Here is a 72089-nt window from a genome sequence, read left to right as displayed (position 1 = left end):
ATATCTTCAATTAACAACTACACAGAAGCATTCTGCGAAACTTCTTTCTGTTCTGTGCATTCATCTAACAGAGTTGAAGCTTACTTTTGATTGCGCAGTTATGAAACACTCTTTCTGTAGAGAGTGTATGTGGACATTGGCTGCGCGATGGGGCCCATAGTGGAAAAAGGAGAATCTTCAAATAAAAACTACCCAGAAGCATTCTGCGAAACTTCTTTCTGTTCTGTGCATTCAACTAACAGAGAGGAAGCTTACTTTTGATTGAGCAGTTCTGAAACACTCTTTCTGTATAAACTGCAAGTGGACATTCACAGTGCTATTCTGCATGTATTGGAAAAAGGAATATCTTCAAATGAAAACTACACAGAAGCTTTCTGTGAAACTTCTTTCTGTTCTGTGCGTTCCACCAACAGAGTTGAACCTTAATTTTGATAGAGCAGTTCTGAAACACTCTTCCTGCAGAAACTGCAAGGGGATATTCTGAGCACGAAGGGGCCAATAGTGGAAAAAGGAATATCTGCAAATAAAAACTACACAGAAGCATTCTGTGAAACATCTTTATGTTCTCTGCATTCAACTAACAGAGTTGAACGTTACTTTTGATTGAGCAGTTCTGAAACTCTCTTTCTGTAGAAACTGCAAGTGGATATTCAGAACGCTTAGGGGCCTATAATGGAAAAAGGAATATCTTCAAATTAAAACTACACAGAAGCATTCTGTGAAACTTCTTTCTGTTCTGTGCATTCAACTAAGAGAGTTGAAGATTACTTTTGATTGAGCAGTTCTGAAAGACTCTTTCTGTTGAAACTGCAAGTGGACATTCGGAGGGCTAAAGGGCCTATAGTGGAAAAAGATATATCTTCAAATGAAAACTACCCAGAAGAATTCTGTGAAACTTCTTTCTGTTCTGTGCATTCAACTAACAGAGTTGAAGCTTACTTTTGATTGAGCAGTTCTGAAACACTCTTTTTGTGGAAACTGAAAGTGGACATTCAGAGCGCTAAGGGGCCTATAGTGGAGAAAGGAATATCTTCAAATAAAAACTACACAGAAGCATTCTGTGAAACTTCTTTCTGTTCTATGCATTCAACTAACAGATTTGAACTTTACTTTTGTTAGAGCAGTTCTGAAACACTCTTTCTGTGGAAACTGCAAGTGGACTTTCAGAGCGCTACGGGGCCTATAGTGGAGAAAGGAATATCTCCAAATAAAACATACGCAGAAACGTTCTCTGAAATTACTTTCTGTTCTGTGCATTCAACTAACAGAGTTTAAGCTTTCTTTTGATTGAGCAGTTCTGAAACACTCTTTCTGGAGAAACTGCAAGAGGACATTCGGAGCATTCCCGGGCCTATAGAGGAAAAAGGCCTATAACCAATTAAAAACTACACAGAAGAATTCTGTGAAACTTCTTTCTGTTCTGTGAATTCAACTAACAGAGTTGAACCTTACTTTTGATTGAGCAGTTCTGAAACACTCTTTCTGGAGAAACTGCAAGAGGACATTCGGAGCATTCCCGGGCCTATAGAGGAAAAAGGCCTATAACCAATTAAAAACTACACAGAAGAATTCTGTGAAACTTCTTTCTGTTCTGTGAATTCAACTAACAGAATTGAACCTTACTTTTGATTGAGCAGTTCTGAATCATTCTTTCTGTAGAAAATGCAAGAGGATATTCCGTGCTCTAAGGGGCCTATAGTGGAAAAAGGAGTATCTTCAATTAACAACTACACAGAAGCATTCTGCGAAACTTCTTTCTGTTCTGTGCATTCATCTAACAGAGTTGAAGCTTACTTTTGATTGCGCAGTTATGAAACACTCTTTCTGTAGAGAGTGTATGTGGACATTGGCTGCGCGATGTGGCCCATAGTGGAAAAAGGAGAATCTTCAAATGAAAACTACCCAGAAGCATTCTGCGAAACTTCTTTCTGTTCTGTGCATTCAACTAACAGAGAGGAAGCTTACTTTTGATTGAGCAGTTCTGAAACACTCTTTCTGTATAAACTGCAAGTGGACATTCACAGTGCTATTCTGCATGTATTGGAAAAAGGAATATCTTCAAATGAAAACTACACAGAAGCTTTCTGTGAAACTTCTTTCTGTTCTGTGCGTTCCACCAACAGAGTTGAACCTTAATTTTGATAGAGCAGTTCTGAAACACTCTTCCTGCAGAAACTGCAAGGGGATATTCTGAGCACGAAGGGGCCAATAGTGGAAAAAGCAATATCTGCAAATAAAAACTACACAGAAGCATTCTGTGAAACATCTTTATGTTCTCTGCATTCAACTAACAGAGTTGAACGTTACTTTTGATTGAGCAGTTCTGAAACTCTCTTTCTGTAGAAACTGCAAGTGGATATTCAGAACGCTTAGGGGCCTATAATGGAAAAAGGAATATCTTCAAATTAAAACTACACAGAAGCATTCTGTGAAACTTCTTTCTGTTCTGTGCATTCAACTAAGAGAGTTGAAGATTACTTTTGATTGAGCAGTTCTGAAAGACTCTTTCTGTTGAAACTGCAAGTGGACATTCGGAGCGCTAAAGGGCCTATAGTGGAAAAAGTTATATCTTCAAATGAAAACTACCCAGAAGAATTCTGTGAAACTTCTTTCTGTTCTGTGCATTCAACCAACAGAGTTGAAGCTTACTTTTGATTGCGCAGTTCTGAAACACTCTTTCTGTAGAGAGTGCATGTGGACATTGGCAGCTCTATGGGGCCCATAGTGGAAAAAGGAGAATCTTCAAATAAAAACTACCCAGAATCATTCTGCGAAACTTCTTTCTGTTCTGTGCATTCAACTAACAGAGAGGAAGCTTACTTTTGATTGAGCAGTTCTGAAACACTCTTTCTGTGTAAACTGCAAGTGGACAATCACAGTGCTATGGAGCATGTACTGGAAAAAGGTATATCTTCAAATGAAAACTACACAGAAGCTTTCTGTGAAACTTCTTTCTGTTCTGTGCATTCCACCAACAGAGTTGAAACTTAGTTTTGATAGAGCAGGTCTGAAACACTCTTCCTGTAGAAACTGCAAGGGGATATTCTGAGCACGAAGGGGCCAATAGTGGAAAAAGGAATATCTGCAAATAAAAACTACACAGAAGCATTCTGTGAAACTTCTTTATGTTCTCTGCATTCAACTAACAGAGTTGAACGTTACTTTTGATTGAGCAGTTCTGAAACTCTCTTTCTGTAGAAACTGCAAGTGGATATTCAGAACGCTTAGGGGCCTATAATGGAAAAAGGAATATCTTCAAATAAAAACTACACAGAAGCATTCTGTGAAACTTCTTTCTCTTCTGTGCATTCAACTAAGAGAGTTGAAGATTACTTTTGATTGAGCAGTTCTGAAAGACTCTTTCTGTTGAAACTGCAAGTGGACATTCGGAGGGCTAAAGGGCCTATAGTGGAAAAAGATATATCTTCAAATGAAAACTACCCAGAAGAATTCTGTGAAACTTCTTTCTGTTCTGTGCATTCAACTAACAGAGTTGAAGCTTACTTTTGATTGAGCAGTTCTGAAACACTCTTTTTGTGGAAACTGAAAGTGGACATTCAGAGCGCTAAGGGGCCTATAGTGGAGAAAGGAATATCTTCAAATAAAAACTACACAGAAGCATTCTGTGAAACTTCTTTCTGTTCTATGCATTCAACTAACAGATTTGAACTTTACTTTTGTTAGAGCAGTTCTGAAACACTCTTTCTGTGGAAACTGCAAGTGGACTTTCAGAGCGCTACGGGGCCTATAGTGGAGAAAGGAATATCTCCAAATAAAACATACGCAGAAACGTTCTCTGAAATTACTTTCTGTTCTGTGCATTCAACTAACAGAGTTTAAGCTTTCTTTTGATTGAGCAGTTCTGAAACACTCTTTCTGGAGAAACTGCAAGAGGACATTCGGAGCATTCCCGGGCCTATAGAGGAAAAAGGCCTATAACCAATTAAAAACTACACAGAAGAATTCTGTGAAACTTCTTTCTGTTCTGTGAATTCAACTAACAGAGTTGAACCTTACTTTTGATTGAGCAGTTCTGAAACACTCTTTCTGGAGAAACTGCAAGAGGACATTCGGAGCATTCCCGGGCCTATAGAGGAAAAAGGCCTATAACCAATTAAAAACTACACAGAAGAATTCTGTGAAACTTCTTTCTGTTCTGTGAATTCAACTAACAGAATTGAACCTTACTTTTGATTGAGCAGTTCTGAATCATTCTTTCTGTAGAAAATGCAAGAGGATATTCCGTGCTCTAAGGGGCCTATAGTGGAAAAAGGAGTATCTTCAATTAACAACTACACAGAAGCATTCTGCGAAACTTCTTTCTGTTCTGTGCATTCATCTAACAGAGTTGAAGCTTACTTTTGATTGCGCAGTTATGAAACACTCTTTCTGTAGAGAGTGTATGTGGACATTGGCTGCGCGATGTGGCCCATAGTGGAAAAAGGAGAATCTTCAAATGAAAACTACCCAGAAGCATTCTGCGAAACTTCTTTCTGTTCTGTGCATTCAACTAAAAGAGAGGAAGCTTACTTTTGATTGAGCAGTTCTGAAACACTCTTTCTGTATAAACTGCAAGTGGACATTCACAGTGCTATTCTGCATGTATTGGAAAAAGGAATATCTTCAAATGAAAACTACACAGAAGCTTTCTGTGAAACTTCTTTCTGTTCTGTGCGTTCCACCAACAGAGTTGAACCTTAATTTTGATAGAGCAGTTCTGAAACACTCTTCCTGCAGAAACTGCAAGGGGATATTCTGAGCACGAAAGGGCCAATAGTGGAAAAAGCAATATCTGCAAATAAAAACTACACAGAAGCATTCTGTGAAACATCTTTATGTTCTCTGCATTCAACTAACAGAGTTGAACGTTACTTTTGATTGAGCAGTTCTGAAACTCTCTTTCTGTAGAAACTGCAAGTGGATATTCAGAACGCTTAGGGGCCTATAATGGAAAAAGGAATATCTTCAAATTAAAACTACACAGAAGCATTCTGTGAAACTTCTTTCTGTTCTGTGCATTCAACTAAGAGAGTTGAAGATTACTTTTGATTGAGCAGTTCTGAAAGACTCTTTCTGTTGAAACTGCAAGTGGACATTCGGAGCGCTAAAGGGCCTATAGTGGAAAAAGTTATATCTTCAAATGAAAACTACCCAGAAGAATTCTGTGAAACTTCTTTCTGTTCTGTGCATTCAACCAACAGAGTTGAAGCTTACTTTTTATTGCGCAGTTCTGAAACACTCTTTCTGTAGAGAGTGCATGTGGACATTGGCAGCTCTATGGGGCCCATAGTGGAAAAAGGAGAATCTTCAAATAAAAACTACCCAGAATCATTCTGCGAAACTTCTTTCTGTTCTGTGCATTCAACTAACAGAGAGGAAGCTTACTTTTGATTGAGCAGTTCTGAAACACTCTTTCTGTGTAAACTGCAAGTGGACAATCACAGTGCTATGGAGCATGTACTGGAAAAAGGTATATCTTCAAATGAAAACTACACAGAAGCTTTCTGTGAAACTTCTTTCTGTTCTGTTCATTCCACCAACAGAGTTGAAACTTAGTTTTGATAGAGCAGGTCTGAAACACTCTTCCTGTAGAAACTGCAAGGGGATATTCTGAGCACGAAGGGGCCAATAGTGGAAAAAGGAATATCTGCAAATAAAAACTACACAGAAGCATTCTGTGAAACTTCTTTATGTTCTCTGCATTCAACTAACAGAGTTGAACGTTACTTTTGATTGAGCAGTTCTGAAACTCTCTTTCTGTAGAAACTGCAAGTGGATATTCAGAACGCTTAGGGGCCTATAATGGAAAAAGGAATATCTTCAAATTAAAACTACACAGAAGCATTCTGTGAAACTTCTTTCTCTTCTGTGCATTCAACTAAGAGAGTTGAAGATTACTTTTGATTGAGCAGTTCTGAAAGACTCTTTCTGTTGAAACTGCAAGTGGACATTCGGAGGGCTAAAGGGCCTATAGTGGAAAAAGATATATCTTCAAATGAAAACTACCCAGAAGAATTCTGTGAAACTTCTTTCTGTTCTGTGCATTCAACTAACAGAGTTGAAGCTTACTTTTGATTGAGCAGTTCTGAAACACTCTTTTTGTGGAAACTGAAAGTGGACATTCAGAGCGCTAAGGGGCCTATAGTGGAGAAAGGAATATCTTCAAATAAAAACTACACAGAAGCATTCTGTGAAACTTCTTTCTGTTCTATGCATTCAACTAACAGATTTGAACTTTACTTTTGTTAGAGCAGTTCTGAAACACTCTTTCTGTGGAAACTGCAAGTGGACTTTCAGAGCGCTACGGGGCCTATAGTGGAGAAAGGAATATCTCCAAATAAAACATACGCAGAAACGTTCTCTGAAATTACTTTCTGTTCTGTGCATTCAACTAACAGAGTTTAAGCTTTCTTTTGATTGAGCAGTTCTGAAACACTCTTTCTGGAGAAACTGCAAGAGGACATTCGGAGCATTCCCGGGCCTATAGAGGAAAAAGGCCTATAACCAATTAAAAACTACACAGAAGAATTCTGTGAAACTTCTTTCTGTTCTGTGAATTCAACTAACAGAGTTGAACCTTACTTTTGATAGAGCAGTTCTGAAACACTCTTTCTGGAGAAACTGCAAGAGGACATTCGGAGCATTCCCGGGCCTATAGAGGAAAAAGGCCTATAACCAATTAAAAACTACACAGAAGAATTCTGTGAAACTTCTTTCTGTTCTGTGAATTCAACTAACAGAATTGAACCTTACTTTTGATTGAGCAGTTCTGAATCATTCTTTCTGTAGAAAATGCAAGAGGATATTCCGTGCTCTAAGGGGCCTATAGTGGAAAAAGGAATATCTTCAATTAACAACTACACAGAAGCATTCTGCGAAACTTCTTTCTCTTCTGTGCATTCATCTAACAGAGTTGAAGCTTACTTTTGATTGCGCAGTTATGAAACACTCTTTCTGTAGAGAGTGTATGTGGACATTGGCTGCGCGATGGGGCCCATAGTGGAAAAAGGAGAATCTTCAAATGAAAACTACCCAGAAGCATTCTGCGAAACTTCTTTCTGTTCTGTGCATTCAACTAACAGAGAGGAAGCTTACTTTTGATTGAGCAGTTCTGAAACACTCTTTCCGTATAAACTGCAAGTGGACATTCACAGTGCTATTCTGCATGTATTGGAAAAAGGAATATCTTCAAATGAAAACTACACAGAAGCTTTCTGTGAAACTTCTTTCTGTTCTGTGCGTTCCACCAACAGAGTTGAACCTTAATTTTGATAGAGCAGTTCTGAAACACTCTTCCTGCAGAAACTGGAAGGGGATATTCTGAGCACGAAGGGGCCAAGAGTGGAAAAAGCAATATCTGCAAATAAAAACTACACAGAAGCATTCTGTGAAACATCTTTATGTTCTCTGCATTCAACTAACAGAGTTGAACGTTACTTTTGATTGAGCAGTTCTGAAACTCTCTTTCTGTAGAAACTGCAAGTGGATATTCAGAACGCTTAGGGGCCTATAATGGAAAAAGGAATATCTTCAAATTAAAACTACACAGAAGCATTCTGTGAAACTTCTTTCTGTTCTGTGCATTCAACTAAGAGAGTTGAAGATTACTTTTGATTGAGCAGTTCTGAAAGACTCTTTCTGTTGAAACTGCAAGTGGACATTCGGAGCGCTAAAGGGCCTATAGTGGAAAAAGTTATATCTTCAAATGAAAACTACCCAGAAGAATTCTGTGAAACTTCTTTCTGTTCTGTGCATTCAACTAACAGAGTTGAAGCTTACTTTTGATTGAGCAGTTCTGAAACACTCTTTTTGTGGAAACTGAAAGTGGACATTCAGAGCGCTAAGGGGCCTATAGTGGAGAAAGGAATATCTTCAAATAAAAACTACACAGAAGCATTCTGTGAAACTTCTTTCTGTTCTATGCATTCAACTAACAGATTTGAACTTTACTTTTGTTAGAGCAGTTCTGAAACACTCTTTCTGTGGAAACTGCAAGTGGACTTTCAGAGCGCTACGGGGCCTATAGTGGAGAAAGGAATATCTCCAAATAAAACATACACAGAAACGTTCTCTGAAATTACTTTCTGTTCTGTGCATTCAACTAACAGAGTTTAAGCTTTCTTTTGATTGAGCAGTTCTGAAACACTCTTTCTGGAGAAACTGCAAGAGGACATTCGGAGCATTCCCGGGCCTATAGAGGAAAAAGGCATATAACCAATTAAAAACTACACAGAAGAATTCTGTGAAACTTCTTTCTGTTCTGTGAATTCAACTAACAGAGTTGAACCTTACTTTTGATTGAGCAGTTCTGAATCATTCTTTCTGTAGAAAATGCAAGAGGATATTCCGTGCTCTAAGGGGCCTATAGTGGAAAAAGGAATATCTTCAGTTAACAACTACACAGAAGCATTCTGCGAAACTTCTTTCTGTTCTGTGCATTCAACCAACAGAGTTGAAGCTTACTTTTGATTGCGCAGTTCTGAAACACTCTTTCTGTAGAGAGTGCATGTGGACATTGGCAGCTCTATGGGGCCCATAGTGGAAAAAGGAGAATCTTCAAATAAAAACTACCCAGAATCATTCTGCGAAACTTCTTTCTGTTCTGTGCATTCAACTAACAGAGAGGAAGCTTACTTTTGATTGAGCAGTTCCGAAACACTCTTTCTGTGTAAACTGCAAGTGGACAATCACAGTGCTATGGAGCATGTACTGGAAAAAGGTATATCTTCAAATGAAAACTACACAGAAGCTTTCTGTGAAACTTCTTTCTGTTCTGTGCATTCCACCAACAGAGTTGAAACTTAGTTTTGATAGAGCGGGTCTGAAACACTCTTCCTGTAGAAACTGCAAGGGGATATTCTGAGCACGAAGGAGCCAATAGTGGAAAAAGGAATATCTGCAAATAAAAACTACACAGAAGCATTCTGTGAAACTTCTTTATGTTCTCTGCATTCAACTAACAGAGTTGAACGTTACTTTTGATTGAGCAGTTCTGAAACTCTCTTTCTGTAGAAACTGCAAGTGGATATTCAGAACGCTTAGGGGCCTATAATGGAAAAAGGAATATCTTCAAATAAAAACTACACAGAAGCATTCTGTGAAACTTCTTTCTCTTCTGTGCATTCAACTAAGAGACTTGAAGATTACTTTTGATTGAGTAGTTCTGAAAGACTCTTTCTGTTGAAACTGCAAGTGGACATTCGGAGGGCTAAAGGGCCTATAGTGGAAAAAGATATACCTTCAAATGAAAACTACCCAGAAGAATTCTGTGAAACTTCTTTCTGTTCTGTGAATTCAACTAACAGAGTTGAAGCTTACTTTTGATTGAGCAGTTCTGAAACACTCTTTTTGTGGAAACTGAAAGTGGACATTCAGAGCGCTAAGGGGCCTATAGTGGAGAAAGGAATATCTTCAAATAAAAACTACACAGAAGCATTCTGTGAAACTTCTTTCTGTTCTATGCATTCAACTAACAGATTTGAACTTTACTTTTGATAGAGCAGTTCTGCAACAGTCTTTCTGTGGAAACTGCAAGTGGACTTTCAGATCGCTACGGGGCCTGTAGTGGAGAAAGGAATATCTCCAAATAAAACATACACAGAAACATTCTCTGAAATTACTTTTTGTTCTGTGCATTCAACTAACGGAGTTGAAGCTTACTTTTGATTGCGCAGTTCTGAAACACTCTTTCTGTAGAGAGTGTATGTGGACATTGGCAGCTCTATGGGGCCCATAGTGGAAAAAGGAGAATCTTCAAATAAAAACTACCCAGAAGCATTCTGCGAAACTTCTTTCTGTTCTGTGCATTCAACTAACAGAGAGGAAGCTTACTTTTGATTGAGCAGTCCTGAAACACTCTTTCTGTATAAACTGCAAGTGGACATTCACAGTGCTATGGAGCATGTATTGGAAAAAGGAATATCTTCAAATGAAAACTACACAGAAGCTTTCTGTGAAACTTCTTTCTGTTCTGTGCGTTCCACCAACAGAGTTGAACCTTAATTTTGATAGAGCAGGTCTGAAACACTCTTCCTGCAGAAACTGCAAGGGGATATTCTGAGCACGAAGGGGCCAATAGTGGAAAAAGGAATATCTGCAAATAAAAACTACACAGAAGCATTCTGTGAAACTTCTTTATATTCTCTGCATTCAACTAACAGAGTTGAACGTTACTTTTGATTGAGCAGTTCTGAATCTCTCTTTCTGTAGAAACTGCAAGTGGATATTCAGAACGCTTAGGGGCCTATAATGGAAAAAGGAATATCTTCAAATAAAAACTACACAGAAGCATTCTGTGAAACTTCTTTCTCTTCTGTGCATTCAACTAAGAGAGTTGAAGATTACTTTTGATTGAGCAGTTCTGAAAGACTCTTTCTGTTGAAACTGCAAGTGGACATTCGGAGCACTAAAGGGCCTATAGTGGAAAAAGATATATCTTCAAATGAAAACTACCCAGAAGAATTCTGTGAAACTTCTTTCTGTTCTGTGCATTCAACTAACAGAGTTGAAGCTTACTTTTGATTGAGCAGTTCTGAAACACTCTTTTTGTGGAAACTGAAAGTGGACATTCAGAGCGCTAAGGGGCCTATAGTGGAGAAAGGAATATCTTCAAATAAAAACTACACAGAAGCATTCTGTGAAACTTCTTTCTGTTCTATGCATTCAACTAACAGATTTGAACTTTACTTTTGTTAGAGCAGTTCTGAAACACTCTTTCTGTGGAAACTGCAAGTGGACTTTCAGAGCGCTACGGGGCCTATAGTGGAGAAAGGAATATCTCCAAATAAAACATACACAGAAACGTTCTCTGAAATTACTTTCTCTTCTGTGCATTCAACTAACAGAGTTTAAGCTTTCTTTTGATTGAGCAGTTCTGAAACACTCTTTCTGGAGAAACTGCAAGAGGACATTCGGAGCATTCCCGGGCCTATAGAGGAAAAAGGCCTATAACCAATTAAAAACTACACAGAAGAATTCTGTGAAACTTCTTTCTGTTCTGTGAATTCAACTAACAGAGTTGAACCTTACTTTTGATTGAGCAGTTCTGAAACACTCTTTCTGGAGAAACTGCAAGAGGACATTCGGAGCATTCCCGGGCCTATAGAGGAAAAAGGCCTATAACCAATTAATAACTACACAGAAGAATTCTGTGAAACTTCTTTCTGTTCTGTGAATTCAACTAACAGAATTGAACCTTACCTTTGATTGAGCAGTTCTGAATCATTCTTTTTGTAGAAAATGCAAGAGGATATTCCGTGCTCTAAGGGGCCTATAGTGGAAAAAGGAATATCTTCAATTAACAACTACACAGAAGCATTCTGCGAAACTTCTTTCTGTTCTGTGCATGCATCTAACAGAGTTGAAGCTTACTTTTGATTGCGCAGTTCTGAAACACTCTTTCTGTAGAGAGTGTATGTGGACATTGGCAGCTCTATGGGGCCCATAGTGGAAAAAGGAGAATCTTCAAATAAAAACTACCCAGAAGCATTCTGCGAAACTTCTTTCTGTTCTGTGCATTCAACTAACAGAGTTGAAGCTTACTTTTGATTGAGCAGTTCTGAAACACTCTTTCTGTGTAAACTGCAAGTGGACAATCACAGTGCTATGGAGCATGTACTGGAAAAAGGTATATCTTCAAATAAAAACTACACAGAAGCTTTCTGTGAAACTTCTTTCTGTTCTGTGCATTCCACCAACAGAGTTGAAACTTAGTTTTGATAGAACAGGTCTGAAACACTCTTCCTGTAGAAACTGCAAGGGGATATTCCGAGCACGATGGGGCCAATAGTGGAAAAAGGAATATCTGCAAATAAAAACTACACAGAAGCATTCTGTGAAACTTCTTTATGTTCTCTGCATTCAACTAACAGAGTTGAACGTTACTTTTGATTGAGCAGTTCTGAAACTCTCTTTCTGTAGAAACTGCAAGTGGATATTCAGAACGCTTAGGGGCCTATAATGGAAAAAGGAATATCTTCAAATAAAAACTACACAGAAGCATTCTGTGAAACTTCTTTCTCTTCTGTGCATTCAACTAAGAGAGTTGAAGATTACTTTTGATTGAGCAGTTCTGAAAGACTCTTTCTGTTGAAACTGCAAGTGGACATTCGGAGCGCTAAAGGGCCTATAGTGGAAAAAGTTATATCTTCAAATGAAAACTACCCAGAAGAATTCTGTGAAACTTCTTTCTGTTCTGTGAATTCAACTAACAGAGTTGAAGCTTACTTTTGATTGAGCAGTTCTGAAAAACTCTTTTTGTGGAAACTGAAAGTGGACATTCAGAGCGCTAAGGGGCCTATAGTGGAGAAAGGAATATCTTCAAATAAAAACTACACAGAAGCATTCTGTGAAACTTCTTTATGTTCTCTGCATTCAACTAACAGAGTTGAACGTTACTTTTGATTGAGCAGTTCTGAAACTCTCTTTCTGTAGAAACTGCAAGTGGATATTCAGAACGCTTAGGGGCCTATAATGGAAAAAGGAATATCTTCAAATAAAAACTACACAGAAGCATTCTGTGAAACTTCTTTCTGTTCTGTGCATTCAACTAAGAGAGTTGAAGATTACTTTTGATTGAGCAGTTCTGAAAGACTCTTTCTGTTGAAACTGCAAGTGGACATTCGGAGCACTAAAGGGCCTATAGTGGAAAAAGTTATATCTTCAAATGAAAACTACCCAGAAGAATTCTGTGAAACTTCTTTCTGTTCTGTGCATTCAACTAACAGAGTTGAAGCTTACTTTTGATTGAGCAGTTCTGAAACACTCTTTTTGTGGAAACTGAAAGTGGACATTCAGAGCGCTAAGGGGCCTATAGTGGAGAAAGGAATATCTTCAAATAAAAACTACACAGAAGCATTCTGTGAAACTTCTTTCTGTTCTATGCATTCAACTAACAGATTTGAACTTTACTTTTGTTAGAGCAGTTCTGAAACACTCTTTCTGTGGAAACTGCAAGTGGACTTTCAGAGCGCTACGGGGCCTAGAGTGGAGAAAGGAATATCTCCAAATAAAACATACACAGAAACGTTCTCTGAAATTACTTTCTGTTCTGTGCATTCAACTAACAGAGTTTAAGCTTTCTTTTGATTGAGCAGTTCTGAAACACTCTTTCTGGAGAAACTGCAAGAGGACATTCGGAGCATTCCCGGGCCTATAGAGGAAAAAGGCCTATAACCAATTAAAAACTACACAGAAGAATTCTGTGAAACTTCTTTCTGTTCTGTGAATTCAACTAACAGAGTTGAACCTTACTTTTGATTGAGCAGTTCTGAAACACTCTTTCTGGAGAAACTGCAAGAGGACATTCGGAGCATTCCCGGGCCTATAGAGGAAAAAGGCCTATAACCAATTAAAAACTACACAGAAGAATTCTGTGAAACTTCTTTCTGTTCTGTGAATTCAACTAACAGAATTGAACCTTACTTTTGATTGAGCAGTTCTGAATCATTCTTTCTGTAGAAAATGCAAGAGGATATTCCGTGCTCTAAGGGGCCTATAGTGGAAAAAGGAATATCTTCAATTAACAACTACACAGAAGCATTCTGCGAAACTTCTTTCTGTTCTGTGCATTCATCTAACAGAGTTGAAGCTTACTTTTGATTGCGCAGTTATGAAAAACTCTTTCTGTAGAGAGTGTATGTGGACATTGGCAGCTCTATGGGGCCCATAGTGGAAAAAGGAGAATCTTCAAATAAAAACTACCCAGAAGCATTCTGCGAAACTTCTTTCTGTTCTGTGCATTCAACTAACAGAGAGGAAGCTTACTTTTGATTGAGCAGTTCTGAAACACTCTTTCTGTATAAACTGCAAGTGGACATTCACAGTGCTATTCTGCATGTATTGGAAAAAGGAATATCTTCAAATGAAAACTACACAGAAGCTTTCTGTGAAACTTCTTTCTGTTCTGTGCGTTCCACCAACAGAGTTGAACCTTAATTTTGATAGAGCAGTTCTGAAACACTCTTCCTGCAGAAACTGCAAGGGGATATTCTGAGCACGAAGGGGCCAATAGTGGAAAAAGCAATATCTGCAAATAAAAACTACACAGAAGCATTCTGTGAAACATCTTTATGTTCTCTGCATTCAACTAACAGAGTTGAACGTTACTTTTGATTGAGCAGTTCTGAAACTCTCTTTCTGTAGAAACTGCAAGTGGATATTCAGAACGCTTAGGGGCCTATAATGGAAAAAGGAATATCTTCAAATTAAAACTACACAGAAGCATTCTGTGAAACTTCTTTCTGTTCTGTGCATTCAACTAAGAGAGTTGAAGATTACTTTTGATTGAGCAGTTCTGAAAGACTCTTTCTGTTGAAACTGCAAGTGGACATTCGGAGCGCTAAAGGGCCTATAGTGGAAAAAGTTATATCTTCAAATGAAAACTACCCAGAAGAATTCTGTGAAACTTCTTTCTGTTCTGTGCATTCAACTAACAGAGTTAAAGCTTACTTTTGATTGAGCAGTTCTGAAACACTCTTTTTGTGGAAACTGAAAGTGGACATTCAGAGCGCTAAGGGGCCTATAGTGGAGAAAGGAATATCTTCAAATAAAAACTACACAGAAGCATTCTGTGAAACTTCTTTCTGTTCTATGCATTCAACTAACAGATTTGAACTTTACTTTTGTTAGAGCAGTTCTGAAACACTCTTTCTGTGGAAACTGCAAGTGGACTTTCAGAGCGCTACGGGGCCTATAGTGGAGAAAGGAATATCTCCAAATAAAACATACACAGAAACGTTCTCTGAAATTACTTTCTGTTCTGTGCATTCAACTAACAGAGTTTAAGCTTTCTTTTGATTGAGCAGTTCTGAAACACTCTTTCTGGAGAAACTGCAAGAGGACATTCGGAGCATTCCCGGGCCTATAGAGGAAAAAGGCATATAACCAATTAAAAACTACACAGAAGAATTCTGTGAAACTTCTTTCTGTTCTGTGAATTCAACTAACAGAGTTGAACCTTACTTTTGATTGAGCAGTTCTGAATCATTCTTTCTGTAGAAAATGCAAGAGGATATTCCGTGCTCTAAGGGGCCTATAGTGGAAAAAGGAATATCTTCAGTTAACAACTACACAGAAGCATTCTGCGAAACTTCTTTCTGTTCTGTGCATTCAACCAACAGAGTTGAAGCTTACTTTTGATTGCGCAGTTCTGAAACACTCTTTCTGTAGAGAGTGCATGTGGACATTGGCAGCTCTATGGGGCCCATAGTGGAAAAAGGAGAATCTTCAAATAAAAACTACCCAGAATCATTCTGCGAAACTTCTTTCTGTTCTGTGCATTCAACTAACAGAGAGGAAGCTTACTTTTGATTGAGCAGTTCTGAAACACTCTTTCTGTGTAAACTGCAAGTGGACAATCACAGTGCTATGGAGCATGTACTGGAAAAAGGTATATCTTCAAATGAAAACTACACAGAAGCTTTCTGTGAAACTTCTTTCTGTTCTGTGCATTCCACCAACAGAGTTGAAACTTAGTTTTGATAGAGCAGGTCTGAAACACTCTTCCTGTAGAAACTGCAAGGGGATATTCTGAGCACGAAAGAGCCAATAGTGGAAAAAGGAATATCTGCAAATAAAAACTACACAGAAGCATTCTGTGAAACTTCTTTATGTTCTCTGCATTCAACTAACAGAGTTGAACGTTACTTTTGATTGAGCAGTTCTGAAACTCTCTTTCTGTAGAAACTGCAAGTGGATATTCAGAACGCTTAGGGGCCTATAATGGAAAAAGGAATATCTTCAAATAAAAACTACACAGAAGCATTCTGTGAAACTTCTTTCTCTTCTGTGCATTCAACTAAGAGAGTTGAAGATTACTTTTGATTGAGCAGTTCTGAAAGACTCTTTCTGTTGAAACTGCAAGTGGACATTCGGAGGGCTAAAGGGCCTATAGTGGAAAAAGATATATCTTCAAATGAAAACTACCCAGAAGAATTCTGTGAAACTTCTTTCTGTTCTGTGCATTCAACTAACAGAGTTGAAGCATACTTTTGATTGAGCAGTTCTGAAACACTCTTTTTGTGGAAACTGAAAGTGGACATTCAGAGCGCTAAGGGGCCTATAGTGGAGAAAGGAATATCTTCAAATAAAAACTACACAGAAGCATTCTGTGAAACTTCTTTCTGTTCTATGCATTCAACTAACAGATTTGAACTTTACTTTTGTTAGAGCAGTTCTGAAACACTCTTTCTGTGGAAACTGCAAGTGGACTTTCAGAGCGCTACGGGGCCTATAGTGGAGAAAGGAATATCTCCAAATAAAACATACGCAGAAACGTTCTCTGAAATTACTTTCTGTTCTGTGCATTCAACTAACAGAGTTTAAGCTTTCTTTTGATTGAGCAGTTCTGAAACACTCTTTCTGGAGAAACTGCAAGAGGACATTCGGAGCATTCCCGGGCCTATAGAGGAAAAAGGCCTATAACCAATTAAAAACTACACAGAAGAATTCTGTGAAACTTCTTTCTGTTCTGTGAATTCAACTAACAGAGTTGAACCTTACTTTTGATTGAGCAGTTCTGAAACACTCTTTCTGGAGAAACTGCAAGAGGACATTCGGAGCATTCCCGGGCCTATAGAGGAAAAAGGCCTATAACCAATTAAAAACTACACAGAAGAATTCTGTGAAACTTCTTTCTGTTCTGTGAATTCAACTAACAGAATTGAACCTTACTTTTGATTGAGCAGTTCTGAATCATTCTTTCTGTAGAAAATGCAAGAGGATATTCCGTGCTCTAAGGGGCCTATAGTGGAAAAAGGAATATCTTCAATTAACAACTACACAGAAGCATTCTGCGAAACTTCTTTCTGTTCTGTGCATTCATCTAACAGAGTTGAAGCTTACTTTTGATTGCGCAGTTATGAAACACTCTTTCTGTAGAGAGTGTATGTGGACATTGGCAGCTCTATGGGGCCCGTAGTGGAAAAAGGAGAATCTTCAAATAAAAACTACCCAGAAGCATTCTGCGAAACTTCTTTCTGTTCTGTGCATTCAACTAACAGAGAGGAAGCTTACTTTTGATTGAGCAGTTCTGAAACACTCTTTCTGTATAAACTGCAAGGGGACATTCACAGTGCTATTCTGCATGTATTGGAAAAAGGAATATCTTCAAATGAAAACTACACAGAAGCTTTCTGTGAAACTTCTTTCTGTTCTGTGCGTTCCACCAACAGAGTTGAACCTTAATTTTGATAGAGCAGTTCTGAAACACCCTTCCTGCAGAAACTGCAAGGGGATATTCTGAGCACGAAGGGGCCAATAGTGGAAAAAGCAATATCTGCAAATAAAAACTACACAGAAGCATTCTGTGAAACATCTTTATGTTCTCTGCATTCAACTAACAGAGTTGAACGTTACTTTTGATTGAGCAGTTCTGAAACTCTCTTTCTGTAGAAACTGCAAGTGGATATTCAGAACGCTTAGGGGCCTATAATGGAAAAAGGAATATCTTCAAATTAAAACTACACAGAAGCATTCTGTGAAACTTCTTTCTGTTCTGTGCATACAACTAAGAGAGTTGAAGATTACTTTTGATTGAGCAGTTCTGAAAGACTCTTTCTGTTGAAACTGCAAGTGGACATTCGGAGCGCTAAAGGGCCTATAGTGGAAAAAGATTTATCTTCAAATGAAAACTACCCAGAAGAATTCTGTGAAACTTCTTTCTGTTCTGTGCATTCAACTAACAGAGTTGAAGCTTACTTTTGATTGAGCAGTTCTGAAACACTCTTTTTGTGGAAACTGAAAGTGGACATTCAGAGCGCTAAGGGGCCTATAGTGGAGAAAGGAATATCTTCAAATAAAAACTACACAGAAGCATTCTGTGAAACTTCTTTCTGTTCTATGCATTCAACTAACAGATTTCAACTTTACTTTTGTTAGAGCAGTTCTGAAACACTCTTTCTGTGGAAACTGCAAGTGGACTTTCAGAGCGCTACGGGGCCTATAGTGGAGAAAGGAATATCTCCAAATAAAACATACACAGAAACGTTCTCTGAAATTACTTTCTGTTCTGTGCATTCAACTAACAGAGTTTAAGCTTTCTTTTGATTGAGCAGTTCTGAAACACTCTTTCTGGAGAAACTGCAAGAGGACATTCGGAGCATTCCCGGGCCTATAGAGGAAAAAGGCATATAACCAATTAAAAACTACACAGAAGAATTCTGTGAAACTTCTTTCTGTTCTGTGAATTCAACTAACAGAGTTGAACCTTACTTTTGATTGAGCAGTTCTGAATCATTCTTTCTGTAGAAAATGCAAGAGGATATTCCGTGCTCTAAGGGGCCTATAGTGGAAAAAGTAATATCTTCAGTTAACAACTACACAGAAGCATTCTGCGAAACTTCTTTCTGTTCTGTGCATTCAACTAACACAGTTGAAGCTTACTTTTGATTGCGCAGTTCTGAAACACTCTTTCTGTAGAGAGTGCATGTGGACATTGGCAGCTCTATGGGGCCCATAGTGGAAAAAGGAGAATCTTCAAATAAAAACTACCCAGAATCATTCTGCGAAACTTCTTTCTGTTCTGTGCATTCAACTAACAGAGAGGAAGCTTACTTTTGATTGAGCAGTTCTGAAACACTCTTTCTGTGTAAACTGCAAGTGGACAATCACAGTGCTATGGAGCATGTACTGGAAAAAGGTATATCTTCAAATGAAAACTACACAGAAGCTTTCTGTGAAACTTCTTTCTGTTCTGTGCATTCCACCAACAGAGTTGAAACTTAGTTTTGATAGAGCAGGTCTGAAACACTCTTCCTGTAGAAACTGCAAGGGGATATTCTGAGCACGAAGGGGCCAATAGTGGAAAAAGGAATATCTGCAAATAAAAACTACACAGAAGCATTCTGTGAAACTTCTTTATGTTCTCTGCATTCAACTAACAGAGTTGAACGTTACTTTTGATTGAGCAGTTCTGAAACTCTCTTTCTGTAGAAACTGCAAGTGGATATTCAGAACGCTTAGGGGCCTATAATGGAAAAAGGAATATCTTCAAATAAAAACTACACAGAAGCATTCTGTGAAACTTCTTTCTCTTCTGTGCATTCAACTAAGAGAGTTGAAGATTACTTTTGATTGAGCAGTTCTGAAAGACTCTTTCTGTTGAAACTGCAAGTGGACATTCGGAGGGCTAAAGGGCCTATAGTGGCAAAAGATATATCTTCAAATGAAAACTACCCAGAAGAATTCTGTGAAACTTCTTTCTGTTCTGTGCATTCAACTAACAGAGTTGAAGCTTACTTTTGATTGAGCAGTTCTGAAACACTCTTTTTGTGGAAACTGAAAGTGGACATTCAGAGCGCTAAGGGGCCTATAGTGGAGAAAGGAATATCTTCAAATAAAAACTACACAGAAGCATTCTGTGAAACTTCTTTCTGTTCTATGCATTCAACTAACAGATTTGAACTTTACTTTTGTTAGAGCAGTTCTGAAACACTCTTTCTGTGGAAACTGCAAGTGGACTTTCAGAGCGCTACGGGGCCTATAGTGGAGAAAGGAATATCTCCAAATAAAACATACGCAGAAACGTTCTCTGAAATTACTTTCTGTTCTGTGCATTCAACTAACAGAGTTTAAGCTTTCTTTTGATTGAGCAGTTCTGAAACACTCTTTCTGGAGAAACTGCAAGAGGACATTCGGAGCATTCCCGGGCCTATAGAGGAAAAAGGCCTATAACCAATTAAAAACTACACAGAAGAATTCTGTGAAACTTCTTTCTGTTCTGTGAATTCAACTAACAGAGTTGAACCTTACTTTTGATTGAGCAGTTCTGAAACACTCTTTCTGGAGAAACTGCAAGAGGACATTCGGAGCATTCCCGGGCCTATAGAGGAAAAAGGCCTATAACCAATTAAAAACTACACAGAAGAATTCTGTGAAACTTCTTTCTGTTCTGTGAATTCAACTAACAGAATTGAACCTTACTTTTGATTGAGCAGTTCTGAATCATTCTTTCTGTAGAAAATGCAAGAGGATATTCCGTGCTCTAAGGGGCCTATAGTGGAAAAAGGAATATCTTCAATTAACAACTACACAGAAGCATTCTGCGAAACTTCTTTCTGTTCTGTGCATTCATCTAACAGAGTTGAAGCTTACTTTTGATTGCGCAGTTATGAAACACTCTTTCTGTAGAGAGTGTATGTGGACATTGGCAGCTCTATGGGGCCCATAGTGGAAAAAGGAGAATCTTCAAATAAAAACTACCCAGAAGCATTCTGCGAAACTTCTTTCTGTTCTGTGCATTCAACTAACAGAGAGGAAGCTTACTTTTGATTGAGCAGTTCTGAAACACTCTTTCTGTATAAACTGCAAGTGGACATTCACAGTGCTATTCTGCATGTATTGGAAAAAGGAATATCTTCAAATGAAAACTACACAGAAGCTTTCTGTGAAACTTCTTTCTGTTCTGTGCGTTCCACCAACAGAGTTGAACCTTAATTTTGATAGAGCAGTTCTGAAACACTCTTCCTGCAGAAACTGCAAGGGGATATTCTGAGCACGAAGGGGCCAATAGTGGAAAAAGCAATATCTGCAAATAAAAACTACACAGAAGCATTCTGTGAAACATCTTTATGTTCTCTGCATTCAACTAACAGAGTTGAACGTTACTTTTGATTGAGCAGTTCTGAAACTCTCTTTCTGTAGAAACTGCAAGTGGATATTCAGAACGCTTAGGGGCCTATAATGGAAAAAGGAATATCTTCAAATTAAAACTACACAGAAGCATTCTGTGAAACTTCTTTCTGTTCTGTGCATTCAACTAAGAGAGTTGAAGATTACTTTTGATTGAGCAGTTCTGAAAGACTCTTTCTGTTGAAACTGCAAGTGGACATTCGGAGCGCTAAAGGGCCTATAGTGGAAAAAGTTATATCTTCAAATGAAAACTACCCAGAAGAATTCTGTGAAACTTCTTTCTGTTCTGTGCATTCAACTAACAGAGTTGAAGCTTACTTTTGATTGAGCAGTTCTGAAACACTCTTTTTGTGGAAACTGAAAGTGGACATTCAGAGCGCTAAGGGGCCTATAGTGGAGAAAGGAATATCTTCAAATAAAAACTACACAGAAGCATTCTGTGAAACTTCTTTCTGTTCTATGCATTCAACTAACAGATTTCAACTTTACTTTTGTTAGAGCAGTTCTGAAACACTCTTTCTGTGGAAACTGCAAGTGGACTTTCAGAGCGCTACGGGGCCTATAGTGGAGAAAGGAATATCTCCAAATAAAACATACACAGAAACGTTCTCTGAAATTACTTTCTGTTCTGTGCATTCAACTAACAGAGTTTAAGCTTTCTTTTGATTGAGCAGTTCTGAAACACTCTTTCTGGAGAAACTGCAAGAGGACATTCGGAGCATTCCCGGGCCTATAGAGGAAAAAGGCCTATAACCAATTAAAAACTACACAGAAGAATTCTGTGAAACTTCTTTCTGTTCTGTGAATTCAACTAACAGAGTTGAACCTTACTTTTGATTGAGCAGTTCTGAATCATTCTTTCTGTAGAAAATGCAAGAGGATATTCCGTGCTCTAAGGGGCCTATAGTGGAAAAAGTAATATCTTCAGTTAACAACTACACAGAAGCATTCTGCGAAACTTCTTTCTGTTCTGTGCATTCAACCAACAGAGTTGAAGCTTACTTTTGATTGCGCAGTTCTGAAACACTCTTTCTGTAGAGAGTGCATGTGGACATTGGCAGCTCTATGGGGCCCATAGTGGAAAAAGGAGAATCTTCAAATAAAAACTACCCAGAATCTTTCTGCGAAACTTCTTTCTGTTCTGTGCATTCAACTAACAGAGAGGAAGCTTACTTTTGATTGAGCAGTTCTGAAACACTCTTTCTGTGTAAACTGCAAGTGGACAATCACAGTGCTATGGAGCATGTACTGGAAAAAGGTATATCTTCAAATGAAAACTACACAGAAGCTTTCTGTGAAACTTCTTTCTGTTCTGTGCATTCCACCAACAGAGTTGAAACTTAGTTTTGATAGAGCAGGTCTGAAACACTCTTCCTGTAGAAACTGCAAGGGGATATTCTGAGCACGAAGGAGCCAATAGTGGAAAAAGGAATATCTGCAAATAAAAACTACACAGAAGCATTCTGTGAAACTTCTTTATGTTCTCTGCATTCAACTAACAGAGTTGAACGTTACTTTTGATTGAGCAGTTCTGAAACTCTCTTTCTGTAGAAACTGCAAGTGGATATTCAGAACGCTTAGGGGCCTATAATGGAAAAAGGAATATCTTCAAATAAAAACTACACAGAAGCATTCTGTGAAACTTCTTTCTCTTCTGTGCATTCAACTAAGAGAGTTGAAGATTACTTTTGATTGAGCAGTTCTGAAAGACTCTTTCTGTTGAAACTGCAAGTGGACATTCGGAGGGCTAAAGGGCCTATAGTGGAAAAAGATATATCTTCAAATGAAAACTACCCAGAAGAATTCTGTGAAACTTCTTTCTGTTCTGTGCATTCAACTAACAGAGTTGAAGCATACTTTTGATTGAGCAGTTCTGAAACACTCTTTTTGTGGAAACTGAAAGTGGACATTCAGAGCGCTAAGGGGCCTATAGTGGAGAAAGGAATATCTTCAAATAAAAACTACACAGAAGCATTCTGTGAAACTTCTTTCTGTTCTATGCATTCAACTAACAGATTTGAACTTTACTTTTGTTAGAGCAGTTCTGAAACACTCTTTCTGTGGAAACTGCAAGTGGACTTTCAGAGCGCTACGGGGCCTATAGTGGAGAAAGGAATATCTCCAAATAAAACATACGCAGAAACGTTCTCTGAAATTACTTTCTGTTCTGTGCATTCAACTAACAGAGTTTAAGCTTTCTTTTGATTGAGCAGTTCTGAAACACTCTTTCTGGAGAAACTGCAAGAGGACATTCGGAGCATTCCCGGGCCTATAGAGGAAAAAGGCCTATAACCAATTAAAAACTACACAGAAGAATTCTGTGAAACTTCTTTCTGTTCTGTGAATTCAACTAACAGAGTTGAACCTTACTTTTGATTGAGCAGTTCTGAAACACTCTTTCTGGAGAAACTGCAAGAGGACATTCGGAGCATTCCCGGGCCTATAGAGGAAAAAGGCCTATAACCAATTAAAAACTACACAGAAGAATTCTGTGAAACTTCTTTCTGTTCTGTGAATTCAACTAACAGAATTGAACCTTACTTTTGATTGAGCAGTTCTGAATCATTCTTTCTGTAGAAAATGCAAGAGGATATTCCGTGCTCTAAGGGGCCTATAGTGGAAAAAGGAATATCTTCAATTAACAACTACACAGAAGCATTCTGCGAAACTTCTTTCTGTTCTGTGCATTCATCTAACAGAGTTGAAGCTTACTTTTGATTGCGCAGTTATGAAACACTCTTTCTGTAGAGAGTGTATGTGGACATTGGCTGCGCGATGGGGCCCATAGTGGAAAAAGGAGAATCTTCAAATAAAAACTACCCAGAAGCATTCTGCGAAACTTCTTTCTGTTCTGTGCATTCAACTAACAGAGAGGAAGCTTACTTTTGATTGAGCAGTTCTGAAACACTCTTTCTGTATAAACTGCAAGTGGACATTCACAGTGCTATTCTGCATGTATTGGAAAAAGGAATATCTTCAAATGAAAACTACACAGAAGCTTTCTGTGAAACTTCTTTCTGTTCTGTGCGTTCCACCAACAGAGTTGAACCTTAATTTTGATAGAGCAGTTCTGAAACACTCTTCCTGCAGAAACTGCAAGGGGATATTCTGAGCACGAAGGGGCCAATAGTGGAAAAAGGAATATCTGCAAATAAAAACTACACAGAAGCATTCTGTGAAACATCTTTATGTTCTCTGCATTCAACTAACAGAGTTGAACGTTACTTTTGATTGAGCAGTTCTGAAACTCTCTTTCTGTAGAAACTGCAAGTGGATATTCAGAACGCTTAGGGGCCTATAATGGAAAAAGGAATATCTTCAAATTAAAACTACACAGAAGCATTCTGTGAAACTTCTTTCTGTTCTGTGCATTCAACTAAGAGAGTTGAAGATTACTTTTGATTGAGCAGTTCTGAAAGACTCTTTCTGTTGAAACTGCAAGTGGACATTCGGAGGGCTAAAGGGCCTATAGTGGAAAAAGATATATCTTCAAATGAAAACTACCCAGAAGAATTCTGTGAAACTTCTTTCTGTTCTGTGCATTCAACTAACAGAGTTGAAGCTTACTTTTGATTGAGCAGTTCTGAAACACTCTTTTTGTGGAAACTGAAAGTGGACATTCAGAGCGCTAAGGGGCCTATAGTGGAGAAAGGAATATCTTCAAATAAAAACTACACAGAAGCATTCTGTGAAACTTCTTTCTGTTCTATGCATTCAACTAACAGATTTGAACTTTACTTTTGTTAGAGCAGTTCTGAAACACTCTTTCTGTGGAAACTGCAAGTGGACTTTCAGAGCGCTACGGGGCCTATAGTGGAGAAAGGAATATCTCCAAATAAAACATACACAGAAACGTTCTCTGAAATTACTTTCTGTTCTGTGCATTCAACTAACAGAGTTTAAGCTTTCTTTTGATTGAGCAGTTCTGAAACACTCTTTCTGGAGAAACTGCAAGAGGACATTCGGAGCATTCCCGGGCCTATAGAGGAAAAAGGCATATAACCAATTAAAAACTACACAGAAGAATTCTGTGAAACTTCTTTCTGTTCTGTGAATTCAACTAACAGAGTTGAACCTTACTTTTGATTGAGCAGTTCTGAATCATTCTTTCTGTAGAAAATGCAAGAGGATATTCCGTGCTCTAAGGGGCCTATAGTGGAAAAAGTAATATCTTCAGTTAACAACTACACAGAAGCATTCTGCGAAACTTCTTTCTGTTCTGTGCATTCAACCAACAGAGTTGAAGCTTACTTTTGATTGCGCAGTTCTGAAACACTCTTTCTGTAGAGAGTGCATGTGGACATTGGCAGCTCTATGGGGCCCATAGTGGAAAAAGGAGAATCTTCAAATAAAAACTACCCAGAATCTTTCTGCGAAACTTCTTTCTGTTCTGTGCATTCAACTAACAGAGAGGAAGCTTACTTTTGATTGAGCAGTTCTGAAACACTCTTTCTGTGTAAACTGCAAGTGGACAATCACAGTGCTATGGAGCATGTACTGGAAAAAGGTATATCTTCAAATGAAAACTACACAGAAGCTTTCTGTGAAACTTCTTTCTGTTCTGTGCATTCCACCAACAGAGTTGAAACTTAGTTTTGATAGAGCAGGTCTGAAACACTCTTCCTGTAGAAACTGCAAGGGGATATTCTGAGCACGAAGGAGCCAATAGTGGAAAAAGGAATATCTGCAAATAAAAACTACACAGAAGCATTCTGTGAAACTTCTTTATGTTCTCTGCATTCAACTAACAGAGTTGAACGTTACTTTTGATTGAGCAGTTCTGAAACTCTCTTTCTGTAGAAACTGCAAGTGGATATTCAGAACGCTTAGGGGCCTATAATGGAAAAAGGAATATCTTCAAATAAAAACTACACAGAAGCATTCTGTGAAACTTCTTTCTCTTCTGTGCATTCAACTAAGAGAGTTGAAGATTACTTTTGATTGAGCAGTTCTGAAAGACTCTTTCTGTTGAAACTGCAAGTGGACATTCGGAGGGCTAAAGGGCCTATAGTGGAAAAAGATATATCTTCAAATGAAAACTACCCAGAAGAATTCTGTGAAACTTCTTTCTGTTCTGTGCATTCAACTAACAGAGTTGAAGCATACTTTTGATTGAGCAGTTCTGAAACACTCTTTTTGTGGAAACTGAAAGTGGACATTCAGAGCGCTAAGGGGCCTATAGTGGAGAAAGGAATATCTTCAAATAAAAACTACACAGAAGCATTCTGTGAAACTTCTTTCTGTTCTATGCATTCAACTAACAGATTTGAACTTTACTTTTGTTAGAGCAGTTCTGAAACACTCTTTCTGTGGAAACTGCAAGTGGACTTTCAGAGCGCTACGGGGCCTATAGTGGAGAAAGGAATATCTCCAAATAAAACATACGCAGAAACGTTCTCTGAAATTACTTTCTGTTCTGTGCATTCAACTAACAGAGTTTAAGCTTTCTTTTGATTGAGCAGTTCTGAAACACTCTTTCTGGAGAAACTGCAAGAGGACATTCGGAGCATTCCCGGGCCTATAGAGGAAAAAGGCCTATAACCAATTAAAAACTACACAGAAGAATTCTGTGAAACTTCTTTCTGTTCTGTGAATTCAACTAACAGAGTTGAACCTTACTTTTGATTGAGCAGTTCTGAAACACTCTTTCTGGAGAAACTGCAAGAGGACATTCGGAGCATTCCCGGGCCTATAGAGGAAAAAGGCCTATAACCAATTAAAAACTACACAGAAGAATTCTGTGAAACTTCTTTCTGTTCTGTGAATTCAACTAACAGAATTGAACCTTACTTTTGATTGAGCAGTTCTGAATCATTCTTTCTGTAGAAAATGCAAGAGGATATTCCGTGCTCTAAGGGGCCTATAGTGGAAAAAGGAATATCTTCAATTAACAACTACACAGAAGCATTCTGCGAAACTTCTTTCTGTTCTGTGCATTCATCTAACAGAGTTGAAGCTTACTTTTGATTGCGCAGTTATGAAACACTCTTTCTGTAGAGAGTGTATGTGGACATTGGCTGCGCGATGGGGCCCATAGTGGAAAAAGGAGAATCTTCAAATAAAAACTACCCAGAAGCATTCTGCGAAACTTCTTTCTGTTCTGTGCATTCAACTAACAGAGAGGAAGCTTACTTTTGATTGAGCAGTTCTGAAACACTCTTTCTGTATAAACTGCAAGTGGACATTCACAGTGCTATTCTGCATGTATTGGAAAAAGGAATATCTTCAAATGAAAACTACACAGAAGCTTTCTGTGAAACTTCTTTCTGTTCTGTGCGTTCCACCAACAGAGTTGAACCTTAATTTTGATAGAGCAGTTCTGAAACACTCTTCCTGCAGAAACTGCAAGGGGATATTCTGAGCACGAAGGGGCCAATAGTGGAAAAAGCAATATCTGCAAATAAAAACTACACAGAAGCATTCTGTGAAACATCTTTATGTTCTCTGCATTCAACTAACAGAGTTGAACGTTACTTTTGATTGAGCAGTTCTGAAACTCTCTTTCTGTAGAAACTGCAAGTGGATATTCAGAACGCTTAGGGGCCTATAATGGAAAAAGGAATATCTTCAAATTAAAACTACACAGAAGCATTCTGTGAAACTTCTTTCTGTTCTGTGCATTCAACTAAGAGAGTTGAAGATTACTTTTGATTGAGCAGTTCTGAAAGACTCTTTCTGTTGAAACTGCAAGTGGACATTCGGAGGGCTAAAGGGCCTATAGTGGAAAAAGATATATCTTCAAATGAAAACTACCCAGAAGAATTCTGTGAAACTTCTTTCTGTTCTGTGCATTCAACTAACAGAGTTGAAGCTTACTTTTGATTGAGCAGTTCTGAAACACTCTTTTTGTGGAAACTGAAAGTGGACATTCAGAGCGCTAAGGGGCCTATAGTGGAGAAAGGAATATCTTCAAATAAAAACTACACAGAAGCATTCTGTGAAACTTCTTTCTGTTCTATGCATTCAACTAACAGATTTGAACTTTACTTTTGTTAGAGCAGTTCTGAAACACTCTTTCTGTGGAAACTGCAAGTGGACTTTCAGAGCGCTACGGGGCCTATAGTGGAGAAAGGAATATCTCCAAATAAAACATACGCAGAAACGTTCTCTGAAATTACTTTCTGTTCTGTGCATTCAACTAACAGAGTTTAAGCTTTCTTTTGATTGAGCAGTTCTGAAACACTCTTTCTGGAGAAACTGCAAGAGGACATTCGGAGCATTCCCGGGCCTATAGAGGAAAAAGGCCTATAACCAATTAAAAACTACACAGAAGAATTCTGTGAAACTTCTTTCTGTTCTGTGAATTCAACTAACAGAGTTGAACCTTACTTTTGATTGAGCAGTTCTGAAACACTCTTTCTGGAGAAACTGCAAGAGGACATTCGGAGCATTCCCGGGCCTATAGAGGAAAAAGGCCTATAACCAATTAAAAACTACACAGAAGAATTCTGTGAAACTTCTTTCTGTTCTGTGAATTCAACTAACAGAATTGAACCTTACTTTTGATTGAGCAGTTCTGAATCATTCTTTCTGTAGAAAATGCAAGAGGATATTCCGTGCTCTAAGGGGCCTATAGTGGAAAAAGGAGTATCTTCAATTAACAACTACACAGAAGCATTCTGCGAAACTTCTTTCTGTTCTGTGCATTCATCTAACAGAGTTGAAGCTTACTTTTGATTGCGCAGTTATGAAACACTCTTTCTGTAGAGAGTGTATGTGGACATTGGCTGCGCGATGTGGCCCATAGTGGAAAAAGGAGAATCTTCAAATGAAAACTACCCAGAAGCATTCTGCGAAACTTCTTTCTGTTCTGTGCATTCAACTAACAGAGAGGAAGCTTACTTTTGATTGAGCAGTTCTGAAACACTCTTTCTGTATAAACTGCAAGTGGACATTCACAGTGCTATTCTGCATGTATTGGAAAAAGGAATATCTTCAAATGAAAACTACACAGAAGCTTTCTGTGAAACTTCTTTCTGTTCTGTGCGTTCCACCAACAGAGTTGAACCTTAATTTTGATAGAGCAGTTCTGAAACACTCTTCCTGCAGAAACTGCAAGGGGATATTCTGAGCACGAAGGGGCCAATAGTGGAAAAAGCAATATCTGCAAATAAAAACTACACAGAAGCATTCTGTGAAACATCTTTATGTTCTCTGCATTCAACTAACAGAGTTGAACGTTACTTTTGATTGAGCAGTTCTGAAACTCTCTTTCTGTAGAAACTGCAAGTGGATATTCAGAACGCTTAGGGGCCTATAATGGAAAAAGGAATATCTTCAAATTAAAACTACACAGAAGCATTCTGTGAAACTTCTTTCTGTTCTGTGCATTCAACTAAGAGAGTTGAAGATTACTTTTGATTGAGCAGTTCTGAAAGACTCTTTCTGTTGAAACTGCAAGTGGACATTCGGAGCGCTAAAGGGCCTATAGTGGAAAAAGTTATATCTTCAAATGAAAACTACCCAGAAGAATTCTGTGAAACTTCTTTCTGTTCTGTGCATTCAACCAACAGAGTTGAAGCTTACTTTTGATTGCGCAGTTCTGAAACACTCTTTCTGTAGAGAGTGCATGTGGACATTGGCAGCTCTATGGGGCCCATAGTGGAAAAAGGAGAATCTTCAAATAAAAACTACCCAGAATCATTCTGCGAAACTTCTTTCTGTTCTGTGCATTCAACTAACAGAGAGGAAGCTTACTTTTGATTGAGCAGTTCTGAAACACTCTTTCTGTGTAAACTGCAAGTGGACAATCACAGTGCTATGGAGCATGTACTGGAAAAAGGTATATCTTCAAATGAAAACTACACAGAAGCTTTCTGTGAAACTTCTTTCTGTTCTGTGCATTCCACCAACAGAGTTGAAACTTAGTTTTGATAGAGCAGGTCTGAAACACTCTTCCTGTAGAAACTGCAAGGGGATATTCTGAGCACGAAGGGGCCAATAGTGGAAAAAGGAATATCTGCAAATAAAAACTACACAGAAGCATTCTGTGAAACTTCTTTATGTTCTCTGCATTCAACTAACAGAGTTGAACGTTACTTTTGATTGAGCAGTTCTGAAACTCTCTTTCTGTAGAAACTGCAAGTGGATATTCAGAACGCTTAGGGGCCTATAATGGAAAAAGGAATATCTTCAAATAAAAACTACACAGAAGCATTCTGTGAAACTTCTTTCTCTTCTGTGCATTCAACTAAGAGAGTTGAAGATTACTTTTGATTGAGCAGTTCTGAAAGACTCTTTCTGTTGAAACTGCAAGTGGACATTCGGAGGGCTAAAGGGCCTATAGTGGAAAAAGTTATATCTTCAAATGAAAACTACCCAGAAGAATTCTGTGAAACTTCTTTCTGTTCTGTGCATTCAACTAACAGAGTTGAAGCTTACTTTTGATTGAGCAGTTCTGAAACACTCTTTTTGTGGAAACTGAAAGTGGACATTCAGAGCGCTAAGGGGCCTATAGTGGAGAAAGGAATATCTTCAAATAAAAACTACACAGAAGCATTCTGTGAAACTTCTTTCTGTTCTATGCATTCAACTAACAGATTTGAACTTTACTTTTGTTAGAGCAGTTCTGAAACACTCTTTCTGTGGAAACTGCAAGTGGACTTTCAGAGCGCTACGGGGCCTATAGTGGAGAAAGGAATATCTCCAAATAAAACATACGCAGAAACGTTCTCTGAAATTACTTTCTGTTCTGTGCATTCAACTAACAGAGTTTAAGCTTTCTTTTGATTGAGCAGTTCTGAAACACTCTTTCTGGAGAAACTGCAAGAGGACATTCGGAGCATTCCCGGGCCTATAGAGGAAAAAGGCCTATAACCAATTAAAAACTACACAGAAGAATTCTGTGAAACTTCTTTCTGTTCTGTGAATTCAACTAACAGAGTTGAACCTTACTTTTGATTGAGCAGTTCTGAAACACTCTTTCTGGAGAAACTGCAAGAGGACATTCGGAGCATTCCCGGGCCTATAGAGGAAAAAGGCCTATAACCAATTAAAAACTACACAGAAGAATTCTGTGAAACTTCTTTCTGTTCTGTGAATTCAACTAACAGAATTGAACCTTACTTTTGATTGAGCAGTTCTGAATCATTCTTTCTGTAGAAAATGCAAGAGGATATTCCGTGCTCTAAGGGGCCTATAGTGGAAAAAGGAGTATCTTCAATTAACAACTACACAGAAGCATTCTGCGAAACTTCTTTCTGTTCTGTGCATTCATCTAACAGAGTTGAAGCTTACTTTTGATTGCGCAGTTATGAAACACTCTTTCTGTAGAGAGTGTATGTGGACATTGGCTGCGCGATGTGGCCCATAGTGGAAAAAGGAGAATCTTCAAATGAAAACTACCCAGAAGCATTCTGCGAAACTTCTTTCTGTTCTGTGCATTCAACTAACAGAGAGGAAGCTTACTTTTGATTGAGCAGTTCTGAAACACTCTTTCTGTATAAACTGCAAGTGGACATTCACAGTGCTATTCTGCATGTATTGGAAAAAGGAATATCTTCAAATGAAAACTACACAGAAGCTTTCTGTGAAACTTCTTTCTGTTCTGTGCGTTCCACCAACAGAGTTGAACCTTAATTTTGATAGAGCAGTTCTGAAACACTCTTCCTGCAGAAACTGCAAGGGGATATTCTGAGCACGAAAGGGCCAATAGTGGAAAAAGCAATATCTGCAAATAAAAACTACACAGAAGCATTCTGTGAAACATCTTTATGTTCTCTGCATTCAACTAACAGAGTTGAACGTTACTTTTGATTGAGCAGTTCTGAAACTCTCTTTCTGTAGAAACTGCAAGTGGATATTCAGAACGCTTAGGGGCCTATAATGGAAAAAGGAATATCTTCAAATTAAAACTACACAGAAGCATTCTGTGAAACTTCTTTCTGTTCTGTGCATTCAACTAAGAGAGTTGAAGATTACTTTTGATTGAGCAGTTCTGAAAGACTCTTTCTGTTGAAACTGCAAGTGGACATTCGGAGCGCTAAAGGGCCTATAGTGGAAAAAGTTATATCTTCAAATGAAAACTACCCAGAAGAATTCTGTGAAACTTCTTTCTGTTCTGTGCATTCAACCAACAGAGTTGAAGCTTACTTTTTATTGCGCAGTTCTGAAACACTCTTTCTGTAGAGAGTGCATGTGGACATTGGCAGCTCTATGGGGCCCATAGTGGAAAAAGGAGAATCTTCAAATAAAAACTACCCAGAATCATTCTGCGAAACTTCTTTCTGTTCTGTGCATTCAACTAACAGAGAGGAAGCTTACTTTTGATTGAGCAGTTCTGAAACACTCTTTCTGTGTAAACTGCAAGTGGACAATCACAGTGCTATGGAGCATGTACTGGAAAAAGGTATATCTTCAAATGAAAACTACACAGAAGCTTTCTGTGAAACTTCTTTCTGTTCTGTTCATTCCACCAACAGAGTTGAAACTTAGTTTTGATAGAGCAGGTCTGAAACACTCTTCCTGTAGAAACTGCAAGGGGATATTCTGAGCACGAAGGGGCCAATAGTGGAAAAAGGAATATCTGCAAATAAAAACTACACAGAAGCATTCTGTGAAACTTCTTTATGTTCTCTGCATTCAACTAACAGAGTTGAACGTTACTTTTGATTGAGCAGTTCTGAAACTCTCTTTCTGTAGAAACTGCAAGTGGATATTCAGAACGCTTAGGGGCCTATAATGGAAAAAGGAATATCTTCAAATTAAAACTACACAGAAGCATTCTGTGAAACTTCTTTCTCTTCTGTGCATTCAACTAAGAGAGTTGAAGATTACTTTTGATTGAGCAGTTCTGAAAGACTCTTTCTGTTGAAACTGCAAGTGGACATTCGGAGGGCTAAAGGGCCTATAGTGGAAAAAGATATATCTTCAAATGAAAACTACCCAGAAGAATTCTGTGAAACTTCTTTCTGTTCTGTGCATTCAACTAACAGAGTTGAAGCTTACTTTTGATTGAGCAGTTCTGAAACACTCTTTTTGTGGAAACTGAAAGTGGACATTCAGAGCGCTAAGGGGCCTATAGTGGAGAAAGGAATATCTTCAAATAAAAACTACACAGAAGCATTCTGTGAAACTTCTTTCTGTTCTATGCATTCAACTAACAGATTTGAACTTTACTTTTGTTAGAGCAGTTCTGAAACACTCTTTCTGTGGAAACTGCAAGTGGACTTTCAGAGCGCTACGGGGCCTATAGTGGAGAAAGGAATATCTCCAAATAAAACATACGCAGAAACGTTCTCTGAAATTACTTTCTGTTCTGTGCATTCAACTAACAGAGTTTAAGCTTTCTTTTGATTGAGCAGTTCTGAAACACTCTTTCTGGAGAAACTGCAAGAGGACATTCGGAGCATTCCCGGGCCTATAGAGGAAAAAGGCCTATAACCAATTAAAAACTACACAGAAGAATTCTGTGAAACTTCTTTCTGTTCTGTGAATTCAACTAACAGAGTTGAACCTTACTTTTGATTGAGCAGTTCTGAAACACTCTTTCTGGAGAAACTGCAAGAGGACATTCGGAGCATTCCCGGGCCTATAGAGGAAAAAGGCCTATAACCAATTAAAAACTACACAGAAGAATTCTGTGAAACTTCTTTCTGTTCTGTGAATTCAACTAACAGAATTGAACCTTACTTTTGATTGAGCAGTTCTGAATCATTCTTTCTGTAGAAAATGCAAGAGGATATTCCGTGCTCTAAGGGGCCTATAGTGGAAAAAGGAATATCTTCAATTAACAACTACACAGAAGCATTCTGCGAAACTTCTTTCTCTTCTGTGCATTCATCTAACAGAGTTGAAGCTTACTTTTGATTGCGCAGTTATGAAACACTCTTTCTGTAGAGAGTGTATGTGGACATTGGCTGCGCGATGTGGCCCATAGTGGAAAAAGGAGAATCTTCAAATGAAAACTACCCAGAAGCATTCTGCGAAACTTCTTTCTGTTCTGTGCATTCAACTAACAGAGAGGAAGCTTACTTTTGATTGAGCAGTTCTGAAGCACTCTTTCCGTATAAACTGCAAGTGGACATTCACAGTGCTATTCTGCATGTATTGGAAAAAGGAATATCTTCAAATGAAAACTACACAGAAGCTTTCTGTGAAACTTCTTTCTGTTCTGTGCGTTCCACCAACAGAGTTGAACCTTAATTTTGATAGAGCAGTTCTGAAACACTCTTCCTGCAGAAACTGGAAGGGGATATTCTGAGCACGAAGGGGCCAAGAGTGGAAAAAGCAATATCTGCAAATAAAAACTACACAGAAGCATTCTGTGAAACATCTTTATGTTCTCTGCATTCAACTAACAGAGTTGAACGTTACTTTTGATTGAGCAGTTCTGAAACTCTCTTTCTGTAGAAACTGCAAGTGGATATTCAGAACGCTTAGGGGCCTATAATGGAAAAAGGAATATCTTCAAATTAAAACTACACAGAAGCATTCTGTGAAACTTCTTTCTGTTCTGTGCATTCAACTAAGAGAGTTGAAGATTACTTTTGATTGAGCAGTTCTGAAAGACTCTTTCTGTTGAAACTGCAAGTGGACATTCGGAGCGCTAAAGGGCCTATAGTGGAAAAAGTTATATCTTCAAATGAAAACTACCCAGAAGAATTCTGTGAAACTTCTTTCTGTTCTGTGCATTCAACTAACAGAGTTGAAGCTTACTTTTGATTGAGCAGTTCTGAAACACTCTTTTTGTGGAAACTGAAAGTGGACATTCAGAGCGCTAAGGGGCCTATAGTGGAGAAAGGAATATCTTCAAATAAAAACTACACAGAAGCATTCTGTGAAACTTCTTTCTGTTCTATGCATTCAACTAACAGATTTGAACTTTACTTTTGTTAGAGCAGTTCTGAAACACTCTTTCTGTGGAAACTGCAAGTGGACTTTCAGAGCGCTACGGGGCCTATAGTGGAGAAAGGAATATCTCCAAATAAAACATACACAGAAACGTTCTCTGAAATTACTTTCTGTTCTGTGCATTCAACTAACAGAGTTTAAGCTTTCTTTTGATTGAGCAGTTCTGAAACACTCTTTCTGGAGAAACTGCAAGAGGACATTCGGAGCATTCCCGGGCCTATAGAGGAAAAAGGCATATAACCAATTAAAAACTACACAGAAGAATTCTGTGAAACTTCTTTCTGTTCTGTGAATTCAACTAACAGAGTTGAACCTTACTTTTGATTGAGCAGTTCTGAATCATTCTTTCTGTAGAAAATGCAAGAGGATATTCCGTGCTCTAAGGGGCCTATAGTGGAAAAAGTAATATCTTCAGTTAACAACTACACAGAAGCATTCTGCGAAACTTCTTTCTGTTCTGTGCATTCAACCAACAGAGTTGAAGCTTACTTTTGATTGCGCAGTTCTGAAACACTCTTTCTGTAGAGAGTGCATGTGGACATTGGCAGCTCTATGGGGCCCATAGTGGAAAAAGGAGAATCTTCAAATAAAAACTACCCAGAATCATTCTGCGAAACTTCTTTCTGTTCTGTGCATTCAACTAACAGAGAGGAAGCTTACTTTTGATTGAGCAGTTCCGAAACACTCTTTCTGTGTAAACTGCAAGTGGACAATCACAGTGCTATGGAGCATGTACTGGAAAAAGGTATATCTTCAAATGAAAACTACACAGAAGCTTTCTGTGAAACTTCTTTCTGTTCTGTGCATTCCACCAACAGAGTTGAAACTTAGTTTTGATAGAGCGGGTCTGAAACACTCTTCCTGTAGAAACTGCAAGGGGATATTCTGAGCACGAAGGAGCCAATAGTGGAAAAAGGAATATCTGCAAATAAAAACTACACAGAAGCATTCTGTGAAACTTCTTTATGTTCTCTGCATTCAACTAACAGAGTTGAACGTTACTTTTGATTGAGCAGTTCTGAAACTCTCTTTCTGTAGAAACTGCAAGTGGATATTCAGAACGCTTAGGGGCCTATAATGGAAAAAGGAATATCTTCAAATAAAAACTACACAGAAGCATTCTGTGAAACTTCTTTCTCTTCTGTGCATTCAACTAAGAGACTTGAAGATTACTTTTGATTGAGTAGTTCTGAAAGACTCTTTCTGTTGAAACTGCAAGTGGACATTCGGAGGGCTAAAGGGCCTATAGTGGAAAAAGATATACCTTCAAATGAAAACTACCCAGAAGAATTCTGTGAAACTTCTTTCTGTTCTGTGCATTCAACTAACAGAGTTGAAGCATACTTTTGATTGAGCAGTTCTGAAACACTCTTTTTGTGGAAACTGAAAGTGGACATTCAGAGCGCTAAGGGGCCTATAGTGGAGAAAGGAATATCTTCAAATAAAAACTACACAGAAGCATTCTGTGAAACTTCTTTCTGTTCTATGCATTCAACTAACAGATTTGAACTTTACTTTTGTTAGAGCAGTTCTGAAACACTCTTTCTGTGGAAACTGCAAGTGGACTTTCAGAGCGCTACGGGGCCTATAGTGGAGAAAGGAATATCTCCAAATAAAACATACGCAGAAACGTTCTCTGAAATTACTTTCTGTTCTGTGCATTCAACTAACAGAGTTTAAGCTTTCTTTTGATTGAGCAGTTCTGAAACACTCTTTCTGGAGAAACTGCAACAGGACATTCGGAGCATTCCCGGGCCTATAGAGGAAAAAGGCCTATAACCAATTAAAAACTACACAGAAGAATTCTGTGAAACTTCTTTCTGTTCTGTGAATTCAACTAACAGAGTTGAACCTTACTTTTGATTGAGCAGTTCTGAAACACTCTTTCTGGAGAAACTGCAAGAGGACATTCGGAGCATTCCCGGGCCTATAGAGGAAAAAGGCCTATAACCAATTAAAAACTACACAGAAGAATTCTGTGAAACTTCTTTCTGTTCTGTGAATTCAACTAACAGAATTGAACCTTACTTTTGATTGAGCAGTTCTGAATCATTCTTTCTGTAGAAAATGCAAGAGGATATTCCGTGCTCTAAGGGGCCTATAGTGGAAAAAGGAATATCTTCAATTAACAACTACACAGAAGCATTCTGCGAAACTTCTTTCTGTTCTGTGCATTCATCTAACAGAGTTGAAGCTTACTTTTGATTGCGCAGTTATGAAACACTCTTTCTGTAGAGAGTGTATGTGGACATTGGCAGCTCTATGGGGCCCATAGTGGAAAAAGGAGAATCTTCAAATAAAAACTACCCAGAAGCATTCTGCGAAACTTCTTTCTGTTCTGTGCATTCAACTAACAGAGAGGAAGCTTACTTTTGATTGAGCAGTTCTGAAACACTCTTCCTGTATAAACTGCAAGTGGACATCCACAGTGCTATTCTGCATGTATTGGAAAAAGGAATATCTTCAAATGAAAACTACACAGAAGCTTTCTGTGAAACTTCTTTCTGTTCTGTGCGTTCCACCAACAGAGTTGAACCTTAATTTTGATAGAGCAGTTCTGAAACACTCTTCCTGCAGAAACTGCAAGGGGATATTCTGAGCACGAAGGGGCCAATAGTGGAAAAAGCAATATCTGCAAATAAAAACTACACAGAAGCATTCTGTGAAACATCTTTATGTTCTCTGCATTCAACTAACAGAGTTGAACGTTACTTTTGATTGAGCAGTTCTGAAACTCTCTTTCTGTAGAAACTGCAAGTGGATATTCAGATCGCTTAGGGGCCTATAATGGAAAAAGGAATATCTTCAAATTAAAACTACACAGAAGCATTCTGTGAAACTTCTTTCTGTTCTGTGCATTCAACTAAGAGAGTTGAAGATTACTTTTGATTGAGCAGTTCTGAAAGACTCTTTCTGTTGAAACTGCAAGTGGACATTCGGAGCGCTAAAGGGCCTATAGTGGAAAAAGTTATATCTTCAAATGAAAACTACCCAGAAGAATTCTGTGAAACTTCTTTCTGTTCTGTGCATTCAACTAACAGAGTTGAAGCTTACTTTTGATTGAGCAGTTCTGAAACACTCTTTTTGTGGAAACTGAAAGTGGACATTCAGAGCGCTAAGGGGCCTATAGTGGAGAAAGGAATATCTTCAAATAAAAACTACACAGAAGCATTCTGTGAAACTTCTTTCTGTTCTATGCATTCAACTAACAGATTTGAACTTTACTTTTGTTAGAGCAGTTCTGAAACACTCTTTCTGTGGAAACTGCAAGTGGACTTTCAGAGCGCTACGGGGCCTATAGTGGAGAAAGGAATATCTCCAAATAAAACATACACAGAAACGTTCTCTGAAATTACTTTCTGTTCTGTGCATTCAACTAACAGAGTTTAAGCTTTCTTTTGATTGAGCAGTTCTGAAACACTCTTTCTGGAGAAACTGCAAGAGGACATTCGGAGCATTCCCGGGCCTATAGAGGAAAAAGGCATATAACCAATTAAAAACTACACAGAAGAATTCTGTGAAACTTCTTTCTGTTCTGTGAATTCAACTAACAGAGTTGAACCTTACTTTTGATTGAGCAGTTCTGAATCATTCTTTCTGTAGAAAATGCAAGAGGATATTCCGTGCTCTAAGGGGCCTATAGTGGAAAAAGTAATATCTTCAATTAACAACTACACAGAAGCATTCTGCGAAACTTCTTTCTGTTCTGTGCATTCAACCAACAGAGTTGAAGCTTACTTTTGATTGCGCAGTTCTGAAACACTCTTTCTGTAGAGAGTGCATGTGGACATTGGCAGCTCTATGGGGCCCATAGTGGAAAAAGGAGAATCTTCAAATAAAAACTACCCAGAATCATTCTGCGAAACTTCTTTCTGTTCTGTGCATTCAACTAACAGAGAGGAAGCTTACTTTTGATTGAGCAGTTCTGAAACACTCTTTCTGTGTAAACTGCAAGTGGACAATCACAGTGCTATGGAGCATGTACTGGAAAAAGGTATATCTTCAAATGAAAACTACACAGAAGCTTTCTGTGAAACTTCTTTCTGTTCTGTGCATTCCACCAACAGAGTTGAAACTTAGTTTTGATAGAGCAGGTCTGAAACACTCTTGCTGTAGAAACTGCAAGGGGATATTCTGAGCACGAAGGGGCCAATAGTGGAAAAAGGAATATCTGCAAATAAAAACTACACAGAAGCATTCTGTGAAACTTCTTTATGTTCTCTGCATTCAACTAACAGAGTTGAACGTTACTTTTGATTGAGCAGTTCTGAAACTCTCTTTCTGTAGAAACTGCAAGTGGATATTCAGAACGCTTAGGGGCCTATAATGGAAAAAGGAATATCTTCAAATAAAAACTACACAGAAGCATTCTGTGAAACTTCTTTCTCTTCTGTGCATTCAACTAAGAGAGTTGAAGATTACTTTTGATTGAGCAGTTCTGAAAGACTCTTTCTGTTGAAACTGCAAGTGGACATTCGGAGGGCTAAAGGGCCTATAGTGGAAAAAGATATATCTTCAAATGAAAACTACCCAGAAGAATTCTGTGAAACTTCTTTCTGTTCTGTGCATTCAACTAACAGAGTTGAAGCTTACTTTTGATTGAGCAGTTCTGAAACACTCTTTTTGTGGAAACTGAAAGTGGACATTCAGAGCGCTAAGGGGCCTATAGTGGAGAAAGGAATATCTTCAAATAAAAACTACACAGAAGCATTCTGTGAAACTTCTTTCTGTTCTATGCATTCAACTAACAGATTTGAACTTTACTTTTGTTAGAGCAGTTCTGAAACACTCTTTCTGTGGAAACTGCAAGTGGACTTTCAGAGCGCTACCGGGCCTATAGTGGAGAAAGGAATATCTCCAAATAAAACATACGCAGAAACGTTCTCTGAAATTACTTTCTGTTCTGTGCATTCAACTAACAGAGTTTAAGCTTTCTTTTGATTGAGCAGTTCTGAAACACTCTTTCTGGAGAAACTGCAAGAGGACATTCGGAGCATTCCCGGGCCTATAGAGGAAAAAGGCCTATAACCAATTAAAAACTACACAGAAGAATTCTGTGAAACTTCTTTCTGTTCTGTGAATTCAACTAACAGAGTTGAACCTTACTTTTGATTGAGCAGTTCTGAAACACTCTTTCTGGAGAAACTGCAAGAGGACATTCGGAGCATTCCCGGGCCTATAGAGGAAAAAGGCCTATAACCAATTAAAAACTACACAGAAGAATTCTGTGAAACTTCTTTCTGTTCTGTGAATTCAACTAACAGAATTGAACCTTACTTTTGATTGAGCAGTTCTGAATCATTCTTTCTGTAGAAAATGCAAGAGGATATTCCGTGCTCTAAGGGGCCTATAGTGGAAAAAGGAATATCTTCAATTAACAACTACACAGAAGCATTCTGCGAAACTTCTTTCTGTTCTGTGCATTCATCTAACAGAGTTGAAGCTTACTTTTGATTGCGCAGTTATGAAACACTCTTTCTGTAGAGAGTGTATGTGGACATTGGCAGCTCTATGGGGCCCATAGTGGAAAAAGGAGAATCTTCAAATAAAAACTACCCAGAAGCATTCTGTGAAACTTCTTTCTGTTCTGTGCATTCAACTAACAGAGAGGAAGCTTACTTTTGATTGAGCAGTTCTGAAACACTCTTTCTGTATAAACTGCAAGTGGACATTCACAGTGCTATTCTGCATGTATTGGAAAAAGGAATATCTTCAAATGAAAACTACACAGAAGCTTTCTGTGAAACTTCTTTCTGTTCTGTGCGTTCCACCAACAGAGTTGAACCTTAATTTTGATAGAGCAGTTCTGAAACACTCTTCCTGCAGAAACTGCAAGGGGATATTCTGAGCACGAAGGGGCCAATAGTGGAAAAAGCAATATCTGCAAATAAAAACTACACAGAAGCATTCTGTGAAACATCTTTATGTTCTCTGCATTCAACTAACAGAGTTGAACGTTACTTTTGATTGAGCAGTTCTGAAACTCTCTTTCTGTAGAAACTGCAAGTGGATATTCAGAACGCTTAGGGGCCTATAATGGAAAAAGGAATATCTTCAAATTAAAACTACACAGAAGCATTCTGTGAAACTTCTTTCTGTTCTGTGCATTCAACTAAGAGAGTTGAAGATTACTTTTGATTGAGCAGTTCTGAAAGACTCTTTCTGTTGAAACTGCAAGTGGACATTCGGAGCGCTAAAGGGCCTATAGTGGAAAAAGTTATATCTTCAAATGAAAACTACCCAGAAGAATTCTGTGAAACTTCTTTCTGTTCTGTGCATTCAACTAACAGAGTTGAAGCTTACTTTTGATTGAGCAGTTCTGAAACACTCTTTTTGTGGAAACTGAAAGTGGACATTCAGAGCGCTAAGGGGCCTATAGTGGAGAAAGGAATATCTTCAAATAAAAACTACACAGAAGCATTCTGTGAAACTTCTTTCTGTTCTATGCATTCAACTAACAGATTTGAACTTTACTTTTGTTAGAGCAGTTCTGAAACACTCTTTCTGTGGAAACTGCAAGTGGACTTTCAGAGCGCTACGGGGCCTATAGTGGAGAAAGGAATATCTCCAAATAAAACATACACAGAAACGTTCTCTGAAATTACTTTCTGTTCTGTGCATTCAACTAACAGAGTTTAAGCTTTCTTTTGATTGAGCAGTTCTGAAACACTCTTTCTGGAGAAACTGCAAGAGGACATTCGGAGCATTCCCGGGCCTATAGAGGAAAAAGGCATATAACCAATTAAAAACTACACAGAAGAATTCTGTGAAACTTCTTTCTGTTCTGTGAATTCAACTAACAGAGTTGAACCTTACTTTTGATTGAGCAGTTCTGAATCATTCTTTCTGTAGAAAATGCAAGAGGATATTCCGTGCTCTAAGGGGCCTATAGTGGAAAAAGGAATATCTTCAATTAACAACTACACAGAAGCATTCTGCGAAACTTCTTTCTGTTCTGTGCATTCATCTAACAGAGTTGAAGCTTACTTTTGATTGCGCAGTTATGAAACACTCTTTCTGTAGAGAGTGTATGTGGACATTGGCAGCTCTATGGGGCCCATAGTGGAAAAAGGAGAATCTTCAAATAAAAACTACCCAGAAGCATTCTGCGAAACTTCTTTCTGTTCTGTGCATTCAACTAACAGAGAGGAAGCTTACTTTTGATTGAGCAGTTCTGAAACACTCTTCCTGTATAAACTGCAAGTGGACATTCACAGTGCTATTCTGCATGTATTGGAAAAAGGAATATCTTCAAATGAAAACTACACAGAAGCTTTCTGTGAAACTTCTTTCTGTTCTGTGCGTTCCACCAACAGAGTTGAACCTTAATTTTGATAGAGCAGTTCTGAAACACTCTTCCTGCAGAAACTGCAAGGGGATATTCTGAGCACGAAGGGGCCAATAGTGGAAAAAGCAATATCTGCAAATAAAAACTACACAGAAGCATTCTGTGAAACATCTTTATGTTCTCTGCATTCAACTAACAGAGTTGAACGTTACTTTTGATTGAGCAGTTCTGAAACTCTCTTTCTGTAGAAACTGCAAGTGGATATTCAGAACGCTTAGGGGCCTATAATGGAAAAAGGAATATCTTCAAATTAAAACTACACAGAAGCATTCTGTGAAACTTCTTTCTGTTCTGTGCATTCAACTAAGAGAGTTGAAGATTACTTTTGATTGAGCAGTTCTGAAAGACTCTTTCTGTTGAAACTGCAAGTGGACATTCGGAGCGCTAAAGGGCCTATAGTGGAAAAAGTTATATCTTCAAATGAAAACTACCCAGAAGAATTCTGTGAAACTTCTTTCTCTTCTGTGCATTCAACTAACAGAGTTGAAGCTTACTTTTGATTGAGCAGTTCTGAAACACTCTTTTTGTGGAAACTGAAAGTGGACATTCAGAGCGCTAAGGGGCCTATAGTGGAGAAAGGAATATCTTCAAATAAAAACTACACAGAAGCATTCTGTGAAACTTCTTTCTGTTCTATGCATTCAACTAACAGATTTGAACTTTACTTTTGTTAGAGCAGTTCTGAAACACTCTTTCTGTGGAAACTGCAAGTGGACTTTCAGAGCGCTACGGGGCCTATAGTGGAGAAAGGAATATCTCCAAATAAAACATACACAGAAACGTTCTCTGAAATTACTTTCTGTTCTGTGCATTCAACTAACAGAGTTTAAGCTTTCTTTTGATTGAGCAGTTCTGAAACACTCTTTCTGGAGAAACTGCAAGAGGACATTCGGAGCATTCCCGGGCCTATAGAGGAAAAAGGCATATAACCAATTAAAAACTACACAGAAGAATTCTGTGAAACTTCTTTCTGTTCTGTGAATTCAACTAACAGAGTTGAACCTTACTTTTGATTGAGCAGTTCTGAATCATTCTTTCTGTAGAAAATGCAAGAGGATATTCCGTGCTCTAAGGGGCCTATAGTGGAAAAAGTAATATCTTCAGTTAACAACTACACAGAAGCATTCTGCGAAACTTCTTTCTGTTCTGTGCATTCAACCAACAGAGTTGAAGCTTACTTTTGATTGCGCAGTTCTGAAACACTCTTTCTGTAGAGAGTGCATGTGGACATTGGCAGCTCTATGGGGCCCATAGTGGAAAAAGGAGAATCTTCAAATAAAAACTACCCAGAATCATTCTGCGAAACTTCTTTCTGTTCTGTGCATTCAACTAACAGAGAGGAAGCTTACTTTTGATTGAGCAGTTCTGAAACACTCTTTCTGTGTAAACTGCAAGTGGACAATCACAGTGCTATGGAGCATGTACTGGAAAAAGGTATATCTTCAAATGAAAACTACACAGAAGCTTTCTGTGAAACTTCTTTCTGTTCTGTGCATTCCACCAACAGAGTTGAAACTTAGTTTTGATAGAGCAGGTCTGAAACACTCTTCCTGTAGAAACTGCAAGGGGATATTCTGAGCACGAAGGAGCCAATAGTGGAAAAAGGAATATCTGCAAATAAAAACTACACAGAAGCATTCTGTGAAACTTCTTTATGTTCTCTGCATTCAACTAACAGAGTTGAACGTTACTTTTGATTGAGCAGTTCTGAAACTCTCTTTCTGTAGAAACTGCAAGTGGATATTCAGAACGCTTAGGGGCCTATAATGGAAAAAGGAATATCTTCAAATTAAAACTACACAGAAGCATTCTGTGAAACTTCTTTCTCTTCTGTGCATTCAACTAAGAGAGTTGAAGATTACTTTTGATTGAGCAGTTCTGAAAGCCTCTTTCTGTTGAAACTGCAAGTGGACATTCGGAGGGCTAAAGGGCCTATAGTGGAAAAATATATATCTTCAAATGAAAACTACCCAGAAGAATTCTGTGAAACTTCTTTCTGTTCTGTGCATTCAACTAACAGAGTTGAAGCTTACTTTTGATTGAGCAGTTCTGAAACACTCTTTTTGTGGAAACTGAAAGTGGACATTCAGAGCGCTAAGGGGCCTATAGTGGAGAAAGGAATATCTTCAAATAAAAACTACACAGAAGCATTCTGTGAAACTTCTTTCTGTTCTATGCATTCAACTAACAGATTTGAACTTTACTTTTGTTAGAGCAGTTCTGAAACACTCTTTCTGTGGAAACTGCAAGTGGACTTTCAGAGCGCTACGGGGCCTATAGTGGAGAAAGGAATATCTCCAAATAAAACATACGCAGAAACGTTCTCTGAAATTACTTTCTGTTCTGTGCATTCAACTAACAGAGTTTAAGCTTTCTTTTGATTGAGCAGTTCTGAAACACTCTTTCTGGAGAAACTGCAAGAGGACATTCGGAGCATTCCCGGGCCTATAGAGGAAAAAGGCCTATAACCAATTAAAAACTACACAGAAGAATTCTGTGAAACTTCTTTCTGTTCTGTGAATTCAACTAACAGAGTTGAACCTTACTTTTGATTGAGCAGTTCTGAAACACTCTTTCTGGAGAAACTGCAAGAGGACATTCGGAGCATTCCCGGGCCTATAGAGGAAAAAGGCCTATAACCAATTAAAAACTACACAGAAGAATTCTGTGAAACTTCTTTCTGTTCTGTGAATTCAACTAACAGAATTGAACCTTACTTTTGATTGAGCAGTTCTGAATCATTCTTTCTGTAGAAAATGCAAGAGGATATTCCGTGCTCTAAGGGGCCTATAGTGGAAAAAGGAATATCTTCAATTAACAACTACACAGAAGCATTCTGCGAAACTTCTTTCTGTTCTGTGCATTCATCTAACAGAGTTGAAGCTTACTTTTGATTGCGCAGTTATGAAACACTCTTTCTGTAGAGAGTGTATGTGGACATTGGCTGCGCGATGGGGCCCATAGTGGAAAAAGGAGAATCTTCAAATAAAAACTACCCAGAAGCATTCTGCGAAACTTCTTTCTGTTCTGTGCATTCAACTAACAGAGAGGAAGCTTACTTTTGATTGAGCAGTTCTGAAACACTCTTTCTGTATAAACTGCAAGTGGACATTCACAGTGCTATTCTGCATGTATTGGAAAAAGGAATATCTTCAAATGAAAACTACACAGAAGCTTTCTGTGAAACTTCTTTCTGTTCTGTGCGTTCCACCAACAGAGTTGAACCTTAATTTTGATAGAGCAGTTCTGAAACACTCTTCCTGCAGAAACTGCAAGGGGATATTCTGAGCACGAAGGGGCCAATAGTGGAAAAAGCAATATCTGCAAATAAAAACTACACAGAAGCATTCTGTGAAACATCTTTATGTTCTCTGCATTCAACTAACAGAGTTGAACGTTACTTTTGATTGAGCAGTTCTGAAACTCTCTTTCTGTAGAAACTGCCAGTGGATATTCAGAACGCTTAGGGGCCTATAATGGAAAAAGGAATATCTTCAAATTAAAACTACACAGAAGCATTCTGTGAAACTTCTTTCTGTTCTGTGCATTCAACTAAGAGAGTTGAAGATTACTTTTGATTGAGCAGTTCTGAAAGACTCTTTCTGTTGAAACTGCAAGTGGACATTCGGAGCGCTAAAGGGCCTATAGTGGAAAAAGTTATATCTTCAAATGAAAACTACCCAGAAGAATTCTGTGAAACTTCTTTCTGTTCTGTGCATTCAACTAACAGAGTTGAAGCTTACTTTTGATTGAGCAGTTCTGAAACACTCTTTTTGTGGAAACTGAAAGTGGACATTCCGAGCGCTAAGGGGCCTATAGTGGAGAAAGGAATATCTTCAAATAAAAACTACACAGAAGCATTCTGTGAAACTTCTTTCTGTTCTATGCATTCAACTAACAGATTTGAACTTTACTTTTGTTAGAGCAGTTCTGAAACACTCTTTCTGTGGAAACTGCAAGTGGACTTTCAGAGCGCTACGGGGCCTATAGTGGAGAAAGGAATATCTCCAAATAAAACATACACAGAAACGTTCTCTGAAATTACTTTCTGTTCTGTGCATTCAACTAACAGAGTTTAAGCTTTCTTTTGATTGAGCAGTTCTGAAACACTCTTTCTGGAGAAACTGCAAGAGGACATTCGGAGCATTCCCGGGCCTATAGAGGAAAAAGGCATATAACCAATTAAAAACTACACAGAAGAATTCTGTGAAACTTCTTTCTGTTCTGTGAATTCAACTAACAGAGTTGAACCTTACTTTTGATTGAGCAGTTCTGAATCATTCTTTCTGTAGAAAATGCAAGAGGATATTCCGTGCTCTAAGGGGCCTATAGTGGAAAAAGTAATATCTTCAATTAACAACTACACAGAAGCATTCTGCGAAACTTCTTTCTGTTCTGTGCATTCAACCAACAGAGTTGAAGCTTACTTTTGATTGCGCAGTTCTGAAACACTCTTTCTGTAGAGAGTGCATGTGGACATTGGCAGCTCTATGGGGCCCATAGTGGAAAAAGGAGAATCTTCAAATAAAAACTACCCAGAATCATTCTGCGAAACTTCTTTCTGTTCTGTGCATTCAACTAACAGAGAGGAAGCTTACTTTTGATTGAGCAGTTCTGAAACACTCTTTCTGTGTAAACTGCAAGTGGACATTCACAGTGCTATGGAGCATGTACTGGAAAAAGGTATATCTTCAAATGAAAACTACACAGAAGCTTTCTGTGAAACTTCTTTCTGTTCTGTGCATTCCACCAACAGAGTTGAAACTTAGTTTTGATAGAGCAGGTCTGAAACACTCTTCCTGTAGAAACTGCAAGGGGATATTCTGAGCACGAAGGGGCCAATAGTGGAAAAAGGAATATCTGCAAATAAAAACTACACAGAAGCATTCTGTGAAACTTCTTTATGTTCTCTGCATTCAACTAACAGAGTTGAAAGTTACTTTTGATTGAGCAGTTCTGAAACTCTCTTTCTGTAGAAACTGCAAGTGGATATTCAGAACGCTTAGGGGCCTATAATGGAAAAAGGAATATCTTCAAATAAAAACTACACAGAAGCATTCTGTGAAACTTCTTTCTCTTCTGTGCATTCAACTAAGAGAGTTGAAGATTACTTTTGATTGAGCAGTTCTGAAAGACTCTTTCTGTTGAAACTGCAAGTGGACATTCGGAGGGCTAAAGGGCCTATAGTGGAAAAAGATATATCTTCAAATGAAAACTACCCAGAAGAATTCTGTGAAACTTCTTTCTGTTCTGTGCATTCAACTAACAGAGTTGAAGCTTACTTTTGATTGAGCAGTTCTGAAACACTCTTTTTGTGGAAACTGAAAGTGGACATTCAGAGCGCTAAGGGGCCTATAGTGGAGAAAGGAATATCTTCAAATAAAAACTACACAGAAGCATTCTGTGAAACTTCTTTCTGTTCTATGCATTCAACTAACAGATTTGAACTTTACTTTTGTTAGAGCAGTTCTGAAACACTCTTTCTGTGGAAACTGCAAGTGGACTTTCAGAGCGCTACGGGGCCTATAGTGGAGAAAGGAATATCTCCAAATAAAACATACGCAGAAACGTTCTCTGAAATTACTTTCTGTTCTGTGCATTCAACTAACAGAGTTTAAGCTTTCTTTTGATTGAGCAGTTCTGAAACACTCTTTCTGGAGAAACTGCAAGAGGACATTCGGAGCATTCCCGGGCCTATAGAGGAAAAAGGCCTATAACCAATTAAAAACTACACAGAAGAATTCTGTGAAACTTCTTTCTGTTCTGTGAATTCAACTAACAGAGTTGAACCTTACTTTTGATTGAGCAGTTCTGAAACACTCTTTCTGGAGAAACTGCAAGAGGACATTCGGAGCATTCCCGGGCCTATAGAGGAAAAAGGCCTATAACCAATTAAAAACTACACAGAAGAATTCTGTGAAACTTCTTTCTGTTCTGTGAATTCAACTAACAGAATTGAACCTTACTTTTGATTGAGCAGTTCTGAATAATTCTTTCTGTAGAAAATGCAAGAGGATATTCCGTGCTCTAAGGGGCCTATAGTGGAAAAAGGAATATCTTCAATTAAAAACTACACAGAAGCATTCTGCGAAACTTCTTTCTGTTCTGTGCATTCATCTAACAGAGTTGAAGCTTACTTTTGATTGCGCAGTTATGAAACACTCTTTCTGTAGAGAGTGTATGTGGACATTGGCTGCGCGATGGGGCCCATAGTGGAAAAAGGAGAATCTTCAAATAAAAACTACCCAGAAGCATTCTGCGAAACTTCTTTCTGTTCTGTGCATTCAACTAACAGAGAGGAAGCTTACTTTTGATTGAGCAGTTCTGAAACACTCTTTCTGTATAAACTGCAAGTGGACATTCACAGTGCTATTCTGCATGTATTGGAAAAAGGAATATCTTCAAATGAAAACTACACAGAAGCTTTCTGTGAAACTTCTTTCTGTTCTGTGCGTTCCACCAACAGAGTTGAACCTTAATTTTGATAGAGCAGTTCTGAAACACTCTTCCTGCAGAAACTGCAAGGGGATATTCTGAGCACGAAGGGGCCAATAGTGGAAAAAGCAATATCTGCAATTAAAAACTACACAGAAGCATTCTGTGAAACATCTTTATGTTCTCTGCATTCAACTAACAGAGTTGAACGTTACTTTTGATTGAGCAGTTCTGAAACTCTCTTTCTGTAGAAACTGCAAGTGGATATTCAGAACGCTTAGGGGCCTATAATGGAAAAAGGAATATCTTCAAATTAAAACTACACAGAAGCATTCTGTGAAACTTCTTTCTGTTCTGTGCATTCAACTAAGAGAGTTGAAGATTACTTTTGATTGAGCAGTTCTGAAAGACTCTTTCTGTTGAAACTGCAAGTGGACATTCGGAGCGCTAAAGGGCCTATAGTGGAAAAAGTTATATCTTCAAATGAAAACTACCCAGAAGAATTCTGTGAAACTTCTTTCTGTTCTGTGCATTCAACTAACAGAGTTGAAGCTTACTTTTGATTGAGCAGTTCTGAAACACTCTTTTTGTGGAAACTGAAAGTGGACATTCAGAGCGCTAAGGGGCCTATAGTGGAGAAAGGAATATCTTCAAATAAAAACTACACAGAAGCATTCTGTGAAACTTCTTTCTGTTCTATGCATTCAACTAACAGATTTGAACTTTACTTTTGTTAGAGCAGTTCTGAAACACTCTTTCTGTGGAAACTGCAAGTGGACTTTCAGAGCGCTACGGGGCCTATAGTGGAGAAAGGAATATCTCCAAATAAAACATACACAGAAACGTTCTCTGAAATTACTTTCTGTTCTGTGCATTCAACTAACAGAGTTTAAGCTTTCTTTTGATTGAGCAGTTCTGAAACACTCTTTCTGGAGAAACTGCAAGAGGACATTCGGAGCATTCCCGGGCCTATAGAGGAAAAAGGCATATAACCAATTAAAAACTACACAGAAGAATTCTGTGAAACTTCTTTCTGTTCTGTGAATTCAACTAACAGAGTTGAACCTTACTTTTGATTGAGCAGTTCTGAATCATTCTTTCTGTAGAAAATGCAAGAGGATATTCCGTGCTCTAAGGGGCCTATAGTGGAAAAAGGAATATCTTCAATTAACAACTACACAGAAGCATTCTGCGAAACTTCTTTCTGTTCTGTGCATTCAACCAACAGAGTTGAAGCTTACTTTTGATTGCGCAGTTCTGAAACACTCTTTCTGTAGAGAGTGCATGTGGACATTGGCAGCTCTATGGGGCCCATAGTGGAAAAAGGAGAATCTTCAAATAAAAACTACCCAGAATCATTCTGCGAAACTTCTTTCTGTTCTGTGCATTCAACTAACAGAGAGGAAGCTTACTTTTGATTGAGCAGTTCTGAAACACTCTTTCTGTGTAAACTGCAAGTGGACATTCACAGTGCTATGGAGCATGTACTGGAAAAAGGTATATCTTCAAATGAAAACTACACAGAAGCTTTCTGTGAAACTTCTTTCTGTTCTGTGCATTCCACCAACAGAGTTGAAACTTAGTTTTGATAGAGCAGGTCTGAAACACTCTTCCTGTAGAAACTGCAAGGGGATATTCTGAGCACGAAGGGGCCAATAGTGGAAAAAGGAATATCTGCAAATAAAAACTACACAGAAGCATTCTGTGAAACTTCTTTATGTTCTCTGCATTCAACTAACAGAGTTGAACGTTACTTTTGATTGAGCAGTTCTGAAACTCTCTTTCTGTAGAAACTGCAAGTGGATATTCAGAACGCTTAGGGGCCTATAATGGAAAAAGGAATATCTTCAAATAAAAACTACACAGAAGCATTCTGTGAAACTTCTTTCTCTTCTGTGCATTCAACTAAGAGAGTTGAAGATTACTTTTGATTGAGCAGTTCTGAAAGACTCTTTCTGTTGAAACTGCAAGTGGACATTCGGAGGGCTAAAGGGCCTATAGTGGAAAAAGATATATCTTCAAATGAAAACTACCCAGAAGAATTCTGTGAAACTTCTTTCTGTTCTGTGCATTCAACTAACAGAGTTGAAGCTTACTTTTGATTGAGCAGTTCTGAAACACTCTTTTTGTGGAAACTGAAAGTGGACATTCAGAGCGCTAAGGGGCCTATAGTGGAGAAAGGAATATCTTCAAATAAAAACTACACAGAAGCATTCTGTGAAACTTCTTTCTGTTCTATGCATTCAACTAACAGATTTGAACTTTACTTTTGTTAGAGCAGTTCTGAAACACTCTTTCTGTGGAAACTGCAAGTGGACTTTCAGAGCGCTACGGGGCCTATAGTGGAGAAAGGAATATCTCCAAATAAAACATACGCAGAAACGTTCTCTGAAATTACTTTCTGTTCTGTGCATTCAACTAACAGAGTTTAAGCTTTCTTTTGATTGAGCAGTTCTGAAACACTCTTTCTGGAGAAACTGCAAGAGGACATTCGGAGCATTCCCGGGCCTATAGAGGAAAAAGGCCTATAACCAATTAAAAACTACACAGAAGAATTCTGTGAAACTTCTTTCTGTTCTGTGAATTCAACTAACAGAGTTGAACCTTACTTTTGATTGAGCAGTTCTGAAACACTCTTTCTGGAGAAACTGCAAGAGGACATTCGGAGCATTCCCGGGCCTATAGAGGAAAAAGGCCTATAACCAATTAAAAACTACACAGAAGAATTCTGTGAAACTTCTTTCTGTTCTGTGAATTCAACTAACAGAATTGAACCTTACTTTTGATTGAGCAGTTCTGAATCATTCTTTCTGTAGAAAATGCAAGAGGATATTCCGTGCTCTAAGGGGCCTATAGTGGAAAAAGGAATATCTTCAATTAAAAACTACACAGAAGCATTCTGCGAAACTTCTTTCTGTTCTGTGCATTCATCTAACAGAGTTGAAGCTTACTTTTGATTGCGCAGTTATGAAACACTCTTTCTGTAGAGAGTGTATGTGGACATTGGCTGCGCGATGGGGCCCATAGTGGAAAAAGGAGAATCTTCAAATAAAAACTACCCAGAAGCATTCTGCGAAACTTCTTTCTGTTCTGTGCATTCAACTAACAGAGAGGAAGCTTACTTTTGATTGAGCAGTTCTGAAACACTCTTTCTGTATAAACTGCAAGTGGACATTCACAGTGCTATTCTGCATGTATTGGAAAAAGGAATATCTTCAAATGAAAACTACACAGAAGCTTTCTGTGAAACTTCTTTCTGTTCTGTGCGTTCCACCAACAGAGTTGAACCTTAATTTTGATAGAGCAGTTCTGAAACACTCTTCCTGCAGAAACTGCAAGGGGATATTCTGAGCACGAAGGGGCCAATAGTGGAAAAAGCAATATCTGCAATTAAAAACTACACAGAAGCATTCTGTGAAACATCTTTATGTTCTCTGCATTCAACTAACAGAGTTGAACGTTACTTTTGATTGAGCAGTTCTGAAACTCTCTTTCTGTAGAAACTGCAAGTGGATATTCAGAACGCTTAGGGGCCTATAATGGAAAAAGGAATATCTTCAAATTAAAACTACACAGAAGCATTCTGTGAAACTTCTTTCTGTTCTGTGCATTCAACTAAGAGAGTTGAAGATTACTTTTGATTGAGCAGTTCTGAAAGACTCTTTCTGTTGAAACTGCAAGTGGACATTCGGAGCGCTAAAGGGCCTATAGTGGAAAAAGTTATATCTTCAAATGAAAACTACCCAGAAGAATTCTGTGAAACTTCTTTCTGTTCTGTGCATTCAACTAACAGAGTTGAAGCTTACTTTTGATTGAGCAGTTCTGAAACACTCTTTTTGTGGAAACTGAAAGTGGACATTCAGAGCGCTAAGGGGCCTATAGTGGAGAAAGGAATATCTTCAAATAAAAACTACACAGAAGCATTCTGTGAAACTTCTTTCTGTTCTATGCATTCAACTAACAGATTTGAACTTTACTTTTGTTAGAGCAGTTCTGAAACACTCTTTCTGTGGAAACTGCAAGTGGACTTTCAGAGCGCTACGGGGCCTATAGTGGAGAAAGGAATATCTCCAAATAAAACATACACAGAAACGTTCTCTGAAATTACTTTCTGTTCTGTGCATTCAACTAACAGAGTTTAAGCTTTCTTTTGATTGAGCAGTTCTGAAACACTCTTTCTGGAGAAACTGCAAGAGGACATTCGGAGCATTCCCGGGCCTATAGAGGAAAAAGGCATATAACCAATTAAAAACTACACAGAAGAATTCTGTGAAACTTCTTTCTGTTCTGTGAATTCAACTAACAGAGTTGAACCTTACTTTTGATTGAGCAGTTCTGAATCATTCTTTCTGTAGAAAATGCAAGAGGATATTCCGTGCTCTAAGGGGCCTATAGTGGAAAAAGGAATATCTTCAATTAACAACTACACAGAAGCATTCTGCGAAACTTCTTTCTGTTCTGTGCATTCAACCAACAGAGTTGAAGCTTACTTTTGATTGCGCAGTTCTGAAACACTCTTTCTGTAGAGAGTGCATGTGGACATTGGCAGCTCTATGGGGCCCATAGTGGAAAAAGGAGAATCTTCAAATAAAAACTACCCAGAATCATTCTGCGAAACTTCTTTCTGTTCTGTGCATTCAACTAACAGAGAGGAAGCTTACTTTTGATTGAGCAGTTCTGAAACACTCTTTCTGTGTAAACTGCAAGTGGACAATCACAGTGCTATGGAGCATGTACTGGAAAAAGGTATATCTTCAAATGAAAACTACACAGAAGCTTTCTGTGAAACTTCTTTCTGTTCTGTGCATTCCACCAACAGAGTTGAAACTTAGTTTTGATAGAGCAGGTCTGAAACACTCTTCCTGTAGAAACTGCAAGGGGATATTCTGAGCACGAAGGGGCCAATAGTGGAAAAAGGAATATCTGCAAATAAAAACTACACAGAAGCATTCTGTGAAACTTCTTTATGTTCTCTGCATTCAACTAACAGAGTTGAACGTTACTTTTGATTGAGCAGTTCTGAAACTCTCTTTCTGTAGAAACTGCAAGTGGATATTCAGAACGCTTAGGGGCCTATAATGGAAAAAGGAATATCTTCAAATAAAAACTACACAGAAGCATTCTGTGAAACTTCTTTCTCTTCTGTGCATTCAACTAAGAGAGTTGAAGATTACTTTTGATTGAGCAGTTCTGAAAGACTCTTTCTGTTGAAACTGCAAGTGGACATTCGGAGGGCTAAAGGGCCTATAGTGGAAAAAGATATATCTTCAAATGAAAACTACCCAGAAGAATTCTGTGAAACTTCTTTCTGTTCTGTGCATTCAACTAACAGAGTTGAAGCTTACTTTTGATTGAGCAGTTCTGAAACACTCTTTTTGTGGAAACTGAAAGTGGACATTCAGAGCGCTAAGGGGCCTATAGTGGAGAAAGGAATATCTTCAAATAAAAACTACACAGAAGCATTCTGTGAAACTTCTTTCTGTTCTATGCATTCAACTAACAGATTTGAACTTTACTTTTGTTAGAGCAGTTCTGAAACACTCTTTCTGTGGAAACTGCAAGTGGACTTTCAGAGCGCTACGGGGCCTATAGTGGAGAAAGGAATATCTCCAAATAAAACATACGCAGAAACGTTCTCTGAAATTACTTTCTGTTCTGTGCATTCAACTAACAGAGTTTAAGCTTTCTTTTGATTGAGCAGTTCTGAAACACTCTTTCTGGAGAAACTGCAAGAGGACATTCGGAGCATTCCCGGGCCTATAGAGGAAAAAGGCCTATAACCAATTAAAAACTACACAGAAGAATTCTGTGAAACTTCTTTCTGTTCTGTGAATTCAACTAACAGAGTTGAACCTTACTTTTGATTGAGCAGTTCTGAAACACTCTTTCTGGAGAAACTGCAAGAGGACATTCGGAGCATTCCCGGGCCTATAGAGGAAAAAGGCCTATAACCAATTAAAAACTACACAGAAGAATTCTGTGAAACTTCTTTCTGTTCTGTGAATTCAACTAACAGAATTGAACCTTACTTTTGATTGAGCAGTTCTGAATCATTCTTTCTGTAGAAAATGCAAGAGGATATTCCGTGCTCTAAGGGGCCTATAGTGGAAAAAGGAATATCTTCAATTAACAACTACACAGAAGCATTCTGCGAAACTTCTTTCTGTTCTGTGCATTCATCTATCAGAGTTGAATCTTACTTTTGATTGCGCAGTTATGAAACACTCTTTCTGTAGAGAGTGTATGTGGACATTGGCTGCGCGATGGGGCCCATAGTGGAAAAAGGAGAATCTTCAAATAAAAACTACCCAGAAGCATTCTGCGAAACTTCTTTCTGTTCTGTGCATTCAACTAACAGAGAGGAAGCTTACTTTTGATTGAGCAGTTCTGAAACACTCTTTCTGTATAAACTGCAAGTGGACATTCACAGTGCTATTCTGCATGTATTGGAAAAAGGAATATCTTCAAATGAAAACTACACAGAAGCTTTCTGTGAAACTTCTTTCTGTTCTGTGCGTTCCACCAACAGAGTTGAACCTTAATTTTGATAGAGCAGTTCTGAAACACTCTTCCTGCAGAAACTGCAAGGGGATATTCTGAGCACGAAGGGGCCAATAGTGGAAAAAGCAATATCTGCAAATAAAAACTACACAGAAGCATTCTGTGAAACATCTTTATGTTCTCTGCATTCAACTAACAGAGTTGAACGTTACTTTTGATTGAGCAGTTCTGAAACTCTCTTTCTGTAGAAACTGCAAGTGGATATTCAGAACGCTTAGGGGCCTATAATGGAAAAAGGAATATCTTCAAATTAAAACTACACAGAAGCATTCTGTGAAACTTCTTTCTGTTCTGTGCATTCAACTAAGAGAGTTGAAGATTACTTTTGATTGAGCAGTTCTGAAAGACTCTTTCTGTTGAAACTGCAAGTGGACATTCGGAGCGCTAAAGGGCCTATAGTGGAAAAAGTTATATCTTCAAATGAAAACTACCCAGAAGAATTCTGTGAAACTTCTTTCTGTTCTGTGCATTCAACTAACAGAGTTGAAGCTTACTTTTGATTGAGCAGTTCTGAAACACTCTTTTTGTGGAAACTGAAAGTGGACATTCCGAGCGCTAAGGGGCCTGTAGTGGAGAAAGGAATATCTTCAAATAAAAACTACACAGAAGCATTCTGTGAAACTTCTTTCTGTTCTATGCATTCAACTAACAGATTTGAACTTTACTTTTGTTAGAGCAGTTCTGAAACACTCTTTCTGTGGAAACTGCAAGTGGACTTTCAGAGCGCTACGGGGCCTATAGTGGAGAAAGGAATATCTCCAAATAAAACATACACAGAAACGTTCTCTGAAATTACTTTCTGTTCTGTGCATTCAACTAACAGAGTTTAAGCTTTCTTTTGATTGAGCAGTTCTGAAACACTCTTTCTGGAGAAACTGCAAGAGGACATTCGGAGCATTCCCGGGCCTATAGAGGAAAAAGGCATATAACCAATTAAAAACTACACAGAAGAATTCTGTGAAACTTCTTTCTGTTCTGTGAATTCAACTAACAGAGTTGAACCTTACTTTTGATTGAGCAGTTCTGAATCATTCTTTCTGTAGAAAATGCAAGAGGATATTCCGTGCTCTAAGGGGCCTATAGTGGAAAAAGTAATATCTTCAGTTAACAACTACACAGAAGCATTCTGCGAAACTTCTTTCTGTTCTGTGCATTCAACCAACAGAGTTGAAGCTTACTTTTGATTGCGCAGTTCTGAAACACTCTTTCTGTAGAGAGTGCATGTGGACATTGGCAGCTCTATGGGGCCCATAGTGGAAAAAGGAGAATCTTCAAATAAAAACTACCCAGAATCATTCTGCGAAACTTCTTTCTGTTCTGTGCATTCAACTAACAGAGAGGAAGCTTACTTTTGATTGAGCAGTTCTGAAACACTCTTTCTGTGTAAACTGCAAGTGGACAATCACAGTGCTATGGAGCATGTACTGGAAAAAGGTATATCTTCAAATGAAAACTACACAGAAGCTTTCTGTGAAACTTCTTTCTGTTCTGTGCATTCCACCAACAGAGTTGAAACTTAGTTTTGATAGAGCAGGTCTGAAACACTCTTCCTGTAGAAACTGCAAGGGGATATTCTGAGCACGAAGGGGCCAATAGTGGAAAAAGGAATATCTGCAAATAAAAACTACACAGAAGCATTCTGTGAAACTTCTTTATGTTCTCTGCATTCAACTAACAGAGTTGAACGTTACTTTTGATTGAGCAGTTCTGAAACTCTCTTTCTGTAGAAACTGCAAGTGGATATTCAGAACGCTTAGGGGCCTATAATGGAAAAAGGAATATCTTCAAATAAAAACTACACAGAAGCATTCTGTGAAACTTCTTTCTCTTCTGTGCATTCAACTAAGAGAGTTGAAGATTACTTTTGATTGAGCAGTTCTGAAAGACTCTTTCTGTTGAAACTGCAAGTGGACATTCGGAGGGCTAAAGGGCCTATAGTGGAAAAAGATATATCTTCAAATGAAAACTACCCAGAAGAATTCTGTGAAACTTCTTTCTGTTCTGTGCATTCAACTAACAGAGTTGAAGCTTACTTTTGATTGAGCAGTTCTGAAACACTCTTTTTGTGGAAACTGAAAGTGGACATTCAGAGCGCTAAGGGGCCTATAGTGGAGAAAGGAATATCTTCAAATAAAAACTACACAGAAGCATTCTGTGAAACTTCTTTCTGTTCTATGCATTCAACTAACAGATTTGAACTTTACTTTTGTTAGAGCAGTTCTGAAACACTCTTTCTGTGGAAACTGCAAGTGGACTTTCAGAGCGCTACGGGGCCTATAGTGGAGAAAGGAATATCTCCAAATAAAACATACGCAGAAACGTTCTCTGAAATTACTTTCTGTTCTGTGCATTCAACTAACAGAGTTTAAGCTTTCTTTTGATTGAGCAGTTCTGAAACACTCTTTCTGGAGAAACTGCAAGAGGACATTCGGAGCATTCCCGGGCCTATAGAGGAAAAAGGCCTATAACCAATTAAAAACTACACAGAAGAATTCTGTGAAACTTCTTTCTGTTCTGTGAATTCAACTAACAGAGTTGAACCTTACTTTTGATTGAGCAGTTCTGAAACACTCTTTCTGGAGAAACTGCAAGAGGACATTCGGAGCATTCCCGGGCCTATAGAGGAAAAAGGCCTATAACCAATTAAAAACTACACAGAAGAATTCTGTGAAACTTCTTTCTGTTCTGTGAATTCAACTAACAGAATTGAACCTTACTTTTGATTGAGCAGTTCTGAATCATTCTTTCTGTAGAAAATGCAAGAGGATATTCCGTGCTCTAAGGGGCCTATAGTGGAAAAAGGAATATCTTCAATTAACAACTACACAGAAGCATTCTGCGAAACTTCTTTCTGTTCTGTGCATTCATCTAACAGAGTTGAAGCTTACTTTTGATTGCGCAGTTATGAAACACTCTTTCTGTAGAGAGTGTATGTGGACATTGGCTGCGCGATGGGGCCCATAGTGGAAAAAGGAGAATCTTCAAATAAAAACTACCCAGAAGCATTCTGCGAAACTTCTTTCTGTTCTGTGCATTCAACTAACAGAGAGGAAGCTTACTTTTGATTGAGCAGTTCTGAAACACTCTTTCTGTATAAACTGCAAGTGGACATTCACAGTGCTATTCTGCATGTATTGGAAAAAGGAATATCTTCAAATGAAAACTACACAGAAGCTTTCTGTGAAACTTCTTTCTGTTCTGTGCGTTCCACCAACAGAGTTGAACCTTAATTTTGATAGAGCAGTTCTGAAACACTCTTCCTGCAGAAACTGCAAGGGGATATTCTGAGCACGAAGGGGCCAATAGTGGAAAAAGCAATATCTGCAAATAAAAACTACACAGAAGCATTCTGTGAAACATCTTTATGTTCTCTGCATTCAACTAACAGAGTTGAACGTTACTTTTGATTGAGCAGTTCTGAAACTCTCTTTCTGTAGAAACTGCAAGTGGATATTCAGAACGCTTAGGGGCCTATAATGGAAAAAGGAATATCTTCAAATTAAAACTACACAGAAGCATTCTGTGAAACTTCTTTCTGTTCTGTGCATTCAACTAAGAGAGTTGAAGATTACTTTTGATTGAGCAGTTCTGAAAGACTCTTTCTGTTGAAACTGCAAGTGGACATTCGGAGCGCTAAAGGGCCTATAGTGGAAAAAGTTATATCTTCAAATGAAAACTACCCAGAAGAATTCTGTGAAACTTCTTTCTGTTCTGTGCATTCAACTAACAGAGTTGAAGCTTACTTTTGATTGAGCAGTTCTGAAACACTCTTTTTGTGGAAACTGAAAGTGGACATTCAGAGCGCTAAGGGGCCTATAGTGGAGAAAGGAATATCTTCAAATAAAAACTACACAGAAGCATTCTGTGAAACTTCTTTCTGTTCTATGCATTCAACTAACAGATTTGAACTTTACTTTTGTTAGAGCAGTTCTGAAACACTCTTTCTGTGGAAACTGCAAGTGGACTTTCAGAGCGCTACGGGGCCTATAGTGGAGAAAGGAATATCTCCAAATAAAACATACACAGAAACGTTCTCTGAAATTACTTTCTGTTCTGTGCATTCAACTAACAGAGTTTAAGCTTTCTTTTGATTGAGCAGTTCTGAAACACTCTTTCTGGAGAAACTGCAAGAGGACATTCGGAGCATTCCCGGGCCTATAGAGGAAAAAGGCATATAACCAATTAAAAACTACACAGAAGAATTCTGTGAAACTTCTTTCTGTTCTGTGAATTCAACTAACAGAGTTGAACCTTACTTTTGATTGAGCAGTTCTGAATCATTCTTTCTGTAGAAAATGCAAGAGGATATTCCGTGCTCTAAGGGGCCTATAGTGGAAAAAGGAATATCTTCAATTAACAACTACACAGAAGCATTCTGCGAAACTTCTTTCTGTTCTGTGCATTCAACCAACAGAGTTGAAGCTTACTTTTGATTGCGCAGTTCTGAAACACTCTTTCTGTAGAGAGTGCATGTGGACATTGGCAGCTCTATGGGGCCCATAGTGGAAAAAGGAGAATCTTCAAATAAAAACTACCCAGAATCATTCTGCGAAACTTCTTTCTGTTCTGTGCATTCAACTAACAGAGAGGAAGCTTACTTTTGATTGAGCAGTTCTGAAACACTCTTTCTGTGTAAACTGCAAGTGGACAATCACAGTGCTATGGAGCATGTACTGGAAAAAGGTATATCTTCAAATGAAAACTACACAGAAGCTTTCTGTGAAACTTCTTTCTGTTCTGTGCATTCCACCAACAGAGTTGAAACTTAGTTTTGATAGAGCAGGTCTGAAACACTCTTCCTGTAGAAACTGCAAGGGGATATTCTGAGCACGAAGGGGCCAATAGTGGAAAAAGGAATATCTGCAAATAAAAACTACACAGAAGCATTCTGTGAAACTTCTTTATGTTCTCTGCATTCAACTAACAGAGTTGAACGTTACTTTTGATTGAGCAGTTCTGAAACTCTCTTTCTGTAGAAACTGCAAGTGGATATTCAGAACGCTTAGGGGCCTATAATGGAAAAAGGAATATCTTCAAATTAAAACTACACAGAAGCATTCTGTGAAACTTCTTTCTCTTCTGTGCATTCAACTAAGAGAGTTGAAGATTACTTTTGATTGAGCAGTTCTGAAAGACTCTTTCTGTTGAAACTGCAAGTGGACATTCGGAGGGCTAAAGGGCCTATAGTGGAAAAAGATATATCTTCAAATGAAAACTACCCAGAAGAATTCTGTGAAACTTCTTTCTGTTCTGTGCATTCAACTAACAGAGTTGAAGCTTACTTTTGATTGAGCAGTTCTGAAACACTCTTTTTGTGGAAACTGAAAGTGGACATTCAGAGCGCTAAGGGGCCTATAGTGGAGAAAGGAATATCTTCAAATGAAAACTACACAGAAGCATTCTGTGAAACTTCTTTCTGTTCTATGCATTCAACTAACAGATTTGAACTTTACTTTTGTTAGAGCAGTTCTGAAACACTCTTTCTGTGGAAACTGCAAGTGGACTTTCAGAGCGCTACGGGGCCTATAGTGGAGAAAGGAATATCTCCAAATAAAACATACGCAGAAACGTTCTCTGAAATTACTTTCTGTTCTGTGCATTCAACTAACAGAGTTTAAGCTTTCTTTTGATTGAGCAGTTCTGAAACACTCTTTCTGGAGAAACTGCAAGAGGACATTCGGAGCATTCCCGGGCCTATAGAGGAAAAAGGCCTATAACCAATTAAAAACTACACAGAAGAATTCTGTGAAACTTCTTTCTGTTCTGTGAATTCAACTAACAGAGTTGAACCTTACTTTTGATTGAGCAGTTCTGAAACACTCTTTCTGGAGAAACTGCAAGAGGACATTCGGAGCATTCCCGGGCCTATAGAGGAAAAAGGCCTATAACCAATTAAAAACTACACAGAAGAATTCTGTGAAACTTCTTTCTGTTCTGTGAATTCAACTAACAGAATTGAACCTTACTTTTGATTGAGCAGTTCTGAATCATTCTTTCTGTAGAAAATGCAAGAGGATATTCCGTGCTCTAAGGGGCCTATAGTGGAAAAAGGAATATCTTCAATTAACAACTACACAGAAGCATTCTGCAAAACTTCTTTCTGTTCTGTGCATTCATCTAACAGAGTTGAAGCTTACTTTTGATTGCGCAGTTATGAAACACTCTTTCTGTAGAGAGTGTATGTGGACATTGGCTGCGCGATGGGGCCCATAGTGGAAAAAGGAGAATCTTCAAATAAAAACTACCCAGAAGCATTCTGCGAAACTTCTTTCTGTTCTGTGCATTCAACTAACAGAGAGGAAGCTTACTTTTGATTGAGCAGTTCTGAAACACTCTTTCTGTATAAACTGCAAGTGGACATTCACAGTGCTATTCTGCATGTATTGGAAAAAGGAATATCTTCAAATGAAAACTACACAGAAGCTTTCTGTGAAACTTCTTTCTGTTCTGTGCGTTCCACCAACAGAGTTGAACCTTAATTTTGATAGAGCAGTTCTGAAACACTCTTCCTGCAGAAACTGCAAGGGGATATTCTGAGCACGAAGGGGCCAATAGTGGAAAAAGCAATATCTGCAAATAAAAACTACACAGAAGCATTCTGTGAAACATCTTTATGTTCTCTGCATTCAACTAACAGAGTTGAACGTTACTTTTGATTGAGCAGTTCTGAAACTCTCTTTCTGTAGAAACTGCAAGTGGATATTCAGAACGCTTAGGGGCCTATAATGGAAAAAGGAATATCTTCAAATTAAAACTACACAGAAGCATTCTGTGAAACTTCTTTCTGTTCTGTGCATTCAACTAAGAGAGTTGAAGATTACTTTTGATTGAGCAGTTCTGAAAGACTCTTTCTGTTGAAACTGCAAGTGGACATTCGGAGCGCTAAAGGGCCTATAGTGGAAAAAGTTATATCTTCAAATGAAAACTACCCAGAAGAATTCTGTGAAACTTCTTTCTGTTCTGTGCATTCAACTAACAGAGTTGAAGCTTACTTTTGATTGAGCAGTTCTGAAACACTCTTTTTGTGGAAACTGAAAGTGGACATTCAGAGCGCTAAGGGGCCTATAGTGGAGAAAGGAATATCTTCAAATAAAAACTACACAGAAGCATTCTGTGAAACTTCTTTCTGTTCTATGCATTCAACTAACAGATTTGAACTTTACTTTTGTTAGAGCAGTTCTGAAACACTCTTTCTGTGGAAACTGCAAGTGGACTTTCAGAGCGCTACGGGGCCTATAGTGGAGAAAGGAATATCTCCAAATAAAACATACACAGAAACGTTCTCTGAAATTACTTTCTGTTCTGTGCATTCAACTAACAGAGTTTAAGCTTTCTTTTGATTGAGCAGTTCTGAAACACTCTTTCTGGAGAAACTGCAAGAGGACATTCGGAGCATTCCCGGGCCTATAGAGGAAAAAGGCATATAACCAATTAAAAACTACACAGAAGAATTCTGTGAAACTTCTTTCTGTTCTGTGAATTCAACTAACAGAGTTGAACCTTACTTTTGATTGAGCAGTTCTGAATCATTCTTTCTGTAGAAAATGCAAGAGGATATTCCGTGCTCTAAGGGGCCTATAGTGGAAAAAGTAATATCTTCAATTAACAACTACACAGAAGCATTCTGCGAAACTTCTTTCTGTTCTGTGCATTCAACCAACAGAGTTGAAGCTTACTTTTGATTGCGCAGTTCTGAAACACTCTTTCTGTAGAGAGTGCATGTGGACATTGGCAGCTCTATGGGGCCCATAGTGGAAAAAGGAGAATCTTCAAATAAAAACTACCCAGAATCATTCTGCGAAACTTCTTTCTGTTCTGTGCATTCAACTAACAGAGAGGAAGCTTACTTTTGATTGAGCAGTTCTGAAACACTCTTTCTGTGTAAACTGCAAGTGGACAATCACAGTGCTATGGAGCATGTACTGGAAAAAGGTATATCTTCAAATGAAAACTACACAGAAGCTTTCTGTGAAACTTCTTTCTGTTCTGTGCATTCCACCAACAGAGTTGAAACTTAGTTTTGATAGAGCAGGTCTGAAACACTCTTCCTGTAGAAACTGCAAGGGGATATTCTGAGCACGAAGGGGCCAATAGTGGAAAAAGGAATATCTGCAAATAAAAACTACACAGAAGCATTCTGTGAAACTTCTTTATGTTCTCTGCATTCAACTAACAGAGTTGAACGTTACTTTTGATTGAGCAGTTCTGAAACTCTCTTTCTGTAGAAACTGCAAGTGGATATTCAGAACGCTTAGGGGCCTATAATGGAAAAAGGAATATCTTCAAATTAAAACTACACAGAAGCATTCTGTGAAACTTCTTTCTCTTCTGTGCATTCAACTAAGAGAGTTGAAGATTACTTTTGATTGAGCAGTTCTGAAAGACTCTTTCTGTTGAAACTGCAAGTGGACATTCGGAGGGCTAAAGGGCCTATAGTGGAAAAAGATATATCTTCAAATGAAAACTACCCAGAAGAATTCTGTGAAACTTCTTTCTGTTCTGTGCATTCAACTAACAGAGTTGAAGCTTACTTTTGATTGAGCAGTTCTGAAACACTCTTTTTGTGGAAACTGAAAGTGGACATTCAGAGCGCTAAGGGGCCTATAGTGGAGAAAGGAATATCTTCAAATGAAAACTACACAGAAGCATTCTGTGAAACTTCTTTCTGTTCTATGCATTCAACTAACAGATTTGAACTTTACTTTTGTTAGAGCAGTTCTGAAACACTCTTTCTGTGGAAACTGCAAGTGGACTTTCAGAGCGCTACGGGGCCTATAGTGGAGAAAGGAATATCTCCAAATAAAACATACGCAGAAACGTTCTCTGAAATTACTTTCTGTTCTGTGCATTCAACTAACAGAGTTTAAGCTTTCTTTTGATTGAGCAGTTCTGAAACACTCTTTCTGGAGAAACTGCAAGAGGACATTCGGAGCATTCCCGGGCCTATAGAGGAAAAAGGCCTATAACCAATTAAAAACTACACAGAAGAATTCTGTGAAACTTCTTTCTGTTCTGTGAATTCAACTAACAGAGTTGAACCTTACTTTTGATTGAGCAGTTCTGAAACACTCTTTCTGGAGAAACTGCAAGAGGACATTCGGAGCATTCCCGGGCCTATAGAGGAAAAAGGCCTATAACCAATTAAAAACTACACAGAAGAATTCTGTGAAACTTCTTTCTGTTCTGTGAATTCAACTAACAGAATTGAACCTTACTTTTGATTGAGCAGTTCTGAATCATTCTTTCTGTAGAAAATGCAAGAGGATATTCCGTGCTCTAAGGGGCCTATAGTGGAAAAAGGAATATCTTCAATTAACAACTACACAGAAGCATTCTGCGAAACTTCTTTCTGTTCTGTGCATTCATCTAACAGAGTTGAAGCTTACTTTTGATTGCGCAGTTATGAAACACTCTTTCTGTAGAGAGTGTATGTGGACATTGGCTGCGCGATGGGGCCCATAGTGGAAAAAGGAGAATCTTCAAATAAAAACTACCCAGAAGCATTCTGCGAAACTTCTTTCTGTTCTGTGCATTCAACTAACAGAGAGGAAGCTTACTTTTGATTGAGCAGTTCTGAAACACTCTTTCTGTATAAACTGCAAGTGGACATTCACAGTGCTATTCTGCATGTGTTGGAAAAAGGAATATCTTCAAATGAAAACTACACAGAAGCTTTCTGTGAAACTTCTTTCTGTTCTGTGCGTTCCACCAACAGAGTTGAACCTTAATTTTGATAGAGCAGTTCTGAAACACTCTTCCTGCAGAAACTGCAAGGGGATATTCTGAGCACGAAGGGGCCAATAGTGGAAAAAGCAATATCTGCAAATAAAAACTACACAGAAGCATTCTGTGAAACATCTTTATGTTCTCTGCATTCAACTAACAGAGTTGAACGTTACTTTTGATTGAGCAGTTCTGAAACTCTCTTTCTGTAGAAACTGCAAGTGGATATTCAGAACGCTTAGGGGCCTATAATGGAAAAAGGAATATCTTCAAATTAAAACTACACAGAAGCATTCTGTGAAACTTCTTTCTGTTCTGTGCATTCAACTAAGAGAGTTGAAGATTACTTTTGATTGAGCAGTTCTGAAAGACTCTTTCTGTTGAAACTGCAAGTGGACATTCGGAGCGCTAAAGGGCCTATAGTGGAAAAAGTTATATCTTCAAATGAAAACTACCCAGAAGAATTCTGTGAAACTTCTTTCTGTTCTGTGCATTCAACTAACAGAGTTGAAGCTTACTTTTGATTGAGCAGTTCTGAAACACTCTTTTTGTGGAAACTGAAAGTGGACATTCAGAGCGCTAAGGGGCCTATAGTGGAGAAAGGAATATCTTCAAATAAAAACTACACAGAAGCATTCTGTGAAACTTCTTTCTGTTCTATGCATTCAACTAACAGATTTGAACTTTACTTTTGTTAGAGCAGTTCTGAAACACTCTTTCTGTGGAAACTGCAAGTGGACTTTCAGAGCGCTACGGGGCCTATAGTGGAGAAAGGAATATCTCCAAATAAAACATACACAGAAACGTTCTCTGAAATTACTTTCTGTTCTGTGCATTCAACTAACAGAGTTTAAGCTTTCTTTTGATTGAGCAGTTCTGAAACACTCTTTCTGGAGAAACTGCAAGAGGACATTCGGAGCATTCCCGGGCCTATAGAGGAAAAAGGCATATAACCAATTAAAAACTACACAGAAGAATTCTGTGAAACTTCTTTCTGTTCTGTGAATTCAACTAACAGAGTTGAACCTTACTTTTGATTGAGCAGTTCTGAATCATTCTTTCTGTAGAAAATGCAAGAGGATATTCCGTGCTCTAAGGGGCCTATAGTGGAAAAAGTAATATCTTCAATTAACAACTACACAGAAGCATTCTGCGAAACTTCTTTCTGTTCTGTGCATTCAACCAACAGAGTTGAAGCTTACTTTTGATTGCGCAGTTCTGAAACACTCTTTCTGTAGAGAGTGCATGTGGACATTGGCAGCTCTATGGGGCCCATAGTGGAAAAAGGAGAATCTTCAAATAAAAACTACCCAGAATCATTCTGCGAAACTTCTTTCTGTTCTGTGCATTCAACTAACAGAGAGGAAGCTTACTTTTGATTGAGCAGTTCTGAAACACTCTTTCTGTGTAAACTGCAAGTGGACAATCACAGTGCTATGGAGCATGTACTGGAAAAAGGTATATCTTCAAATGAAAACTACACAGAAGCTTTCTGTGAAACTTCTTTCTGTTCTGTGCATTCCACCAACAGAGTTGAAACTTAGTTTTGATAGAGCAGGTCTGAAACACTCTTCCTGTAGAAACTGCAAGGGTATATTCTGAGCACGAAGGGGCCAATAGTGGAAAAAGGAATATCTGCAAATAAAAACTACACAGAAGCATTCTGTGAAACTTCTTTATGTTCTCTGCATTCAACTAACAGAGTTGAACGTTACTTTTGATTGAGCAGTTCTGAAACTCTCTTTCTGTAGAAACTGCAAGTGGATATTCAGAACGCTTAGGGGCCTATAATGGAAAAAGGAATATCTTCAAATTAAAACTACACAGAAGCATTCTGTGAAACTTCTTTCTCTTCTGTGCATTCAACTAAGAGAGTTGAAGATTACTTTTGATTGAGCAGTTCTGAAAGCCTCTTTCTGTTGAAACTGCAAGTGGACATTCGGAGGGCTAAAGGGCCTATAGTGGAAAAAGATATATCTTCAAATGAAAACTACCCAGAAGAATTCTCTGAAACTTCTTTCTGTTCTGTGCATTCAACTAACAGAGTTGAAGCTTACTTTTGATTGAGCAGTTCTGAAACACTCTTTTTGTGGAAACTGAAAGTGGACATTCAGAGCGCTAAGGGGCCTATAGTGGAGAAAGGAATATCTTCAAATAAAAACTACACAGAAGCATTCTGTGAAACTTCTTTCTGTTCTATGCATTCAACTAACAGATTTGAACTTTACTTTTGTTAGAGCAGTTCTGAAACACTCTTTCTGTGGAAACTGCAAGTGGACTTTCAGAGCGCTACGGGGCCTATAGTGGAGAAAGGAATATCTCCAAATAAAACATACGCAGAAACGTTCTCTGAAATTACTTTCTGTTCTGTGCATTCAACTAACAGAGTTTAAGCTTTCTTTTGATTGAGCAGTTCTGAAACACTCTTTCTGGAGAAACTGCAAGAGGACATTCGGAGCATTCCCGGGCCTATAGAGGAAAAAGGCCTATAACCAATTAAAAACTACACAGAAGAATTCTGTGAAACTTCTTTCTGTTCTGTGAATTCAACTAACAGAGTTGAACCTTACTTTTGATTGAGCAGTTCTGAAACACTCTTTCTGGAGAAACTGCAAGAGGACATTCGGAGCATTCCCGGGCCTATAGAGGAAAAAGGCCTATAACCAATTAAAAACTACACAGAAGAATTCTGTGAAACTTCTTTCTGTTCTGTGAATTCAACTAACAGAATTGAACCTTACTTTTGATTGAGCAGTTCTGAATCATTCTTTCTGTAGAAAATGCAAGAGGATATTCCGTGCTCTAAGGGGCCTATAGTGGAAAAAGGAATATCTTCAATTAACAACTACACAGAAGCATTCTGCGAAACTTCTTTCTGTTCTGTGCATTCATCTAACAGAGTTGAAGCTTACTTTTGATTGCGCAGTTATGAAACACTCTTTCTGTAGAGAGTGTATGTGGACATTGGCTGCGCGATGGGGCCCATAGTGGAAAAAGGAGAATCTTCAAATAAAAACTACCCAGAAGCATTCTGCGAAACTTCTTTCTGTTCTGTGCATTCAACTAACAGAGAGGAAGCTTACTTTTGATTGAGCAGTTCTGAAACACTCTTTCTGTATAAACTGCAAGTGGACATTCACAGTGCTATTCTGCATGTATTGGAAAAAGGAATATCTTCAAATGAAAACTACACAGAAGCTTTCTGTGAAACTTCTTTCTGTTCTGTGCGTTCCACCAACAGAGTTGAACCTTAATTTTGATAGAGCAGTTCTGAAACACTCTTCCTGCAGAAACTGCAAGGGGATATTCTGAGCACGAAGGGGCCAATAGTGGAAAAAGCAATATCTGCAAATAAAAACTACACAGAAGCATTCTGTGAAACATCTTTATGTTCTCTGCATTCAACTAACAGAGTTGAACGTTACTTTTGATTGAGCAGTTCTGAAACTCTCTTTCTGTAGAAACTGCAAGTGGATATTCAGAACGCTTAGGGGCCTATAATGGAAAAAGGAATATCTTCAAATTAAAACTACACAGAAGCATTCTGTGAAACTTCTTTCTGTTCTGTGCATTCAACTAAGAGAGTTGAAGATTACTTTTGATTGAGCAGTTCTGAAAGACTCTTTCTGTTGAAACTGCAAGTGGACATTCGGAGCGCTAAAGGGCCTATAGTGGAAAAAGTTATATCTTCAAATGAAAACTACCCAGAAGAATTCTGTGAAACTTCTTTCTGTTCTGTGCATTCAACTAACAGAGTTGAAGCTTACTTTTGATTGAGCAGTTCTGAAACACTCTTTTTGTGGAAACTGAAAGTGGACATTCAGAGCGCTAAGGGGCCTATAGTGGAGAAAGGAATATCTTCAAATAAAAACTACACAGAAGCATTCTGTGAAACTTCTTTCTGTTCTATGCATTCAACTAACAGATTTGAACTTTACTTTTGTTAGAGCAGTTCTGAAACACTCTTTCTGTGGAAACTGCAAGTGGACTTTCAGAGCGCTACGGGGCCTATAGTGGAGAAAGGAATATCTCCAAATAAAACATACGCAGAAACGTTCTCTGAAATTACTTTCTGTTCTGTGCATTCAACTAACAGAGTTTAAGCTTTCTTTTGATTGAGCAGTTCTGAAACACTCTTTCTGGAGAAACTGCAAGAGGACATTCGGAGCATTCCCGGGCCTATAGAGGAAAAAGGCCTATAACCAATTAAAAACTACACAGAAGAATTCTGTGAAACTTCTTTCTGTTCTGTGAATTCAACTAACAGAGTTGAACCTTACTTTTGATTGAGCAGTTCTGAAACACTCTTTCTGGAGAAACTGCAAGAGGACATTCGGAGCATTCCCGGGCCTATAGAGGAAAAAGGCCTATAACCAATTAAAAACTACACAGAAGAATTCTGTGAAACTTCTTTCTGTTCTGTGAATTCAACTAACAGAATTGAACCTTACTTTTGATTGAGCAGTTCTGAATCATTCTTTCTGTAGAAAATGCAAGAGGATATTCCGTGCTCTAAGGGGCCTATAGTGGAAAAAGGAATATCTTCAATTAACAACTACACAGAAGCATTCTGCGAAACTTCTTTCTGTTCTGTGCATTCATCTAACAGAGTTGAAGCTTACTTTTGATTGCGCAGTTATGAAACACTCTTTCTGTAGAGAGTGTATGTGGACATTGGCTGCGCGATGGGGCCCATAGTGGAAAAAGGAGAATCTTCAAATAAAAACTACCCAGAAGCATTCTGCGAAACTTCTTTCTGTTCTGTGCATTCAACTAACAGAGAGGAAGCTTACTTTTGATTGAGCAGTTCTGAAACACTCTTTCTGTATAAACTGCAAGTGGACATTCACAGTGCTATTCTGCATGTATTGGAAAAAGGAATATCTTCAAATGAAAACTACACAGAAGCTTTCTGTGAAACTTCTTTCTGTTCTGTGCGTTCCACCAACAGAGTTGAACCTTAATTTTGATAGAGCAGTTCTGAAACACTCTTCCTGCAGAAACTGCAAGGGGATATTCTGAGCACGAAGGGGCCAATAGTGGAAAAAGCAATATCTGCAAATAAAAACTACACAGAAGCATTCTGTGAAACATCTTTATGTTCTCTGCATTCAACTAACAGAGTTGAACGTTACTTTTGATTGAGCAGTTCTGAAACTCTCTTTCTGTAGAAACTGCAAGTGGATATTCAGAACGCTTAGGGGCCTATAATGGAAAAAGGAATATCTTCAAATTAAAACTACACAGAAGCATTCTGTGAAACTTCTTTCTGTTCTGTGCATTCAACTAAGAGAGTTGAAGATTACTTTTGATTGAGCAGTTCTGAAAGACTCTTTCTGTTGAAACTGCAAGTGGACATTCGGAGCGCTAAAGGGCCTATAGTGGAAAAAGTTATATCTTCAAATGAAAACTACCCAGAAGAATTCTGTGAAACTTCTTTCTGTTCTGTGCATTCAACTAACAGAGTTGAAGCTTACTTTTGATTGAGCAGTTCTGAAACACTCTTTTTGTGGAAACTGAAAGTGGACATTCAGAGCGCTAAGGGGCCTATAGTGGAGAAAGGAATATCTTCAAATAAAAACTACACAGAAGCATTCTGTGAAACTTCTTTCTGTTCTATGCATTCAAGTAACAGATTTGAACTTTACTTTTGTTAGAGCAGTTCTGAAACACTCTTTCTGTGGAAACTGCAAGTGGACTTTCAGAGCGCTACGGGGCCTATAGTGGAGAAAGGAATATCTCCAAATAAAACATACACAGAAACGTTCTCTGAAATTACTTTCTGTTCTGTGCATTCAACTAACAGAGTTTAAGCTTTCTTTTGATTGAGCAGTTCTGAAACACTCTTTCTGGAGAAACTGCAAGAGGACATTCGGAGCATTCCCGGGCCTATAGAGGAAAAAGGCATATAACCAATTAAAAACTACACAGAAGAATTCTGTGAAACTTCTTTCTGTTCTGTGAATTCAACTAACAGAGTTGAACCTTACTTTTGATTGAGCAGTTCTGAATCATTCTTTCTGTAGAAAATGCAAGAGGATATTCCGTGCTCTAAGGGGCCTATAGTGGAAAAAGTAATATCTTCAATTAACAACTACACAGAAGCATTCTGCGAAACTTCTTTCTGTTCTGTGCATTCAACCAACAGAGTTGAAGCTTACTTTTGATTGCGCAGTTCTGAAACACTCTTTCTGTAGAGAGTGCATGTGGACATTGGCAGCTCTATGGGGCCCATAGTGGAAAAAGGAGAATCTTCAAATAAAAACTACCCAGAATCATTCTGCGAAACTTCTTTCTGTTCTGTGCATTCAACTAACAGAGAGGAAGCTTACTTTTGATTGAGCAGTTCTGAAACACTCTTTCTGTGTAAACTGCAAGTGGACAATCACAGTGCTATGGAGCATGTACTGGAAAAAGGTATATCTTCAAATGAAAACTACACAGAAGCTTTCTGTGAAACTTCTTTCTGTTCTGTGCATTCCACCAACAGAGTTGAAACTTAGTTTTGATAGAGCAGGTCTGAAACACTCTTCCTGTAGAAACTGCAAGGGGATATTCTGAGCACGAAGGGGCCAATAGTGGAAAAAGGAATATCAGCAAATAAAAACTACACAGAAGCATTCTGTGAAACTTCTTTATGTTCTCTGCATTCAACTAACAGAGTTGAACGTTACTTTTGATTGAGCAGTTCTGAAACTCTCTTTCTGTAGAAACTGCAAGTGGATATTCAGAACGCTTAGGGGCCTATAATGGAAAAAGGAATATCTTCAAATAAAAACTACACAGAAGCATTCTGTGAAACTTCTTTCTCTTCTGTGCAATCAACTAAGAGAGTTGAAGATTACTTTTGATTGAGCAGTTCTGAAAGACTCTTTCTGTTGAAACTGCAAGTGGACATTCGGAGGGCTAAAGGGCCTATAGTGGAAAAAGATATATCTTCAAATGAAAACGACCCAGAAGAATTCTGTGAAACTTCTTTCTGTTCTGTGCATTCAACTAACAGAGTTGAAGCTTACTTTTGATTGAGCAGTTCTGAAACACTCTTTTTGTGGAAACTGAAAGTGGACATTCAGAGCGCTAAGGGGCCTATAGTGGAGAAAGGAATATCTTCAAATAAAAACTACACAGAAGCATTCTGTGAAACTTCTTTCTGTTCTATGCATTCAACTAACAGATTTGAACTTTACTTTTGTTAGAGCAGTTCTGAAACACTCTTTCTGTGGAAACTGCAAGTGGACTTTCAGAGCGCTACGGGGCCTATAGTGGAGAAAGGAATATCTCCAAATAAAACATACGCAGAAACGTTCTCTGAAATTACTTTCTGTTCTGTGCATTCAACTAACAGAGTTTAAGCTTTCTTTTGATTGAGCAGTTCTGAAACACTCTTTCTGGAGAAACTGCAAGAGGACATTCGGAGCATTCCCGGGCCTATAGAGGAAAAAGGCCTATAACCAATTAAAAACTACACAGAAGAATTCTGTGAAACTTCTTTCTGTTCTGTGAATTCAACTAACAGAGTTGAACCTTACTTTTGATTGAGCAG

Source organism: Symphalangus syndactylus, chromosome 24, assembly GCF_028878055.3.
Source record: "Symphalangus syndactylus isolate Jambi chromosome 24, NHGRI_mSymSyn1-v2.1_pri, whole genome shotgun sequence".
NCBI lineage: Eukaryota > Metazoa > Chordata > Mammalia > Primates > Hylobatidae > Symphalangus > Symphalangus syndactylus.
The sequence above is the reverse complement of the archived record's forward strand: the minus strand, read 5'-3'. Positions refer to the sequence as shown.